The following is a 70,962-nucleotide window of genomic DNA, read 5'->3' as shown; positions in this document are numbered from 1 at the left end:
GGTCTAGTCCCAGTTATAGTCCTGATCTAGTCCCAGGTATAGTCCTGGTCTAGTCCCAGTTATAGTCCTGGTCTAGTCCCAGTTATAGTCCTGGTCTAGTCCCAGGTATAGTCCCGGTCTAGTCCTGGGTATAGTCCTGGTCTAGTCCCAGGTATAGTCCTGGTCTAGTCCCAGTTATAGTCCTGATCTAGTCCCAGGTATAGTCCTGGTCTAGTCCCAGTTATAGTCCTGGTCTAGTCCCAGGTATAGTCCTGGTCTAGTCCCAGTTATAGTCCTGGTCTAGTCCCAGTTATAGTCCTGATCTAGTCCCAGGTATAGTCCTGGTCTAGTCCCAGGTATAGTCCTGGTCTAGTCCCAGTTATAGTCCTGATCTAGTCCCAGTTATAGTCCTGGTCTAGTCCCAGTTATAGTCCTGGTCTAGTCCCAGTTATAGTCCTGGTCTAGTCCCAGTTATAGTCCTGATCTAGTCCCAGTTATAGTCCTGGTCTAGTCCCAGTTATAGTCCTGGTCTAGTCCCAGTTATAGTCCTGGTCTAGTCCCAGTTATAGTCCTGGTCTAGTCCCAGTTATAGTCCTGATCTAGTCCCGGGTATAGTCCTGGTCTAGTCCCAGTTATAGTCCTGGTCTAGTCCCAGTTATAGTCCTGGTCTAGTCCCAGTTATAGTCCTGGTCTAGTCCCAGGTATAGTCCTGGTCCTGGTATAGTCCTGATCTAGTCCCAGGTATAGTCCTGATCTAGTCCTGGGTATAGTCCTTATCTAGTCCCAGGTATAGTCCTGGTCTAGTCCTGGGTATAGTCCTGGTCTAGTCCCAGGTATAGTCCTGGTCTAGTCCCAGTTATAGTCCTGATCTAGTCCCAGGTATAGTCCTGGTCTAGTCCCAGTTATAGTCCTGGTCTAGTCCCAGGTATAGTCCTGGTCTAGTCCCAGTTATAGTCCTGGTCTAGTCCCAGTTATAGTCCTGATCTAGTCCCAGGTATAGTCCTGGTCTAGTCCCAGGTATAGTCCTGGTCTAGTCCTGGGTATAGTCCTGGTCTAGTCCCAGTTATAGTCCTGGTCTAGTCCCAGTTATAGTCCTGATCTAGTCCCAGGTATAGTCCTGGTCTAGTCCCAGGTATAGTCCTGGTCTAGTCCCAGTTATAGTCCTGGTCTACTCCCAGGTATAGTCCTGGTCTAGTCCCAGTTATAGTCCTGGTCTAGTCCCAGTTATAGTCCTGATCTAGTCCCAGGTATAGTCCTGGTCTAGTCCCAGGTATAGTCCTGATCTAGTCCTGGGTATAGTCCTGGTCTAGTCCCAGGTATAGTCCCGGTCTAGTCCTGGGTATAGTCCTGGTCTAGTCCCAGGTATAGTCCTGGTCTAGTCCCAGTTATAGTCCTGATCTAGTCCCAGGTATAGTCCTGGTCTAGTCCCAGTTATAGTCCTGGTCTAGTCCCAGGTATAGTCCTGGTCTAGTCCCAGTTATAGTCCTGGTCTAGTCCCAGTTATAGTCCTGATCTAGTCCCAGGTATAGTCCTGGTCTAGTCCCAGGTATAGTCCTGGTCTAGTCCCAGTTATAGTCCTGATCTAGTCCCAGTTATAGTCCTGGTCTAGTCCCAGGTATAGTCCTGATCTAGTCCCAGGTATAGTCCTGGTCTAGTCCCAGTTATAGTCCTGGTCTAGTCCCAGTTATAGTCCTGATCTAGTCCCAGTTATAGTCCTGGTCTAGTCCCAGTTATAGTCCTGGTCTAGTCCCAGTTATAGTCCTGGTCTAGTCCCAGTTATAGTCCTGGTCTAGTCCCAGTTATAGTCCTGATCTAGTCCCGGGTATAGTCCTGGTCTAGTCCCAGTTATAGTCCTGGTCTAGTCCCAGTTATAGTCCTGGTCTAGTCCCAGTTATAGTCCTGGTCTAGTCCCAGTTATAGTCCTGATCTAGTCCCGGGTATAGTCCTGGTCTAGTCCCAGTTTCGTCCCGATATAGATGCGATTTGCACTTTCATACGTTTCCCACAAAAACAGTTGTTGACTTTAACTAGAAAACATCAGACGTTACTTGAAAACTCAGCATTTTATTTTCAGCTAATGCTATTTCACTTAAGAATGGGCACCGCATTATTACTGGTCCGTACTGTAAAGTGAGACTGGGTAATTCAATTCAGTTTATTTTGGTATAACCCACTATTACAACAGCCGTAACCTCGCAGGACACAACAAAAATGTACAGTCGACCGACACAACAGTCAGAAAATCCATCGACAAACCTTTTAGCGCAGGCCGCCTACTCTTACTTCAGAACTATTTTGGATTGGGTTCTGACCCGAGTAAACAGTGGACATGCTCCAGCCGCCGCCCGCCCTGATTAGAAACGTATCGGCCAAAGTCACAACGGCCAGACATCCCGTGTTTACATGAACGCGTCCAAGGAGGTCAGCGAGTAGTGATTTGTCTCGGATGGCTGGAGTGAGTAATGGCACGGCAGATCAGAGAGGAGAGTGGTCCTGCAGGGACGATAAATCACTCCCAAAAAACTTCCCCGCGCAAAAATGCTCCGGCCCGGCCTGGGATACCGGGTACTTTTACATGGCATTTACACGGCCGCGAGGACTCTGAGGATCAAAAAGTCCTCGTGACATGTGTTAATTTGTGTTGTTTTAGAGCAGGGGTGTCCAAACTTTTTTCACCAAGGGCCGCATTTTGAAACTTATACGGGGCAGAGGGCCACAAACAACTTGACAATGTCCAATTTGATGAATGACAAAGTGAATCACTCAAAATTTTGCATTTGATGAAATTGCGATGAGCCTCCACTCCTTTAATTAGACCTAGAACATTGATATTAGATTTGTATAACATCAATATGAATGAACTTTCCAAATTTCACAGTAAAAAGTACTACTTTTTGTTGTTTGGGCCGACATAGCAGGAAGCTGGAGGGCCAACAAAAATTGGTCTGAGGGCCGCATTTGGCCCCCGGGCCCTAGTTTGGACATGCCTGTTTTAGAGCAACTGTTGTGTTTGGGAGACGAAGTACAAGGGATTTTAAAATACCGTCACATTTTCACTTTCGTTCTGGTCTTGAACAATCAGGAAGAAATCAGATTACTCCCACCGCAAATCTGATCATGAGCTGGTTTTTGGAGTTAGCAGATTATTGAAATGTGGTAATTCAGAGTAATCTGATTTATTTTCATGAATATTCACACCTGTGCAGGCTCTGACAAAGAAAAGAGTGTGAAATAAGCAAAGTGAAGAGGTAAGTGTTTTGATGCTCAGGTTTCTCTTGATATTCTTGTATTTCTGCATGTAAACACACCAGAAATCCAATCAACTCATATTCTAATGATGTCATTTTCTTCTGGCCGTGCACATGACCCCACCGTCGTATTTGCAAGATAACTCTTAACTCAACTTAACTCTTAACTCAACTTAACTCTTAACTCAACTTAACTCTTAACTCAACTTAACTCTTAACTCAACATAACTCTTAACTCAACTTAACTCAACTTAACTCAATAACTGCCTTTTTTGCATCATTGTCCTCGTCAAAACCTTCCCAGGTGTGAACAAACAGAGATAAATCAGATTACTGTAACATATATAACTCCAGAAATCAGATAATTATAATTAAATCTACATTTGGGGAGCGCGTGTAAACATGGCCAATAACGCAGCTGGCTCTTAAAAACTTTAACAGTTCCAGCTCCACGAGGCCTCCAGGCTTCAGAGGTCAGAGGTGACGGGATGGGCCACTGCGGGGCGTCCCATGTCAAGTCAGCAGACGCACACACACACAGCACGGACTGAAATAGGTCAAGCTGATGCGACAAGTCCTCAGGGTGCTCAGACTTTAACTCCTCTAAACCTGGAGGATGGAAGTAATCCCTTGACTCTTCCCTCGTTATAACAATGTGAACAACAGGACACGAGTGACTTCTTAATCTAAACGGACTGATATCGTCAGAGCGCTTCTAATGGTCCAACTGCAACAGGAAATATGACTCTTAAATGGACTTGTGTTAAGAAAAATTAAGAAAAAAGAAAAATAATCTTGGTTTGAGTAATAGTGATTTTTCTTATATCGACTGAGCTAAATTATGTGACATTTTTATTGTGTTTTTTTTTATTTCACGCTGTTTTTAAACCTCTAAGAAATGTATATAAATGTCACAAAAGAATAAACTAGCTGTAGTTGTAACGTGAAGTCATGAAAATACTTATAACTTAGTAGTGTGAAGTTTAAAGGTGCACTATGTCACTTTTCAGGTGGAAGGTCTGCCACCTGCTTGAAGTTATTACATGGAAATGTGCAGGCGACACCATCAGGCCAAGTTACAGGTCAGACCTGTGGAGAGGTGACCCCACTCACAGTAAGAATGTACAGTGGCTAACACTCATGCCACACAGCGAGAAGGTCATGGATCCACTCACAGGCCGCTCGGGCCTTTCTGTGCAGAGTTTGCATGTTTCTTCTTGTGTCTCGTGGGTTTCCTCCAGGCTCCAGTTTCCTCCATCAACCACAACATGTAATATATATAAAATACTTCTGAGGTCTTGACCAAGCCTAGCACCCGACAGGTTTCCCCAGCGACATTGAAGGACGGGTCAAATGCAGGGGACACATTTTCCTATTGGGAAATAAAGGCGAACCTTAAGCAATGTTTGTTTGTATCAATGCAGAACAGGTTTGAACCCATTCTGTGGAAAGATCTCCATGGAGACAAGCAGTTGGCACCACCAAAAAGGTTACACAGCCCACCTTTAAGTTGATGGTACCAGGTGAGAGTGTTGCCAATGTTCAGAAGAAAACCCAGTAGTGTTCATCTTTGCTCCACTGATGAGGATTTCAACACTGTTGCATATTGAGGCGCTTTGTTCGATTCACTTTCTCTGCCTTAAAACAACTTCTTACGCCTCCGGGGCTGAAAAACATATGCCAATTACATAACATCTGCACATGAAAGTCGACTGGCAGCAGGTTTTATTCCTCATAAAACCCTTCACACTGGGTCCGTGTTGCTGACGCTCGCATATGTGCCAGACGCGCGCACAGCTTCTGCAAACTCGCCGCTAATTTATTGATACAGCGAAAAACCCCAAACTTGACGTGTGGCCAGGGCTCTGCGGTGTGTGGAGAGTGGCCAAAGTACCTGCGCTGGGAGCCTGGGGCCCGAGGCGCTGACAGCCCTGAGAAGAGTCTAGAATGACGGAGAGGACACAAAGGCGGTCACAAGAAAGAAAGGATGAAAGGGACGCGGAGAGAAAGAGGCAGATTAGACGAGGGGGAAAAGGCAAATGCAAAAACGACTGAGGCCGAAACACTTCAGCGTCTGGCTCCAACAGTGTCAATATTTGCACCGTTTCCCCAATCCAATTGCAGAGTCTAGTTTGGGTCGAAGCTAGAAAGAGGAAAGAAGAAAGACAAAAGCAGTGGATCCCTTTCCTGACAGAACATTGGCAAAAAAGGAAATTGAATTACTTGAATTAAGAATATTGTTGTTGGTCTGAGGTTACAGGCCTGTCGCTGGCGCTGGTCCAGCAAAGAAACTAAGAAGGAAAATAAGCTTTGGCTTCAATTCCCCCTCCTCATCGTGCATCGTCCCTTTATTAATAAATACGATTCAAGCTGGAAACAACAAAACACCTTGTTACTGGAAAAAACAAAACCACCAACTCATTTGTTTTCAGACCTCTACAAACATGTGATTCTTGTATTATTATAGTCATTCATCTTTTAGTCTTTTCTCAAGTGCAATACTGGTCAGAAACCTTTTAATAATGACAATTTATTAAGTGTTAAAGCGTTAAAGTTTGATGGTTTGAGTGTCACTGTAATGTTGAACCAGAGACACGTTACAATGAAGTCACGGGTGAATTATGCAGCTCTAAAATCAGGTGATGCCAATAGTAATATTACGTGTTTGCAGAGTGAAGCAAAACGCTGATTCATCTGTTAATATTTGGTCCAGTTCCCCGGCGATAAACAAGAGTCCAGATCAAAGCATGTGCTAAAAAGAAGAAACAAGCAAGTCTTTTGGGACCTAAAACAGAGGTCGCTTTTACTGACGTCTCTCTGTGGACAAGACACAGGAAGGAAGAAACTCTAAAGGCCGATTGATGGGTGATGTTTTGGACTTACAATATGCGCTGAAAACAAAGCGGTTAAAACCTGCTGAAATAATAAACCTTGTTCCAATAAGAGGAATCGCTGGTGATGGAGCGGCGCTGGGGGCCCGAACGCTGTCTACACCACCACCACGAGCGACATGGGTCTGAGCAGGCTAACGTGTCGGGCCTGCAGCGGCCAAACAAATGCTCCGTTATGTTTCCGCTCCAACGGGTTCGGACCGACAAGGGTTGGATGGCAGTCTGTGTATCAATTAACTTCTGCTGCCGCTCAGGAATTTCTGTCCCGTTCCACTGAGGGGGACGCTGTGGGGGGACGAACGAGCGGGTTTGCTTCGCTCATCGGGACTTTGAAATGATTATTCTTTAGAAGGGAAAGTGTTGTTGTGATGGTCAGTGGTCAGTGGTCAGTGGTCAGTGGTCAGTGGTCAGTGGTCAGTGGTCAGTGGTCAGTGGTCAGTGGTCAGTGGTCAGTGGTCTTGAAATGACTTGTATTCTTAATTTCACTAGTTTGTTTGGACTAGTTTAGATTTATCTGCTCCATTATTTGACTTGTTTTAAGACATTTCTGACTTATTTCAATACATTATTTCTTATTTAAATCAAAACTATTTCCGTAGGGTTAAGAAAATGTCACTTAACCCATCGGTCAATCATTTATTTTTAAGCTAAATTATCTTAACTTGCAGTCAAATCGTCCAAAGAAAATGGATGTTTCTGCATTTGTCTGGTTAATTACACAGTCCAATCCAGATTTGTGCAACGTTTGAGTCCCAACCATGACATTTACAGGCACGTTCTAATATATTCTGATGGATTGTGCAAAGAAATCGTCTATATATTATCATAGGAAGAGGATTGTTGGTAGCCACAGCTGCCCTGGGGTAGACTGACCGAAGCGAGCCGGCTCAACTGACCACCACAAGGGACTGAACCGACAAGATTTGTGGAGAAGCCTTCCAGCCACTAAGCCACAGAGTAGTAGCCCCATGAAATTACAATTTACATTTAACTTTCGATCAGTTAAATGAGGTTTATTACATGTTTATTATTATCCTAAAGTAATGTTTCTCCTGCACATGGCACAAAGACGCTGGCATTGACTCTAAATACCTCTGGACCTCAATGAAAGTAAGCTGAAACAGAGCAAACGATGATTTAAACGCAATAAAATGTTGATTTAATACTTTATGACCAATATGGCTTTATTAGCCTTGGCCAGTGCAGACGGCTTGTTTAAATGTGACTTTACAGCCTCTGCTTTGTACGATCCCTCTGTCAAAGACTATTGCCCCAAAGTAAATGACTCCATTTACAAACCTTTCAGACAAAGCCCCCATTTAGTCACTGTCACTGATGGAGCTGAGATAAGCGCCATTACCAGCGGACTCAGCTGCGTTCGGGGGTCACACCAGCGCCGGGACCAATCGTGTGTTTCCGCCGCGTGTTATGCATCTAAAATCCAAACGCGAGACTTTCAAACGTGTCAATAAACTCCACAGCGTAAACTCCCAGCCAAAGTAAAGCTCGTTACACTCGGCTAAGAAAACTGCCAACTGAGAAACACGCAACGCTGTCGAGTCACAGAATCTGGAGCCCACAAACTGGAGGAATATAGGTTCATTAGAATTACTTAAAGTCAGGATTTGTCTATTTAGGATTTATAAACCTGATGCTTGGAGATGATTGTATTTGTTTAAAGATGTTTCTGACTTGTTTCAATAGGCTCAGCTCTTCCACATGTTCCCACATTTTAGAGACATTGTTTTGTTGTTTTTGTTGTACGGTTATAGTAAAATTCTTTGTTATTAGATTCTGTTTCATTTGAGAAAAAAATCACAGCGCGAGAACATACCATTTATATAACAACATCCAAACAGTTCTATATGTTTAGTTTGGCGTATTGTAAAGTAAAATATGGAGAGAATGAGGGCTTGTGTGAGGAGGCCCGTTCAACATATTCATTGTAGGCGCAAAAAAGAAGAAAGAGGAAAGAAAAAAGAGAATAAATAAGAGTTTGGACCGATTTAAGTGCATTTCCTTATTCAAAGAGGCACTGTGTCACTTTTCTCGTCTCCATGAAGCGAAATGATCCTGAAAACGGTCAAAAATGGGATGAAAAAACAACACATCCCTCGTCCGACAAGCAAAACTTCACATTCTGAATTCAAGTCATTTAAAGCACCCACAGCATCATGAGAGTCGCCCGGTCTCGTCCAGGTTCAGGGCGCCATTCACAATTCTGAAAACGTCCAGAGTTCAAGGGTCAACCTGGTCCTTCTACACAACAAGAGAGACAAGAGAGCGCAAGACCACAGATGTCAACACAGTATTTCTATAGGCAACGGACGCTTCTATGGGCCGTGGTCGGTCAGTTGGGTCTATTGACTTCAAATGACTGAATGGCGTTTTATTAGTCTATGTAGTTTACAAGTTTATGTATCGAGAGCGATTTTCCAATTTAATGTGCTTTAAAATAGATCAAAACCCGTCAGAATTATGTCAATCTAAGGGTGTGTTTCCACTTATTTGGTCACACCACACACACAACTACAAACCAGGACAAAAAGCAGGACCAGACCTGACCAGGACAAGCGTAAACACAGCCAAAAGTACCAAAAATGAACTAGTGGGGAACCTTTTTTGAACCACCCAGACAGAAACGGATGAGTCATTTTCTCGCCCTGATCTTCCATTTCCTAAATCAAAAACACAAAGTGGCAAACCCGTCTCGTCCACATGTGTTGGCCCCGAACTCGCGCAGGAGAAATTCAAAACCGATGCTGTCCGGCCCTTTTCTTTCTTCGTTTTCCTGTGCTCCTTGTAAAACAAAAGGGGAATGTACACTGCGAGGGGACAATCGTAAATATTTGCAATTCAATCGAAAGGGCAGTGTATTCTCCCCGGCTCCCCACTTTGTGAGTCAACACGACCTTTGACTCCTGCGTGACCCCATAAAACTCCTCCCCTGCTCCCAGAGAATCGACATGTTGGCTAGAACAATAAACCGCATGCCTCTCTCGCACACAGAGGAGCTCTTGAGAGGAGGAGGGCGGGCTCCGTTGCCGGCCCGAGTAGGTATTTGGACTCTGTTGGGAGCGTAGAGGAAATCAGGTCAGCGAGCGAGAGGAGCATAGCAGGAATACTTGAGCCGGAGGAGAGACTGAGGGCCAGTGTGAGGAGGAGCGACAGGGACACATCTGCAGAAAGGAGTCCGAAAGTTGAAACCGACTAGTTTGAGCAAGAAGTCGTTGTTGAGGCTGGAAGTGAAATATCTTCAGGTCACGTTGGCACTCGTCCTGGTCTGAGCCCAGTCTTGTCCCGCTGGAGACTTGGCTCGGTCCAGGTCTGGACTAGTCCTGGTTCAGGGACGGTCTAGTCCAGATGTTGTTCCGGGATCAGACCCAGTTTAGTCACGATCTTGCGCTGGGCGAACACACCAAAGTCTCATTGTGTTGGTACTGCATGTCACCTACGTTTAGATCGATATAGTTTGTTTTTTAAAGGTGCACTGTGGAACTTTTCTGGGAGAGTCCGCCACATCTTTGCCTCCGGAGATGTTGTTGTTTTGCCTGGAATGTTTCACAGGATGGTATTAAACTTAATTATCATGGGTTTATTCAATTGTGGGTGTTTTTATATTTTTTGCGTTATTACTATTATCATTATATTATTTTTTATATTTAAAAATAATAATTAAAAAAATACAGTTTTTATAAAGGAAAAACAAAACCTTCAACACTTAAAGATATAAAATAATAGTTCAGATTTGGGTGAAATGTACTCAAATGTACTTAGAAAAGGCCTAAAATGACTGAAAAATATGACAGGAAATAATGAAATGTACTTAACATTACACAAGTCAAAGCAACAGAGAAACCAAGATTCAGACAAACAAGATCAACAGGGCATTAACCAAAAAATTCATAAAAAAGTGTCAAATAAGGGTTCAAATATGTAGTTTGTAAATACACGTGTATTTGAAAAATGTAATCAAGTACTACATCAGCAGACTTGTGACTTGACTCGTCTCATCACGACTGCAGAAGACAACTCATGAGGACATTTATCATATTTATCATCATCATTTATACAGTAAAAGTCCAAAACGGGGGCGGAAAGAGGAGATCAGCTGTTAAACTCTGTGGGTGGCCTCGTATCCAGTATCCACGGTAACCAAAGTATCCAGAGTATCCAGAGTATCCACAGTATCCACAGTATCCACAGTATCCACAGTAGTCAGAGTATCCACAGCATCCACAGTATCCATAGTATTAAGAGTATCCACAGTATCCACAGTAGTCAGAGTATCCACAGCATCCACAGTATCCATAGTATTAAGAGTATCCACAGTATCCACAGTATTAAGAGTATCCACAGCATCCACAGTATCCACAGTAACCACAGTATCCACAGTATCCACAGTAACCACAGTAACCACGGTATTCACAGTATCCAGAGTATCCCCAGTATCCCCAGTAACAGTATTCACAGTATTCAGAGTATCCACAGTATTAAGAGTATCCACAGTATCCACAGTATCCACAGTATTCACAGTATCCAGAGTATCCTCAGTATCCTCAGTATCCTCAGTATCCTCAGTATCCTCAGTATCCTCAGTAACAGTATTCACAGTATTCAGAGTATCCACAGTATTAAGAGTATCCACAGTATCCACAGTATCCACAGTATTCACAGTATCCAGAGTATCCTCAGTATCCTCAGTATCCTCAGTATCCTCAGTATCCTCAGTATCCTCAGTATCCTCAGTAACAGTATTCACAGTATTCAGAGTATCCACAGTATCGAGACAGAACAAAACATTCCGCTGTCCGACATTCAAAAGAAAATAAAGTTGTTTTAGTTCCTGGTTGTTTTTCTGGTTGTTGCTCAGTAAAACCGCACCTTTTTGTAAAGAGTCTGATGCTTTGTGCTGTGTTTGTGTGGGACCCGCTCGCTCACACCTGCTGGATAAAGTACACACCACTGAGCGTTATGGAGCCTCCAGGTGAGGCCGGGCTCAACATCAACTCAACTGTGGCTGAAAGAAGGAAATCTTAAAATAGTTTCATGTTTTTAATTAGATTTCTCATCTTTATTTAATTATTTGATGTTGATCCAAAGAAAATTGCTTGGATTTTAAGTGAATCTACTGATCTCACCATAAAGAATAAATGGAATGAAGGTGCATAATTCCTATGTAAGCTTAATTTCTATTGTCCATTTGAAAAGTTCCTCACAATTTTTGGGTTTGACGACGTTGCTTGTACCATTTTGCAATAAAGTCATATTAATATGTCACGTGTATTTCTGGCTATACACAATAACATTATGAAGGAATTGGTTTCATGTCTGAACTGACCAAACTGAAATAGGGTTTACAAACGGTAAACAGTAGATTGTTTAATTTGCCCAATGTTTCACCAGTAACATTTCTTTTTTCCCCTGAAAGTACTCTAAACTTAAAGTAGCCTGTGCTAAAAATGCAGGACTAAATCTCCAAGAATTTGCCCATGGGGATGAATAAAATTAATTCTGATGATATAACTGCTTTTGCGCACACACACACACACACACACACACACGACGATTGGGATCAAACCAGAGTGTGAGCGCAGCCTGTATTACCCAAAATGAAAATCTGGCTGCATTTGTCCAGCTAATTTCCACACAAATCCCTCTTGAGACCATTTCCAAACAAAACTGACCTGCACAAACTAGTCTGTGTTCACGGTTTCTCACACTGTGACCGAGGTTGTACTTGACCGGGACTAAACCCTGAGCAGAAACGGAGCCAAACCGGGACCAAACAGGACGAGTGTAAACACAAGTGCGCGGCCAGATGTGGAGAAAGTCTATATATACAGTAGATGAGTGTGTGGGAGCGGGGGCCGGGGTCACGCCGGGTCACGTGGGGTCACGCGGGGTCACGCGGGGTCACGCGGGGTCCAGACGGCTTGGACCTCCTGATATTGTTCATGTGGCACCGATCGCTTTTCTTTCATTTGCCGTCCCAAAAAAAACCTCTTTCTTGCGCACATAAAACGCACATGGGACACACACACACAGAAGGTATTTATAAACGGGCCGAGGGGAAAAGTAGGGCCTATTTTGGGCGTGTGAGGCGTCCATCGGTCAGGCTGACATCTCCTCGTGATAGCGGCAGAACAATGCAGAAGTGCCTGTTTATCTTCCTCTGCCTCCCACTTGGATCTCCACCAGAACCTGCAAGAAACTCAAGAATCAAGACTAATCTGACAATCTCAGAGCTTTTCTCATTCGCTAACGCTTGACCGCGCGGCAACACAGCGTTTATTCGTGGGTTTCCTGTTGTGGGCGCCATTTTGAGGACTTTTCACCGTTAAAAAGACGGAAAATTAACTGTTTACGCACCAACTATCTGTGGGTTTGGGAATGAGAAAGAGTCCTCAGAATGTTGCACGTGGCAGGAAGCTGAAAGCCAGGTGGATTTGGGGGTTCCATCCTTATTTGAGCGCGTACTGGACAAGGCGATTTACTTAGTAGTTGTAGTTTCAGAGTTGTGAAAATAAATGTAGCAGAAACTTATTAGAAAAGTTGAAAGGTTCTGAGCAAATGGGTCAAAATGTGGCCTGTAAGTAAATAATTAAATAATTATGTTCAGTTCAATACTTAATTGGATTGTTGTGTGTTTGTGTACTTGAGTAATTGCTCATGTAAATTAATGAATAACTCGATTTTTATGCCTGGCTACATATTTTAGTACATTTTTAAGATCGGTGAAGATTTTTCATACTTTATTACTGATAGAGATGAGGAATTTTAAAGAGTAATTGTTTTCCAAAGAAATATCTAGAGCAGTACTTCCTGACTTTTTCACCCACTGACCCCTATTTTACACGTGGATATGTGGACCACCCCAACATCCTGCTCACCTGAGTTGCTACTGCCTTGTAATGAAAAACAGATTTTTTTCTGGTTAATAAATATGTAACAGAGCAGTATTTATCATAAAATACTTTAAAGAAGCAATTAACACGACATCCGTTCATTAAAATCACACTATCTCGTTTGAACCTCTTTTCTACAAAAAACCCTTGGGGCATGCGGACCCCCTGAGAATGTTGTGGTCCCACATGTCCGACCCCCGGGTTGGAAAAGCCCGATCTTGAGTAAAGCTGACATTACGCTGCTGTTGATATCAATCTTTGCCTCCGAGGAAGAATCTCCTTTTGTGTTTCTAGTAAGGCATTTTATCTTTCTCCTTTCTTTTGTCTTTTTTCATAAACCCTTAAGCTAAAAATAATTTCCGATGAACTCTGGGCGACTTGGGCCGGCCCATGAAGGATGGGGCCTGTGTGTGTGTGTAAGCAAAGCTGGGACGACAGCGGGTGGGCCACAGGAGGCTGAGGAGGAGGCGGGGGGGCTGAAGGAGGCTGAAGGCGGGGGGGCTGGTCCTCTTATCTGGAAAGTTAAGAATCCAGGAGCGCGTACTGCCGCTAATGGTCCGTGTCATCACTACGCAACTACTGTGCAATGCTGCCTATCTGGGCTTTCCTGTGGCTTTTCCTGTAAGTTTCCTGTAGCGCAGTCAGAGCGTGAAGAATACAGATTTAACTACATAATATATAGTATATATAGTTACAAAGAGTGAAGCATAAACATACACTACTCAAGTACACTTAGTAACATCTGAATTATGGATGTAATGTGAGCAGACAGGCAAAAAGTATTATTTTGCATTTATTCCAGCAATCCCAAACAGGAGACCCCCCAAAAAATGTAAAAATAAAATAAAAACCATAAAGATAAGGTGCAAGAATTGAAAATGTTGTCAACATTTTGAGATTTGGTCACAGTGTGGAAAACGTACAGCATAACGCAGTATTTTAGTGAAATTTGCCTGTAGTGCCTTCAGTTAAAAACACATCGCAGGAAGTCACACTCGCAGTGAAAACACCAATAAATGTTTTTTTAACACAGTTCAGTTTTTACCACAGACACAACAGCACGAGCGAAGTATCAAAACCTTTACTGTAACTCTTAGACGTAACATAGAAATATATTTTATCAGGGCCGTTTTCTGATTTTAACATCTACTCTTGCCATGTCTTGAGTAGTACGTTGGCCAGTAGCTCTTTACTGGTTCGTTAAATCACCAATACCTCGTTCTGACTCCTCCGCTCGCCTCTGAATAAATGCAAACACGGGGTCGAGTGCTAATCAGGCTGAGAAGGGCCTATATTTCCACTTTTACGGGAGACAGATGGCTGCGGCGGTAGTGGGAGGTGTGCGTGTGACAAAGGACAAAGGGAGCGGTGACCCCGGCGAGATACTGTGTAGTGCTTTGTGTAACCTGACAGTTTTATTAATGCCCATTCTTTACAGTAGGCCCTCACTGACTATACTGCCTGTTAACCAAATAAACCCCACGGCGGCATGTGACGGCCTCGGCATCCGCACAGACATAAATAAAGCCTCTCCTGCGATGTCGTGCGTGACTTTTCACCGTCGGAGGGCCCGCCACCGACAAGATGCTATCGCTTCTGTAGGATTAGGGCGTCGACTAAAGAGTCAAACGATTGTACCTTACATTACAAAACATTCTACACCAAATACAGGTTGGATAATGGTCACTGAAGGCTTCGAGATAGAGAATATTTACGAATAAAGTGCATTATCGATAAAAATCAAGGCATGGCAAGTTTATTTGTAGAGCACAATTCGTACACAATTCAAAGTGCTTCACACGACAGGAAAACTAGCATTAAAATCACAGTTTAAGACATAAAAGAGTGCATTTTTTGCGACACCCTCTTTAAAATTATGTTTTTCATAAGTAATCAGTAATGTGTTAAAAAGTGCCAGTAAATGTCAAAAAGTTGAAGTTTCAGTATCAAAGACTTAGTGAACTGTAAAATGAACCACACACAAGTGTTAAAAAATATTGAATTAACTTGTTTGCAAATTTCTAACAGTTTTCTTGTCACAAAAAGGTCGTGTGTCTGTATTTGGCCTCTTTAAATTGTTCTGCCCTGTCAGCGTTTGCCCTTCACCTTCTGTTGCTGTTATGACTCATGTCCAACTCCAACTCTCTCAATTAAAAAGGAGGAAGTTGAATTCTTTTGACCCGTTCCTGGACTTGGCTGTTTCCACAAAACACAGGAGAAAACACACAGCCCCGACACTTCACGACCCCGTCCTATTTTAGTCATGTCCTCCTGCCGTTACGTTTCTTTCTTCCACTCTTTTAAAGGCCGGCCTGTGCCTTTTTGAGATTACAACACCGCCTCACCTCATTTTGGCAATAGATAATTATAGAATCACGACTACTTACATGGAAGAGATCGTACACGGATGCACTTTTTTCTTAATGTGGAAAGTGACATTGTCTGGAATGTTCCACAGAATGGCGTTAAACTAGTTACAGTTACAGTTCTGATCTGCGGAGAGGCGACCCCACTCACAGTTAAAATGCATGTTTTCCCGGCGATTAAATCACACGCAATTGAATAAAAGCAAGACAGAAACGCTTATCGTTTAAGGCTGTGTCTTTATCGGTTTATCGGTCGATTAAACGGTCGATGGAGTCTTCAAAATCGATGGAGATCAAAATTTGTAAAAGTCGACGATAGTTTAATGCAGACAGGCAAACATTTAAAAGTATGGAGTAAGTTTGCTAAAAGTCTTTGTACTTTTTGGGGTATTCATGCGTAAAAATGAGTCTTCACATAACAGGAAGAAATGCATTAAAATCACAAAGACATGACAGAAACCACAAAACAGACATAAAAGAAAGAGTGCAAAGAAAATCATTTCAGTTATAAGAAAATCATTAGTATCGTTTACTCTCGCTTTATACAGAAATAGAGTTTCCTTGTCATTTTTCCTGCTGTAATAGTTGTTTTTCGCATACATACCAATGCAGTTGTACTTTTCTTTATTGCAGTGTGTGTCATTTACAGTTCAAAGATACTTTGTGGTGTGTATCTTTTGTCACACCCTCTTTAGTCGACTTATCGATCGGCAGGACGTGTCTGTAGTCGACCACAGCACTATTAATGACGCCTTATGTGTCTAAAGTGTATGTAAGACACAGTGAAGACAATGCAACTGTGTTTTTGTCAGGTTATATTTCTAAATAGTAAAAAAAATGTTGATGCATCATAAAACACCCACACGACATGGTTTTCAATCAATCAATCAGCCTTTATTCATCGAGCCCTTTACAACACTCAAACTGACCAAAGAGCTTCACAATAAAAGTCAAAACAAAACATAAAACTAAGTAAAAACAAACAGTACAAAAGAAAGTGTCATTGCATTACACAGTAAAAAGACTGAATAAATACATTAAAAAATGTTGTGATGGTGATGTCGGGGGGCTCATGTCGGGGAGGGCTTATGTCTGGGGGGGGCTCATGTCGGGGGGGGGGGGGGGGGGGGGGGTTGTTCCAGAGTCTGGGACCAGCGACAGAGAAGGCCCGATCACTCCAGTGTTTGATTCTGGCTCTGGGACGTCCAGCAAAAGCTGACCTTAGAGCCCTTAGAGCCCTGCTTGTGTTATGAGCAGACAGAAGCTCGGCCAGATAAGGAAGTGCCAGGCCATTTGGAGCTTTAAAAACAAAAAGTTCAATTTTAAAATCAATTCTATAAGAAACGGGATTGCAATAGTCTATTCTTGAGCTGATAACAGCATGAATGGTCCTTTCAAGTTTGGTGCGATTAAAAGAAAGGCTTTAATTTAGCTTAAAGCCGTAACTGATAAACGTGCTCTAACCACACTTTCAATTTGTTTCTCAAATTTAAAATCAGTCACAAACAATCTCAAGATTCTTCACGGTTGGTTTTTATCATGGATGACAAGTTATCAAAATTATACCGCACAGAATGACCAAAACATCATTTCAGCTTTGTATGGCAACGAATGAAAAGGCAAACCACAATTACAGATTCAGTTTTTATTACAAATTCTCTGGCTTCGTTGGTGACATCCTCACACTGTGAACACCCTTCAGTGAGTCTCCATTTCCAGGCCGCTTCAGAACTCGTCCATGTTACTCCTCGTGCATGTTACTCCTTGTCCATGTTACTCCTCGTCTCGCTTCAGAACTCGTCCATGTTACTCCTCGTCTCGCTTCAGAACTCGTCCATGTTACTCCTCGTGTCCCGTAGCTGCGTGAGAGCCGCCGTCACCTCCTCTAAAGTCTTCCTCCCCAGCTGTTTCCCTCTTCGGCTCCTCACGTTTACCGTTCCGGACTCGCTCTCCTTCTCTCCGACCACTGCGCAGGAGAAAAGCAAACATCAGGCCCAATTCCAACAGTTTAGTTTAAATCAAATCTTTTCAGGGCAACTGTGAGGCTCCTTTATTACCAAATATGTAGTTGTACTGAGCTAGCTGAGCGGAGCGGATCTTCTTGTTTAAGGTGGCTCCGTGGTCGTCATTTACATCGACCAGGAAACCGCCGCGACTCAACTTCTGCACCACCTTAAAAGGATCAGAATGATGTTTATTGCCTTTTGCAGTCATGGCAACACATTTTGAAGCCTGATATATTGCTGTAGAAGCGAATATAGAAACACATATTTGCCACTGACATAATAACCTTAAATCAGGATTATCTGCCATGAATAAATAGCAGAATGAAACACTTGCTATTTTGTATCTACGATGAGTCATACAAGTTATTTATTCAACAGTCTACTGCGCAAATCTTACCGTAAATAAAACAACACATTCTCTACTAGAACTAAGAAAAAGTACCTTCAGTAAATATTTATGCCAAAAACTTAGTAAATTAAAAATGCAACACTAACGATCAGTCGATAAATTAATTATTAAAAACCAGTGTTAAAAAAGTTGGGCTTTCTGGTGTGACTGAGCAGATCAATAATGATCAAGGCGCATGCATAATAAATAAGTTAAATAGATTTAATAAACCAAACAGATTATTTATTCATTTTATGTTACTAATTGTACATATACTGACAAATAAACCAAAAAAAACAGGAAAATACAGTATAAAAGGTACAGTTTGTGTGATGCATGTGTTGCTGGTGTAATTCTGCTGGACTGACCTGCTTGGCATATGACTCACTACTGCCCCCAACAGGCATGACCATAATTTGTGCAGGGGACAACCACAGAGGCCTGTAAAAAAAAAAAAAAAAAAAAAAAGAGACATTTTCAAAGTTTAAAGTGTATTTATATTCCTATGAAAATCCAAACAGACGCATAACTTATATTAGATCTTACCACTTTCCGCCAAAGTTTTCTGCCAGTATCGCAATCATTCTCTCCAGGGACCCGAGCACGGCTCTGTGGATCATCACCGGGCGACGGGACTGTCCGTCTTTCCTGAAACGGTGAAAACGACGACATTTTTTTGGGACCATTTTGACAAAGCATCATAAACGTGTTGGTAAATGTCTTTGTTGAGGGTCAAACATTAAACCAAAAGTGAACAGATCAACTACAAATATAGAGAAATATGCTTTGATGTATCACACAGAGAGTTTAGTTTACTTTCCAGGTCTTTGCACAGCCTTATTTAAGCTGATTTAATGATAGACAATAAACTTCGGAACTATTCAAACATTGCCACAAGAAAAACTCAAAACGCAGCCTCGACTTTCAGCATCTAAAACACACCATGTCAAAGTATTTCATTCCAAACACGACTCACCCGACGTACTGCAGGTCAAATCTGATCGGCAGCTGAAAGTCCAGCTGTATTGTTGCACACTGATGTTGTCTCCCAATGGCGTCTTTGATCTGGATATCAATCTGGAAAGGAAACAAGTTCACATTAGGCTTAATTTGTCCTTTTAATTGCTTCTTAAGATCTAAACATGCGATTACATCTGCTCTAAGGCCACGCACAGGGGACTAGCCGCATATTTGTGGGCATTAATTATTACAAATGTTGCGTCAGGACCGGCGGATTAATCTAATTACAGCCGACACTCCCTGGCTGTGCGGCTGTAAATGTGCCGTGTTTGTGGCCACACCCTGAACATACATACGGACCTCCTTTCTCCTCTTGACCGTGATCATGTCAAGTTTGCCTGACGCTGGCTTCCTCCTTGCACTTATAGCAAAAACAAAAACAAACTGAAACTTGCTTTAAACGTAAAGATGCAATGTGATAAAATGTTTTCCTCGCCATTTCGTTCTACGTTCTGCAAATAGTTCAGTCAAGTGGATTCTTTTTCATGATAGTGTATTGCTTGGTGAGTTGTTGACGCTGACCTTTGGCCCATAGAAGGCGCCGTCCCCGGGGTTCACCTCCCAGCGCTCGCCGAACTGCTGCAGACTCCTCTCCAGCTGCTGCTCAGACACACACGCAGACACGGAGCAGTCATAACACAGAGCCACGCACTTGAAAGCTCTTGTCAAAGTGCTGCTGGTGTGTGAAAACACTGGGGCGCGGGGCCTAATGTGATTATATCCAAGTGCAGCAATGTCTGACCAGATATTGAACAATTAACATGGACGGAGGATTAACAGGTCTCTGTGGGAAAGCACCACTTACAGCACTTAAAGTATAACATTCACTTATAATGTGGCCGAGAGATTAATTCTAGCGTTTTACAGAGTCAGAGCAGCCGCGTCCGATTTAATTGGTGCTAAAAGGTGCAGAACTCGGTTGCAAAGAGATTAGAGATCTTAGCGGGACTTTCCTGGTTAAATAAAGGTCAATAACAAAGTTGGGGGTGTCCAATAGTAATATGTAATGTAATGTATATAATATGTTTGGATTGTTCTGAACAATATTCAAGTTATCGCAATCTATAAGGATTTTGCTTAAGTACAGTATTAAATCTCTTGGTTGAGGTTCAAAAATTGTTATATTAAACATCTAAATCCAGAAATATCATTTTATACTCTTAAATTACACTTTTGAGTTTTTCTTTATTAATAATCTCAATTTGCAGCCTTTTTACTACCTACGGACCGACTTTTAGACATCAACTGCCTCTTATTGGAATCACATTCACTCATAATGTGGTTTAAAGATTAACTCTAGTGTTTCACAACAGAGTCGGAGCCGGCGCGTTCTATTTAATTGGTGCTAAAAAGGGGCAGAACTTGGTTGCAAAGAGATTACAGATTTTAAGATGAATTCTAGTGTTTTAGTTCCTCCTTTTAGTTCCAGTCAGAGCGATCACATTTGATTTGACTGGGGTCTGATTTGCTGCTTCACGAGTACCTCCTCGGCGCTGTCCCACTGCTCCGGCTCCCCCAGACAGGGCGTGGGCCGCGTCGACAGCAGACACTGGAAGGTGAAGCCAAACACTTGATAAACGGTGCGCACAAAGTCCAGACAGGCCACGATCTCCTCCTCCAGCTGCAGGGAAAACACACGAATCTGAACAAACTGCCACTTCTTAGTATTCAACATCATTCGTTATTTTAGCCAGTTTATTCATGTATTTCTGGATTTCTTAGTCACTTCATGAGGAACAAATAGTTTTAGTCCAAATTCTGAACTCTGCTCCAATCCACGAGGTTTGGTTTGGTTTGGTTTGGAGCCTCTTGATTAAAAAGCCCTAATTCAAGAAAATGTTTATAACTTCACAGCCCTACTTTAAAATCAACCAGTGTACTGTACAATTTAGGCTTTTATTACACTTGAGTCTGCCCTTTTATTGGCTAAAATAATTATGGAACTAAAATAAATGATAAAAACAAATGCTTTACTGCAAGAAAAACTGCAATCAATGCAAAAGCACAAGCTGAATGACCGCAATGAACAAAACCTGATGAATTAAGTGTGTAATTCAAAATATTTCCTCTCTATGGGGTCTTATGTACTTTTGTTTAGACCTCTACAAAATGTTCTGAAATGCATTTGATTTTTCATATCATAGTCTTTTCCTAACATTCTCAAGAAAACGTCTAGATTAATCAACCAAATCTTATCGCAATGTTTGTCAGAAGAACTGCAATAAGATCCCATAACCGTCCCGCCCTCGCTCCATAGAACCGAGGCTTCAAAACAAGCTGTTTCTGCGGCTCCAGGGAGACTGTTCATATGTGTCAGAATATAAGCCGTGTGCATAAACAGCCTGTCAGAGCCGAGGCCGCTGGCGCCTGATGAGTTACACGAGAACATCCCTGTGCACTGTGTGGAGGATCAGCTTCACACACTGTACAGCGCTGCTACGGCCCCACACATGAACATATGAGCGCGTGTTTTTACAGGACAAAGGCCCCGATTCATCCACTCTGAGGCCTCCTGGAATGCCCCGGGACCTGAGTATAGCACATCCAATAAAGGTTAATGTGGCTCCACATGTGTCTCATTAACACATTGACCACAGCTACACAAACTGTGTGTGCTAAGACTGACTCATTAAAGAAGCAAATCTCATTACAATTTTAGATTTACAGCCTGGTAATATTATGGTGATGGGATGGACATAGCTAGGTCATAATAGTATTCAACAGGACACAATCTGTCATTGTACTTTATGTAATTAGTGTCAGAGACTTATTTGCATTCATGTTGTATCTATGCATTGAGCTGTGCTCTTGGCCTGGAGGCCCTTAGAAAAGAGGTTTTTAATCTCAATGAGACTCTCCTAGCTGAATTAAATACATATGATTTAATTATGGGTGGCACTGCCCCATTATGTAGACCACAAGATGCTGAAAACAAGGTTAGTATTTTCTAGAAACTGGGATGCACAATACATTTAAACATATAATAAATAATCATAATGAAGATTCTGTTTGCAGAGCACATTTTAAACACGTCCAGGAGCAGCGTTTGCATTTGGGAGGAGAATTGAATATAAGAATTAGGGATTTCAGCATGTTTTTCTTATGTCTTACAGGATAAACCTTTAATATTGTTTACATACTGTTGCGACTTGCAAATTGCGGCCATTAATATGGATAACGCGGTTTGACTTGGTTTGATATTGATTGATTTCATCTGTCCTTTCTACCTGATCAGGCGTGCAAAAGATGTGAGCGTCATCCTGGCAGAACCGGCGCACTCGTGTCAGGCCGCCCAGAGCTCCGGACAGTTCATTACGATGCAGCGCTCCGAAGTCGGCCCATCTCAGAGGAAGCTCCCTCCACGAGCGGACGCGGTGCTCGAACATGAGGCTGGACACACGGAGCCACACGGAGTCAAACAAGAGTCACACGGGAGTCACACGAGAGTCAAACACGAGTCACATACGAGCCACACAAGAGTCACATACGAGCCACACAGAGTCACATACGAGCCACACAGAGTCACATACGAGCCACACAGAGTCACATACGAGCCACACAGAGTCACATACGAGCCACACAGAGTCACATACGAGCCACACAGAGTCACATACGAGCCACACAGAGTCACATACGAGCCACACAAGAGTCACATACGAGCCACACAGTCACATACGAGCCACACAGAGTCACATACGAGCCACACAGAGTCACATACGAGCCACACAGAGTCACATACGAGCCACACACGAGCCACATACGAGCCACACACGAGCCATACAGAGTCACATACGAGCCACACAAGAGTCACATACGAGCCACACAGAGTCACATACGAGCCACACAGAGTCACATACGAGCCATACAGAGTCACATACGAGCCACACAAGAGTCACATACGAGCCACACAGAGTCACATACGAGCCACACAGAGTCACATACGAGCCACACAGAGTCACATACGAGCCACACAGAGTCACATACGAGCCACACAGAGTCACATACGAGCCATACAGAGTCACATACGAGCCACACAGAGTCACATACGAGCCACACAGAGTCACATACGAGCCACACAGAGTCACATACGAGCCACACAGAGTCACATACGAGCCACACAGAGTCACATACGAGCCACACAGAGTCACATACGAGCCACACAGAGTCACATACGAGCCACACAGTCACATACGAGCCACACAGTCACATACGAGCCACACAGAGTCACATACGAGCCACACAGAGTCACATACGAGCCACACAGAGTCACATACGAGCCACACACGAGCCACATACGAGCCACACACGAGCCATACAGAGTCACATACGAGCCACACAAGAGTCACATACGAGCCACACAGAGTCACATACGAGCCACACAGAGTCACATACGAGCCATACAGAGTCACATACGAGCCACACAAGAGTCACATACGAGCCACACAGAGTCACATACGAGCCACACAGAGTCACATACGAGCCACACAGAGTCACATACGAGCCACACAGAGTCACATACGAGCCACACAGAGTCACATACGAGCCATACAGAGTCACATACGAGCCACACAAGAGTCACATACGAGCCACACAGAGTCACATACGAGCCACACAGAGTCACATACGAGCCACACAGAGTCACATACGAGCCACACAAGAGTCACATACGAGCCACACAGAGTCACATACGAGCCACACAGAGTCACATACGAGCCACACAGAGTCACATACGAGCCACACAGAGTCACATACGAGCCATACAGAGTCACATACGAGCCACACAAGAGTCACATACGAGCCACACAGAGTCACATACGAGCCACACAGAGTCACATACGAGCCACACAGAGTCACATACGAGCCACACAGAGTCACATACGAGCCACACACGAGCCACATACGAGCCACACACGAGCCATACAGAGTCACATACGAGCCACACAAGAGTCACATACGAGCCACACAGTCACATACGAGCCACACAGTCACATACGAGCCACACAGTCACATACGAGCCACACAGAGTCACATACGAGCCACACAGAGTCACATACGAGCCACACAGAGTCACATACGAGCCACACAGAGTCACATACGAGCCACACAGAGTCACATAAGAGCCACACAGAGTCACACAAGAGCCACATAAGAGCCACAGAGTCACATAAGAGCCACACAGAGTCACACAAGAGCCACATAAGAGCCACAGAGTCACATAAGAGCCAAAGAGCCACATAAGAGCCACAGAGTCACATAAGAGCCACACAGAGTCACATAAGAGCCACAGAGTCACACAAGAGCCACAGAGTCACATAAGAGCCACACAGAGTCACATAAGAGCCACAGAGTCACATAAGAGCCACATAAGAGCCACAGAGTCACATAAGAGCCAAAGAGTCACATAAGAGCCACAGAGTCACATAAGAGCCACAGAGTCACATAAGAGCCACACAGAGTCACATAAGAGCCACATAAGAGCCACAGAGTCACATAAGAGCCAAAGAGCCACATAAGAGCCACAGAGTCACATAAGAGCCACACAGAGTCACATAAGAGCCACAGAGTCACACAAGAGCCACACAGAGTCACATAAGAGCCACACAGAGTCACATAAGAGCCACAGAGTCACATAAGAGCCACACAGAGTCACATAAGAGCCACATAGAGTCACATAAGAGCCACAGAGTCACATAAGAGCCACACAGAGTCACATAAGAGCCACACAGAGTCACATAAGAGCCACAGAGTCACATAAGAGCCACACAGAGTCACATAAGAGCCACACAGAGTCACATAAGAGCCACAGAGTCACATAAGAGCCACACAGAGTCACATAAGAGCCACATAAAAGCCACAGAGTCACATAAGAGCCAAAGAGTCACATAAGAGCCACAGAGTCACATAAGAGCCACACAGAGTCACATAAGAGCCACAGAGTCACATAAGAGCCAAAGAGCCACATAAGAGCCACAGAGTCACATAAGAGCCACACAGAGTCACATAAGAGCCACAGAGTCACATAAGAGCCACACAAGAGCCACAGAGTCACATAAGAGCCACAGAGTCACATAAGAGCCACAGAGTCACATAAGAGCCACACAGAGTCACATAAGAGCCAGAGTCACATAAGAGCCACAGAGTCACATACGAGCCACACAGAGTCACATACGAGCCACACACGAGCCACATACGAGCCACACACGAGCCACATACGAGCCACACAGTCACATACGAGCCACACAGAGTCACATACGAGCCACACAGAGTCACATAAGAGCCACACAGAGTCACATAAGAGCCACACAGAGTCACATACGAGCCACACAGAGTCACATAAGAGCCACACAGAGTCACATAAGAGCCACACAGAGTCACATAAGAGCCACACAGAGTCACATAAGAGCCACACAGAGTCACATAAGAGCCACATAAGAGCCACAGAGTCACATAAGAGCCAAAGAGTCACATAAGAGCCACAGAGCCACACAAGAGCCACACAGAGTCACATAAGAGCAACACAGAGTCACATAAGAGCCACACAGAGTCACATAAGAGCCACACAGAGTCACATAAGAGCCACACAGAGTCACATAAGAGCCACACAGAGTCACATAAGAGCCACAGAGTCACACAGTCACATAAGAGCCACAGAGTCACATAAGAGCCACAGAGTCACATAAGAGCCACAGAGCCACACAAGAGCCACACAGAGTCACATAAGAGCAACACAGAGTCACATAAGAGCCACACAGAGTCACATAAGAGCCACACAGAGTCACATAAGAGCCACAGAGTCACATAAGAGCCACAGAGTCACATAAGAGCCACACAGAGTCACATACGAGCCACACAGAGTCACATAAGAGCCACACAGAGTCACATAAGAGCCACACAGAGTCACATAAGAGCCACACAGAGTCACATAAGAGCCACACAGAGTCACATAAGAGCCACATAAGAGCCACAGAGTCACATAAGAGCCACAGAGTCACATAAGAGCCACAGAGCCACATAAGAGCAACACAGAGTCACATAAGAGCCACACAGAGTCACATAAGAGCCACACAGAGTCACATAAGAGCCACACAGAGTCACATAAGAGCCACACAGAGTCACATAAGAGCCACAGAGTCACACAGTCACATAAGAGCCACAGAGTCACATAAGAGCCACAGAGTCACATAAGAGCCACAGAGCCACACAAGAGCCACACAGAGTCACATAAGAGCAACACAGAGTCACATAAGAGCCACACAGAGTCACATAAGAGCCACACAGAGTCACATAAGAGCCACAGAGTCACACAGTCACATAAGAGCCACAGAGTCACATAAGAGCCACAGAGTCACATAAGAGCCACAGAGTCACATAAGAGCCAAAGAGTCACATAAGAGCCAAAGAGTCACATAAGAGCCACAGAGTCACATAAGAGCCACAGAGTCACATAAGAGCCACAGAGTCACATAAGAGCCACACAAGCTCAATATTACGCGCTTTAAAATGCATTTCAAGAAGGAGTAGCTGGATTTGGTTCCACTGTATAGTATTAAACTTATTTTCACTGAGACAAGCAAACGACGGCACAAGTTTAATTCCACACAGGTTTCGTTTAGTTCAAGTTTAGTCCCAATTTTGATATGGTTTGTTTGCAAGTGTGAACGGAGCATAAATCTGAGTTCAAATTAACATGATGGATCTAGATTTAACTTTTATAAAATGTTTCTGACCCGTTTCAATATGTTCGTATTTCAGGTCAAATTTCACCTTTGACAGATTCATTTTCTTATTTCAAGCTAAACTATCTTGAAACATGTCATAAATGCCATGTAAGAAGTAAAATAACACACAGGGTCAAATCAGCAACGAAATCTAAAATGGTAAAAATTACTCAAATCAATATTAATATTTTGAATTCAAGCAAATTTCACCTATTCCAGATCATCCTTTTTGTGGCGTGTGTTTTTACCAATGTGCGGGGCAGTTCATGGGCTTGAGTGCGTAAGTCTGCGAGCCCTCGGACGTGACAGTGAACATGTTCTCGCTGTAGTGCTCCCAGTGGCCAGAGCGCTCCCACAATGCAGTGCTGTACAGGGTCGGAGTTACCACCTCAGTGAAGCCCCTCTTTTGGTATTCTCTCTGAAACGACGTAAAATGAACAGAACGGAGTAATTATCAAACTAGTACAGCCAGAAAAAAGACAATTATTCTCCTGAACAGATTATATTCACCTTGATAAAGTCTGTGAGGGTATTGTAGATATGGGCTCCTTTAGGTAGAAAAAAGCAACTTCCTGGGCTAATATCGCTAAAGAAAAACAACTCCTGGTCCTGGAAGATAAATAAAGCAAATATGAGGTACATTTTAATTGCAAACTAAAAGAGAAAGACAAAAAAATGATTGCGCACCTTTCCTATCCGCCTGTGGTCCCTCTTCCGAGCCTCCTCCTGCTCCCGCTCCCATTCTTCCAGGTCCTTGACCCCGGGGAAAGCCACGCCCAAAAGACGCATCAAACCAGACGCCTCTGTCTGATTTGATAATGTTACAGGTGTAATCTGCAAACGGGAAATGACATATTCACATCTATGCCACATATTTATTTTGGAGATAATAATTTCTTTATCTTAAATAATTTACAGAGGAGTTTCAGCTTCTTATTTTATGTAACTTTAACATTCACAAGATATATTTTGTTTTAAATTGTTAATTCATCGTTGTTGAAACCCATGGACTGATGGGAGCACTTGATGCAGGATGATGCAACCAGCCACATTTGGGCCAGGTTTGAGCCAGTAACCTCAAGAAATATATATTGTAAAAGATGGACCAGCTACTACATACGTGTATCAATAGTGTTTTTGATGATGCACACCCACCTGAAGCATTCTGAAGATCTTCAAGGAGCCGGTGTGAGGAAGGAGTGGACCATCACAGACGCCTATACTGTCCCCACACCTGAAACAACACAACATATTTAATCCTATCACACTGAAGCCCAGATAACACTGATGAGAGCGGGATTATGTACCTGTAAACAGAAACGACTGAACCGGTCATCTGGTCCTCAACAAGCCGAAGACGCAAGTCATTATTCTATGAGACACATAAAAAACACAATTCAACTCATACTAATTACATTTCTATAGCATCAACATTGACTAAACATAATGATTTACCCAACCTACATTATAAGAAACCTTTTCAGAAAGACGTTTATAATCTAGTTGCCAACTTTTTCATTAAATCACATTTGTTATAACAAACATGTTTCTGAATTTACCTGGAAAAGCTCCTGGACCTGCTCAATATGTAGATCCAGTCTAATGAGAGGCTGTTTCTGGGCTGCCGCCTCCAAGCATCTTTCCTCCACATTACTCAAGGAAAGGGCACTGGAGAAACAGGCAGATGTCATTATTTACAGGTAAAGCACAGAAGGCGTAGGACTCATTTTTAACAGTCAAACATGTACCTGTCCTTCAGAACATGGTCACAGTAAAGGCCCAGTTCTGATGCGCCCTCCCTGCAAACCTGAGCCCCCAGGACAGACTCCAGCACTCCACGGAGCACACATGCCCCCGTCCTCCAGGCTGCCTGGAGGTTACAGGTGCAGAGGTTACGAACGCAGAAGGCTTCATTTCAATCATCAAATACATATTCTGGAGAAAACTGTTACTTACAGCAGTTTTATTACTTTAATAATAATCATAATCATAATAATCATCATAATCATCATAATCATAATAATAATAATAATAATCATAATCATAATAATAGAATCTTCTTTATACCAATTTACTACTAAAACTAACACCTAACCCCAAAGTGCTACTATTTTAAGTCAAGAAACAGTGGACAATGTTGAAAGGCTCCCAAACCTGTCGTCCCTCAGGGGTCTCGAAGCCCAGGAACTGCAGTTCACAGTCCGACTGTATTGGCCGTCCAAGCTCCCAGAGTTCTCCATTCACTTTAGTGACCAAAGCCCCTTTAACACTAGAAGACATGCAAAACAACATTAAAGACACAAGGCGCAGAGGACAAAAGGATGATTATTGTAGATTTACTGCACTCACCGGACTCTTTGTGCAATGCTAAGAGGAGTGGTGAATCCAGCCTTTCCTTCCAGAGTCTGGCCACTGGCCAAACGTACAGTCACAGGCTTTTCAGGCGCTTCACCTGCGCTGGTGTTCTCTTGTTTCTTCTTAAGGGCGTCAAACAACTGCAGCTGCTTAAGTGAACATGAGGATACCTGCACAAAATAAATATATATTAAAAAACAGATATGATATCAATTATATGGTATATAATCTTATTTTTTGCCTATAATCTGTGCCGAGTAAAGAGAGCAGGAAGAGTTGATCACTAATATTTTGTAGGCTTTATAATGTTAGTGGACAATCATCATCCTGGTTGTTTTTTCCAACTGTGGGAACATTTACATGGCCATTCACAATCAGATAACCAAACACTTTATCTGTGTCATCACCAAAAACACCTAACTAGTGGATTTTTAGAGTAAGAGTTTGGAAAACAAAGTAAACTAATTCTAAAATAACTCTTTATAACATTTTCTGTCATTTTAGTAGTTTCCCCATTAGTTTTCCCTTTATTGCACGGTTTTCCTTACCAAAACCTGCACGTGTCAACAATCAGACTAATCAAATTAATCTTTTTACATGACATTTCAATAGTCGGACTACTCCAGAAATCAGACAATAATCAGATTTCTGGTGTGCATGTCAAAATAGCGACTGTGTCGCAGACACTGCTTTCATAATAAGATCTGCATTACACCTCCACATAAAACTGGACCAGTTTCACGAAGCCATAAAACAAATGTGCAACAAAAGCACAACATGAGCCCAGACCTGCTCACTGACAGAAATGACCCGGTGGCTAATGCTAATTGTTCAGGTCAAAAGCGTCTCGCACCTTGACGTACGTCCTGTGCCCGTGAATGCGGCTGCGAGCGAGCGTCCGACACAAAACAAGAGGAATAACTTGCGCCACCATTTTTACTAAAAGCACTTGAGTGTAAAGTATTGATCACATAATCGACATCAAATCTAAGGGCAGCCATAACACCGGAAACCTGCAGGGACAGAGAGGCCGCAGATTGGCTAGAGGAGGAAAGGGGCGGGACAACGTGCAGACGCAACTCTACGTGCGCGTCCACATGCTTCAGAGCGCGCGCGCGCACGTTCAGGGAAGAGCAGAAGTATTTATCCTCCACTGTCCTGCCTCTGATCATCTTTAAAGGGGCACTACGTAACATTTCCAGGGGATCTGCCATCTGCTTGAGCTTTTCCACTGTATGGCATTAAACCTCGTGGGTTTTAGCCATGGATCTATTCAAATATCGGTATTAGGACTGTTGCCATTACATTATCTTTTGGATGTGAACATATAAAAAAAAAAGATTTGTTAATTTGTCAATATGGCAACGGTCCTAATTTTACAGCATTCTGAAACCCATGGAGATAACATGTAATCACTTAAGTTATTTTTTTAGTTTAATATACTGTGGAACTTTCCAGACAATGTAAAATACATCTCCATGGCGACAAGCAGGTGGTCATCACGCCTCAAGAAATGTTACATCGAGAACCTTTAAGCAGGAATCAATCTTGGACTTAACTCTGTCAAAATTAACCCAGAATCAAATCAAATTCAAAATGTTCCATGTTGCCATAGAAATAATTAGCACGGATAAAAAAAAACAATTTAGGTCAGCTGGGAGAACGAATTGGGTGACATGGATATCTTTCAAGGTTTCTACCCATTTGAGATCAACAATTTCAAATGATTCGAGCCAACACCACTCTTTGAACAGAGGCGTGACGTCACAGTGAGCGCCATTTATGCGGTATTGAAGTACCACTAAGGCTCCACTTGGGGGAGCCATTCACCTCAACTACACACTTTACGCGTGTGCTGTGGGGCGGTCTCCACACTGGTCCAAAACACTGCTGCAAATTCAAGCACTGGGTGTCATTTTGGGACACAACTGAATACAAGTGAGTCAAAAATAAATAATAAACATATAGAAAAGGAAAACTCTACAACGCCCACACTGTAAAAATCAGTCCCTGTGCAGCAGAGATCTTTCCCAGTGCAATGTACACAGAAGTTTGCTCTTACAACATTCATAATGGTTCATGTGTGCGTGTGAATACATAACAATGGAAACAAGCACATACGGCTAAAAGAGCAGTAAAGAAATATGTCATTTGTGCTGTAGTTGTACTAGAAGGATAATATTAACATACAGGTCGTGTTCACATTGCAGAATCAGATGATGTCCCAATGTGAAAGGGAGGCCAGGGTCCAATATAACAAAACCAAAAAAAAAAGGGAAAAAAAGTGAAATAAACAAAGAAGTGCAGTATTAGACTTAACATTCAAGTGTGTACTAAAAATGTCAATTTCTGGAGCGTGGGATCTTGTGTAATAGTAACTGAGGCAATGTATGTTTTTGTGGAATTGAAATAAAGAATGCAGGAAATGCCCTTATTACCCCAATACAGGTAAACTGACCAATGAGCCAGTGCATCCCATTCTAAATCCACTTGCTGAGCACGAGGAAGCATTACGGGCACCATTTGCTCCAAAGTGTATAAAATCAACCAAGAATCAGTGGATAAAACTATAAATTGAAGAGATTCTGAAAGGCTTTCAGAAGTTCAGGTGTTTAAAATTCGCACTGGCAAATGGTTGGAGACTGAATCAGTGCCGATTCGAAAGATTGACATTGACCAAATAAAATACCCCCCCTCCTTCAAGTCATACTATGCATTTTATTAAGTCTTCACATGTTGAAAGCTATTAAGCGTGGAGGATGCTGGAAAATCCCATTTACTATCATGATATTTCTTGATGCCGTCATGAAAATCAAACAGGCAGACATTTATTCTGATGGAAGTACTGAATTACTGTCAGCCTCTTCAGTCTGGTGGTCTACAACTAAAACAGTGACATACGGCTGAAAACGCATTTAAAAGCTTAACAAGGCCTCGGTACAGTAGAGACAGGATGTCTTGTTTTTACACACAAGAGTTTGAAAAAGAAAAAGCTGATCAACGAAATCTTTATGTGTATACAAGCTTAGAAATATACAGTGCAGAGAGAAGGGTGGAAGGGGCTAGCGAGAGATTATTTACAATAGATACACGAGAAATAAGAACATCCTTAACTGCAGGAAAAAACAACCAAAATACCATTGTTCAGCAAAAGGGAGAACACGTCCATTGGGTAAAAGGAAGCAAAGATTAAATTTAATCTTCATCACTTCAAAGTATTTGTCAGTATCCTAAAAGACCCTTTACGTACATTCTTCCTACTCTCTTTCTGTTTGAATTTTGAAATTGAGAAATGAAAAAAGATGTCGGGTTAGTTTAGTGACACTCTAAAAGCTCTCACTGTGTTAGCAGCATCTGCACCATGACACGGTTCTGAGTTATTTACACACAATACTGCCCAACTGTCTAACAGAGACTCACACAAGTGGGCTGACATACACAGTAGTGTGCTTAGGTCATGTCACGACGACCACTTAGTAGCGAGGGGGTAGAAAGGGTCTTTTGGGGGGATAGAAGGGACCTCCAAAGGGAGGACCATGGCGCTTCCCTCTGAAGCCTCTGTAACTTGGAGGAGGCAGTCGGCCTCGCACCAGAGGCCTCTGTGGGATGGGCTCCGTCATGATGAGGGGCCTGGTCATGTTCAAAAAGGAAACGGGGGTTTTAGGACGGGGCGGGGCTGGAGTACTGACTGGAGCTTTCTGCTCAGGAACTTTCTGCTCGGGAACTTTCTGCTCAGAAACTTTCTGCTCGGTGTCTTTCTGTTTGATGTCTTTCTGCTCGGAGTCTTTCTGCTCGGGCACTTTCAATTCAGGGGCCTTCTGTTCAGAAGCTTCAGATGATGGGGTAGTACTGGGTGGGACAGGTGGAGCAGTAGCTACATCAGGAGAGTTAGCGGGAGAAGGGGAGGTGGAGGTGGGAGGGCGAGAAGAGCGTGGAGGAGGTAGATTCGGAGGCTCTTTCACTCGGCCCAGTAAAGGCGGAGGAACTCCAGGGGTGCCTGGGCGATGGAGGGGGGGTGCCATTCGAAGACCGAAAGGCTCCTTAACGGTCCCTGTTCGATGCTGCCGCGGAGGGTCACACATGAAACGAGGGCCTTTACTGGCTCTGGGAGACCCTCGCTCTGGCCCCTCTGATCTCACTGGATGAGACATCGGTAAAGGGCGTTCCACAGGAATCAACATCCCGCCCACCATCACAGCTGTTGGCACAGAGGAGCGGTGGGGAGGGGTTGGGGGTCTTTGGGGCAAGGGGGGAGGATGTCTTTGGTGGGACATAGGTGCATTAAAGAAGGGGGAAGAGGGAGGTGGATGCTGGTGGTGATGGCCTGGAGGAGCTTCAGGGGGGTATGGTAAAGAGAAGTGAGGGGGCATAGGGAGGGGCGGAAGAGAGTGATGGTGAGGGGGGAGAGGGTGAAGGGGCGGCGGGTGAGGGGGCAGAGGGTGAGGGGGCGGCGGGTGAAGATGGAGAAAAGGATGAGGGGGTGGCGGAGGGGGTGGCAGGGGCATGGGCAGGGGCAGAGGGAGTTGAAGAGATGGAGGCATTTCTTCAGAGTTTCTCCTGTTCATGTTTAAAGGCGGAGCCATAGCGATGGGCGAGGGAGACTGCGCTTCCATGTACTCTTCCTCTTCGTACCACATCCCGCCCCCTCCCCCTTGCCAAGGGCTGCGGCCAATCACTCGAATGCTCTCTACTGTCCTGATCGGTTCCCCAGTGAGTTGTCTGTTTGAGTAGCTCAGAGTTTCTATGGGAACTCCCTCAGTGCAGGGAGACACCAGCGTCTCAATGCGGTGATACTGACCCTCCTTCCCATCTGCCCCGGGAGACCCACCCCGAGCTTTGCCCTCTCGTTTCCCACTGAACCCCCCATCCTCAGAGCCTGAGCTCATCTTTCGAGAACAAGCGGACACTCTCCTCTCTGATACAGCTTTGTTTTTATAATAACCAGGATGTCCATCACTCTTACCCTTCAACCCTTCTTTACTAGAGTGCGAGGAAGAATGAGTTCTAACATCCTCCTCTTTCAGTTTCGTGTGGCTCTTTTTCACAGCTCCGAATCGAGAGGAGGCTAAAAGATCTCCCTCGCTGCTGCTTCCGGATGGAGTGATCACTGCATCCCATGGCTCACTGCGATAGGCCGTGGGTGAGAGAGGGTGGCTTCCAGACGACCCCAGGGACTCAGGGACACTTCCGGGCGTGTCCATCATCTCGTCCTGAGTGGGAGTGCCCCCCGCCTCGTCTCTAACTGGTGTCCCATCGACTCCATCAGGACTGAGGTCACCTAACGCTAGACTAAACCCGGGATTACCCTGCAAAAAGCTGTTGATTTTGGACTCTAAGCTGGGGGTGGACATGGAGGGAGCTTTACTTCGTGAGGGAGGAGGAGGAGACATCTGCCTGTCTCTGTCCCGGTCCTTGTTTCTTCCTGGAGTTTCTCTTTTCATAATGCTGCTTAAAGAGAGTTTGGGTTTTGGGGGGGTCGGGGTGACAGGTGTTTTTACTGCTGCTTTTGCTGGAGGAGATGTGAGACTGGCTGAAGCAGAGCTGTTTGTTACACTACTCAGTAAAGAAGACAAACCTGCAAACATATGAAGACAGTATTAAAATCAAACAAGAATGACTCAAATATAAGGATATCCAACCACTTGAGATTTACCTGATGAATTTGTTTTAGAAAGTGCATTTAAAATGCCTTCAGGAGTGATGTCAACGCGGGACAAGATACTGGCGAGAGCCGGGCTTGGAGAAGATGTTTTTGTGGACGATGATTGTCCTGAAGGAGTAGAGGGCGTCCCTGGAGTTGACTTAAGTGCAGGACTTGCTATAAACAGGACAGTAATAAGGGAGAGGTTTTATTTGGGAGCCGGGTGGTTTGCTTCACATGTAAATCCTTCAAGTCTAAAGGTGCTGAATACATTTCACACAAAACTGACAATATTAATGTAGGACAAGACAAGCAAAGGCACATCCAGTAATTCAGATTCTGGATTCCATCCATCTTCTTCCGCTTATCCGGGGCAGGGTCGCGGGGGCAGCCGTCTAAGCAGGGACTTTCGGACTTTCTGCTCCCCTGACACTTCCTCAAACTCTTCCAGGGGGATCCTGAGGCGTTCCCAGGCCAGCCGAGAGACATAGTCCCCCAGCGTGTCCTGAGTCTTCCCCGGGGTCTGTTCCCGGTGGGACATGCCTGAAACACCTCCCCAGGGAGGCGCCCAGGAGGCTCCGGAACAGATGCCCGACCACCCGGTGGAGGAAACTCATTTTGACCGCTTGTAACCGCGATCTTGTCCTTTCAGTCATTACCCAAAGCTCATGACCATAGGTGAGGGTAGGAACGTAGACCGACCGGTAAATAGACAGCTTTGCCTTTCGGCTCAGCTCCCTCTTCACCACAACGGTCCGATGCAGCGAATGCATCACTGCAGCCGCTGCACCGATCCGCCTGTCGATCTCACGCTCCATCCTTCCCTCACTCGTGAACAAGACCCCGAGATACTTGAACTCCTCCACTTGGGGCAAGGACACCCCACCCACCTGGAGAGGGCAAGCCACCCTTTTCCGGTCGAGAACCATGGCCTCGGATTTGGAGGTGCTGATTCTCATCCCAGCCGCTTCACACTCGGCTGGAAACCGTCCCAGTGCATGTTGCATGTCCGGGTTTGATGGAGCCATCAGGACAACATCGTCTGCGAACAGCAGAGATGAGATCCTGTGGTCCCCAAACCGGACACCCTCCGACCCCTGACTGCGCCTAGAAATTCTGTCCATAAAAACAATGAACAGAACCGGTGACAAAGGGCAGCCCTGGCGGAGTCCAACATGCACTGGGAACAGGTCTGACTTACTGCCGGCAATGCGAACACAGCTCCTGCTCCGGTCATACAGGGACCGGACAGCCCTGAGCAAAGGGCCCCGGACCCCGTACTCCCGGAGCACCCCCCAAAGGACAACCCGAGGGACACGGTCGAAAGCCTTCTCCAGATCCACAAAGCACATGTGGACTGGTTGGGCAAACTCCCATGAGCCCTCGAGCATCCGATGGAGGGTATAGAGCTGGTCCAGTGTTCCACGACCGGGACGAAAAACCGCTCTGCTCCTCCTGAATACGAGGTTCGACTATCGGTCGGATTCTCCTCTCCAGTACCTTGGAATAGACCTTACCCGGGAGGCTGAGGAGTGTGGGTTCTGGATTGTAAATCTATAATATACTATAGAGCAGACATTTGGTACACATTTTCAAACGTACATGTATTCTTCATGGCAGACGTGAGTGAATTTAGGATGGAGCTGATCTTCCCCAGGTCCACTTTGGCCAGGTTTACTCCGAGGGGATTGGCTGGAGAGACCCCGGAGGAGGCGGAGCTTGTAGCAGCAGTGGCAGCAGAAGGTGTATTACTCTTTGAAGCTTTGGTTGGTGTTGTAGGAACCTTTGCTGCGTCTACAGCGGGGCTCATCTCGTCTTTCTTGTTTTCTGCTCATGAAAAAGTTAATTTGAAACGAGGGGAAAAGGGCAAGAAAGAAATACAGTCTTAATGTGACTAAATGCAACCATACGCATGACATTTCACCACTAACCCCCCGCTGCAAGAGCCTCTGCTTCCTCATCAGACACATCCATATCATCTTCCTGGTTGTCGTGGGATTCGTCCATAGCTTTTCCGTCCAGCTCTGGGTCCACCTGAGCCCTGTTGACACCCAGAGGCAGGAATGGAGAGTCTGATCCAGTGGGAGAGGGCGCGTCCTCTGAGGGCGAGGGGATGGGGGAGTCCTCTGCTCCAGGTAAAGTCGCCTTAAGAGAATCCAGTTTTCTTTTCAAACTGGCCACGCGGTTGGCAAAGGCACTGTAAGCCTGAAAAATGGATGGATGGTCACAGTGAGTAAATGTTTTGCACAACATAAAAGTTACAACCGTCGCATAAATTGCACTTACATTGGCCACGATTTTAACCTCTTTATACTGCATTTCATAGAAGATGTCTGCATTTCCCAAAGACTCGAGCAGAGGCGAGCCCCTTTTCATCTCCGTCTCAAGAAAGCTCACGAACTCTTGCAGCTTCAGACTACCTTCTTCAAAATCCTTGGCAAATTTGTTTCCCCCAGCCTTGTCTGAAGAAAATAATAATAATAATCTTTAGTAAAGATGAAAATGCATTAGAAAAGCCACTTGTTGTACCTTTGAGCCTCTTCAAAGCCTCTGTGCTGCAGACGTCGACTCTTAACGCCGTCAGCTGCTTCTCTCTGAACTCTTCCTCTGCCACAACTTGTTTGTACTGGGACAAGTCTTCGATGAGCGTCTGAGGCTGAACGTCGCATAAGGAACAGGATATGGGTTAGTTTGCATCAGTTATGAGGGTTTTCAAAAGATGAGTTAAAGACATACAGCGAACTCTGCCAGAATCTTGGATTTGAGGGCCGCTTTCGTTGTTGATGGCGCTGGGGAAAGAGATAAGGTCAATGCACAGATTGGTTACATGAATCTGGACACACGGGATGAACTCACCACTTGAAGCTGGAGGCGGCTTCTCCTTCTCTTTCTCCTTCTCCATTTGCTTCTCCCTTTCTTTTTCCTTTTTCTTCTCCTTCTCTCTTTGCTTCTCTCGCTCCTCCTTTTTGTTCAGACCCACTTTGAACTGGGCAATGGTTTCCGCTGGATAAACACTCCTCTCCTCCCATATAGTAAATATCCTATCGATTGACTTACGGACTTTCGGATCTCTATCAACACATCCATGAGAGGAACAACTATTAAAAAAAAGAACAACAAAGACCAATACAAAGGTATGTTAAATTTTACCTGATGAGTTGAGTGGCATTTGGAAGGACCTCGGCAAAACTGGGCCGGAAGACGATGGCGTTCTTCCTCTTGCAGTTTTGAATCACGTCGTTGGCGACGTAGAAAAGATTCAGCCGGTGGTTGTTGTCAGCTGAACAACAAAAACACAAACAATATACACATGAAGCGATATTCAGTCAAGTCAGACACAAAATTGTAGCATAAAATTATCAAACGCATTTTTTGACTATTAAAAAACATCATACGGTTACACAAGTGCCCCATAAAAACAGATATTTACAGCGTAAACGGAAATATCTCTGATCATTTCCACATTAAGTAAAATTTGCCTGGAAACAAGTTCACAATTTGGGAAAAATGGTATCGCAATTGAAATCAGATTTATGTTTTAATAACTTGATTCTGTTCAGAGTTCTCATGTAAACGTGTCCACAAAGGCACTGCAATAGACATATGAACTGACAAACTAATAAAACAACCATTTGTATTGTACATATTCAAGAAACAGGGAGAGTCTTTTTTATGCAGGATAAGATGAAGATATTTTTTTGCTAATTGCTATTTTTTTTATTCAATTTAAATTTATCTTACAGCCCCATCTACGCACTGTCAATCAAATTGTTTGTCAAAGTGTATGGATGCTTCATTCATTATTTTAGAGCTGTGAATATGCTAATGATGTATTATGGTGGTAATAGGAGCAAATTGGTGCAGACTGGTAGCCCCGCGTCCATCAGTCTACCCCGGGGCAGCTGTGGCTACAACTACATAATTACCAGAGTATATACTAAAATAATACACTTTTAAAGCAGCGTAATGTTGACAGGAGTTCATAAACTGAAACAAAATGCAAACCATTACAAAGTTTATGTTAGATCATTAAATAAAAAATATTTATCATTTCAGACTAATATGCGGCGCGTGTCTGAATATGAAGACGCTGACGTGATTTTAATGTGGTTCAATACTTTTCACGTAAGGACTATGCGATCCAACAACTTTTAATATCTACTTTTGATGAGAAGTTCACAAACTAGTTTCTACCCCAAACCTCAATTTTAATAAACATGCCATAATTAACACCTTGGGCATCATTCGTCCCAGTTTCTGTCCCAGACCTAAACCATGTGCAGAATCTGGATCAGACAACGCCATGTGACCACTCAGTGATTTTAACAAAGCCGTCAGCAAAACGTTTGTCAATGGACAGGGAGCGAAAATTCAGCAGGATAAAACAAGTCCGCATCAAACACGCACAAAAAGCTTTCAACCAGGCACCGCCACAAATCCATCTTATCTTTTCTAACTTCCCCTATAAACATTTTAAACTGAAATATGTTTAAACTTGATAAAAGGAATTGTTATCTTTTGCTCTTAAATGCACTTCCATGTTGCAGAGGCCCACGCCCACAGGCCTTTTATATTGATTACTAACGATTTTGTTGTTTAAATTGGGATTGTAATGCACCTTTTTCTGTTCTGTAAAGCAGTTTGAGTTACTCTGTACAAAAATTGTGCCATTTCACTGCTCAGCAATCATTGCAAACAACTGAATAATGAATCCTCTGGAATAACAAAACCAGGAGCAAAAAAGAGGTTAGCAACATATTTAACTATTATAATACCTCAAAATGCTGCAAAGAGACATTTCAAAATAACCACAGAATAAGCAGCGATGTAATATTTCAAATAAGGGCATAAAGTGAGATTTCTGCTATTTATTGGATTACCAATATGTTTTGATTATCATAATTTGGATACTCTATACTGAATTATTGATAATATCAGGAATGTTTATAGCGCTGGGCAATTAATGGAAAGATGGAGGTTCAGTCCTGTCCAATGCTCAGTGATCTGTTTGGGGGTTTTGAATGGAGAGTCCACAGCCGATCAGTAAAAACATGTGGTTTGGAGCAGATGGAGACATTAAATTTTGTTTTGGAAAATTTGAAATAGAATTTTTTTTTAAATAAATAAACTGAATTGAAAATCAAGATTGATCAATATGAGGGGGGAATCTGGATTACCTTATTTTCTGTAGGCCAGTCCTAAATGTTGTTTTGAAGGTGTTTGAAGAGGCAGATGCAAATGCTTTTTGACCGTGTCTAATAGTTCCATGTGTTATGGAGGCAAAAGTGCGTCAAATAAAATAATTTCAACTTCATGTGATTGTTTTCAGAGGGTAAATTAGCCTCCAAAGAACATTCTTAACATTTTAAATATTGGGTATGTAATTTAAGCTGTATAAAAACAATCTAAAAATACTGCTGAAAGACTTGATAAAATAAAGTAAAAAATAATGAGCTAAGTTATGTTGTAATCTTCCAGATAAGGTGCACTTTTGTGGGTAATTTTACAGTCCATGACAGATTAGCCTCAACAAGTCAACATAGTTTACAAAATTTCTGTTTGATTGCCCTATATCTTCTGAATATCATCATCGTAATAAACATAAATAAAAAGATTACGGCAGTTTGTGCCATTATCTAGTAGTTCGTGAGAACAAGAGATGCCTCATTCTATTCTCATCAATTTAATACAAACTCTTCAATTGTGTCCACATTTCATCCGAGTCCATGCAACAAGAACAGCTAAAAGTAACAATAATTACACAATCATTTGGATTAATCAACTATGGTAATGACATTAATACAACACTGGGCTAATTGATGAATAGACAAACCAAAGATACATTTTAGCACAGATTTCCCATAAGTCATAGATAAAGCGTGTGTTTGTTTTTGTTTAAAATCTAAAATAGACAAACTTAAAAACCCTTCAGCTGCCTCAACATAAAAGCCCTGAACAGCACATGTCACAAACCATCTGACAGCTGACTCTTTTAGTAACTCACAATAACAACTCCTGTGGCAGTTATAGACAAAGTTTCCCATTATGTTTATTTGGGAATCAGTTTCAATGCACTTTTCTTCAATTGGGTCTGATTATACTGAAACATATAAAAGTGAAGCTGCTGCACACATTAAAACTGCACCTGCCACTCATCTGCAGCTCATCACAAACCCTGCGCGCCTCATGTAAAGAGTCCATAACAACATTCATATACAGCCAGTGGCGCATTACACTTCAAACAATATTGATACGTTGCAATGGTCAATGTTGTGAGTCTAATGCCCCCTGTAAGTCGGATCTAGTGAGACTGTCGAACGCCACAAATACAAAATAAAGCAGTGATCAAAAAGGTCAAAAGCAGATCTCAGGTGTCGCGGGCCGAGTGTAAACTGTGCAGCAGCAGATGCGACATCGGCGCAAATGGACTCGTTTATATTTAGCAATCACTCAAAGACAACACATATTCAACTGTGTGATTATGCACACTTAAGTCGAGCGACAGGCCGGTAAGTCGTTGTAGCCCGTTTGCAACCGTGAGCGCTGCATTAGCTGAAGTGAACTAGCATTAGCATTAGCATGGAGGGACGTTACTCACATTTCTTTAGCCACTTCATCCAGGAACGGACGATTTGGCCGTGGTTTTTCTTATTTTCAATGCACCAGGTGGATAGAGCCTGTATGGACTCCATGGTGTTGGAAATTCCTTGAAATCGCCGATCCAAAGCCGCTTCCAGAGTGGTGGAGGAGCCGCGGGCCGCTTGCCCGTCTGCAGCCGCTGCACCGGCCGCCATTTTTCAGTCCTCTGCCTCGCGCTGCGCAGAGCGAACAGAGCGAAGAAGACGCACGCGCAGCTCCCGCGGGAAACACGCCCCCTTCAACTCATGACGCACAAGCAAACACGTGCACGGACCACTAGTTATTGTAGGCTTTTATTGGACTGGGAGCATTACATCAAAAAGAACTGCAGTTATTGATAACCTTTCCACAATGAAAGTTTCGTACTTTATTCAGGAAAACCTCACACAAACCTTCAATTTCTCAAAACTGTATTTTACCTTTTTTCCTATGTTCTTTGTGACCTATTGTTTTTTATTTATCACAGGCATATTCGAACTCTCCCTGTCAACACTGGTTACATTACTCTCTTAACACTGCATTTATTCATGGAGCATTTGCCTACTTTCATGAGGTTTTCATCAGGTTATATACCCGTGTACAGTTGTAATAGTCCATTCCATCAATCAAAATACAGCAAGTAAAGTAATTTGTGCCATTATTTTAGTCAGCATCCTCAGTCATGGAGGTCAGAGAAGGAGAACAAGTGGGGCATTTTATATAAAAATATATTTTGTTTCAAGTCAGTCATCGGTGCCGTCCAACACGCTGTGACTCAGTGCCAGGTCCCAGTAGTGTTCAGTGCGGTGCTTCTTGAAATGTTCTCTTGCCATACTTTCAGTTGGACATTGCTTGAACTTGATTTCCCCATAACTACGCTCCTTGGCAGTGCCCTGGGAAACAAGAAACAGCATGAGTAAAAGGGAAAAAGTACAGTAAACGCCCATAAAGGGCACTAAGTAAATGTTTCGGGTCTGTCACTTGTCTACATGGAGATTTTATTGCTTTGCCTGACAAAAGCTTTAAAAAAAAAAAAGAACAGAACAGGTGACGCCAGGCCACAAGCAAGATAATCTCCATAGAAACAAGCAGGTGGACCCTCCACTAGGAAAGTTGCATAGTGCATCTTTAATCAATTCATTCAAACAAGTATCCATAAATTGTTAACCAGCAACTTGATGTCATTTAGATGATATTTTACATAGACAAGCTCAGAACACAATCATAAAAGTTAACAATATAAACCAGGGACAAACATTATATTAGAAAACTTAACACTTGGTTATTTGATGTTAAATTGCTTTTTTGTAGGATGTTAGCATTTCTTTAAAAAAATCATCATTATGATGACATTTACAGATCATACACACTCCTATTGAATATCTAATACTACATGATTATATAATCAACACATACCTCCCAAATCAGCCAGCACTTGTTGTTCCTCTTTGTATCATCGCCATCTCGATCTAGATTTAAATAGAAAAACATTTATTACAATTTCCAGCAAACAAGGGGAAAAAAATCATTCCAAATGAACATTTCATATCATTTACCATCTCTTTTACTGTTGGGTTCTTCCCATTTGATTCTGTGCATCATCAGCTTTTTGAATTTTTTCTGTGATTTGGGGCCTAGGATAAAAATATGGAAATGTTACAATTCATTCAATGAATCAAAAGTACTATAATAATAGAAAATCAGCTTGCCTCCTTCAACCACTACGATGTTACTATCTTTATGCATGACAACGGTGCCTGTGAGGTACAGCTGATTGGCATTTGCCTCAACTTTAAACTTCTTTGCAGGATTTTGCAAGTTGCGGATTCTGAAAGTAAAAAAAAATATGGTTTACGTTCTTAATATAATTCTCAACTTATATGCTGTTCAAAATACTTTAAATGATACTAAAATACTAAATGTTCAAGAATATGATGTTCAAACACACCTGTAAACGGAAATATGAACACCGTCAGTCAGGTCTTCTTTCAACTTTTTCACTTTTTTTTCTTTTCTTTGTTCTGATGTCAGTTTACGAGCTGCATTGGCCTCTTCGTGAGCCCTGGGAGAAGAGAGACGAAAAACAAAAGTAAATAAAACTTAGGAGAGTATGGGTTTCAGGCAAATAAATTCCTCATTCCTCATACTTCCCAACTTATTTACCATCCCAGGGGGAGATAACGCATAAAAAAGCGAGAGATTTCAAATTTTATCAGAATTAACAGAAAATAACACTAATAATGCCACATGACTCATAGGACGCATATTCGGCCCACTTTCTGTATTAAACAAACCATGTAGTTTAGAAATGGTATTTAATTTTAAGTCGGTTTATCCTACATGGCACCGCTGTCTTTGCCAACGCTCATGTCGGTCACTATCATGGTGTAGAGTTCAGATTAAATTCAACCTGCTTTGAATTCTGGGACGGAAACGCCCAGCAGCGTAATCACAACAAAGATGGCGGCGCCCGTGTCCCCCGTATGTTCCCCCACTCGCCTTTGCTACCAAAATAAAGGCGATTGAAATATCTTCAAATCGGGAGATCGATCAGACCCCAAATCGGGAGAGTTGGGAAGTATGATTCCTTCCTGGTCTGAAGATTTTGTGAGGATCTTAGATATAAATATATTATAATATTTGGAGGTATAAGTTGTGCTATTGCTTTGACAACGGCCCTTGGTTACAATGCCAAATATTTCAAAAAACCCACTTTTGTCTTTTTGCCATCTGTGCTCGGACGTGGGCTTCAACCTTTGTTGGGTCCTGGACTGCCTCCGTTCCAAGTACTCTCATCAGGTTAGAAATACGAACTGTAAAAATACAAGAAATACCATTCAAGCTTCTCCGTCAATGTATTAATGTCAGTTATCGTCTCGGGTTAGTTTCTCCTACCTTTGGGTTCTGGTGGAGGCATCAGCCCCAGACGAACTTTTTCTTGTAACTCTTTTTGGCCTTCTCTGCGAGTTTGTCGCCTGAGCTTTTTCTGTTCCTTCTTTGTCAAGTATACGCCCAGAGTTACCGCTTTATCTGTGTCAACTGACAAAGAAATGTACATGTTCATTCAGTGCTCTAAAAATGGTACCAATATCCTAATGTGAGGCCAATAATAAACTCACCTGGTGGCTTTATTTGGGCCGGGTGTTCTACGAGGTTTGTCACCCCAAAAAGCTCCAATTCTTTAAATTTTGTGTCTGAAGCACTAGTGTGGAGAAACAAATAACATTTAATACATAAAATGCCACGACAGTTAGTAAGAGACAATATATGCTTACTATTCTTTGTTTGAGGGCATGATGTACGAGTCCCACCACTCGATGTGGGGCACCTCTCCATCGCCGAGCTCTTTTTTAGGAGCGATTAGCGCCAGCTTTGTGGAGGCTTGGATTCCCGTCTTTCTTGCCGCCTGAGCAATTTCATTCTGCAACTTCTCCAATTGGGCCTGGTTGAGATCACGTATAAATAAAACCACATTTTAGTCAAAGCAAACATTGCATAAACACAAATTTATCATCAAATATTTTGTATGTATTGTAACCTTTGTTCTTATTCTTTGTGCGATCTTTTCAAAACGGCCCTGATCGTGAAATTTGAAGCCCTTGCGAACGCGCTGAGCCGGTACCAAGTTCACTCGATTGTCAAAATAAGTAGACTCCAATTCCTCCCCAGGCTTCTCCTTCAGCTGCTGTCGGAATTGTTCCCTCTTCACAGCACGGATATTGGCTTAAAAGAAGAGGAAAAAAGTGTTAAATTACGAAACGTTGCTATAATAAATTCGTACCTTGCCCCAAACATACCCTTCAGAGTGGGCATACGATGTGTGAGCTCGATTTCCTTCCCAGTGGCATCCACAGTTCTTCCCTTGTCATCCAGAATAAGAGGAGTGGGTTTGTTCATCAAATCTTTCATCTCAACTTTGCTGAAGAGAAAAAGCAGCGACACTTTTGTCAACATCATATTAGTGCAGAGTAAAAAAAAAAAGTGATTAATAAAACTACAGATTTTAGTGGACTAATACCAACTCAACTAAAATGAATAAAAAGGTCAAGTAGAGACTGAACATAACCTTCTCATTTAAATCACACAATCCCAGATCAAACCACAGGAACAAGTTTGAGCACATGAAGCAATGCAACTAAACTAGACAAACTATCATTTTGGTCAAAGGGCTCAATTTAAACTAAATTAAAAGCAACTATCGACGGAGGCAAAGCACATCCAAACAGCTCTTGAACTGAACGTGACCAAAGCACTTACGGCGGCGCTATTCCCATCGCGTGAAGGTTCGCCAGGGCCACGAAATTGTTGTTGGGCGCCGGGTTTGCCAAAGCCCCGAGAATGCCAGGTTGGGACGACAGTCGAGACTGGATGCGAGCTTGTACTTCTGCAGCTTTACGAGCCTTTTCAATCGCATCGTTCATGAAACTAGCCGCCTGCGACGGACCGATGGACGCAGCTCCAGCGCCGAGTCGAGACATTGAATCAGACGACGACAGGCGCTACGGATAAAAACAAACGTGTTGGAGTTAGAGTAAATGAATTGCGTGTCGGTTAGCCAAAACATTAATAACTTACTGATGCCGTAGGAGTGGAAAAGGTGAGTTGTTTCTTGCGTTCTTCAATCTGTTTTGTGGCCGCCTCCATCATTTGTTTGATCTATTTGTTTGAACAATTAGTTAATAAACAGTTTTCCTCAAAAACTAAAAACACAGAACGACGTATATTTGTTTTGCTGATGGCATTTCTGGTACCTGCATTTTGGAGAGCATGCCCGGGCTCTCCATCGTCGGCGTGGGCAGAACATCTGGCTCCTCGACTTCTTCGAAACGTGGAACTCTTTTGCGCTTCACGACCGTTCCGTCTCCTTTGTCCAAACTCTTGTCTCTTACAGAGCCAGTTTCAGACTCGTCGCTGAAGACATCCTAATGTAAAGAAATATGATAAACACCACAGAACGAGTAACCTGGAACAATATTTAATTCATTCAGCCGAACACTCGCACATCTTCTACATTCTACACACATTGCACCCACTTTTATTTCTCTCTTTCTGCTCTTTTCTGATCCTTTACTGCCACGAGAACTGCGGCTCTCCTCCACAGCTTCAAACAGACGGTCGACAAAGCCTCCAGCGGAGTCTTCAAGGAAAGGACGCAACTGGTCTAAAAACAAACAAACGATACAGGCGTAAATACCCAATATATTTGACACTTATTGCATGATTTTTGTTCTGTAATTTATGTCAGTTTGACACTTTCTTCTTCTATGGTGTTGTTGTCGTTTTATGGCGGTTGATATCCAAGTGTTATATTACCGCCAGACTTTATTCCAGCCGGCCTTCCACACCCGTTGTCTGGTGGCGGTTTGTTGTTGTTTTATGGCGGTTGGCATCCGAGTGTTGCATTACCGCCAGACTTTATTCATTAGACTTCACTTGGACGTGTAATGCATGGCCATATCGGTGCGTTGTTGTTGTTGTTTTATGGCGGTTGGCATCCAAGTGTTGCATTACCGCCAGACTTTATTCCTCAGACTTTGTCGTAGTCGGTGCGTCTTCCGTGCAATCTGCCAGGTTCAATTATCTGTTGTATTGTTGCTTGATGACATCAAACAGTGACTGCTTTATTCCAGAGCTGACTCTTCTTCCTCTCCTTCTTTGGCGTTTTGTCTTCTCCACCTCCTCTCGCCCCTGGTGATGTAGGGCCGGTGGCGTGGTAAAGTCATGACCATGTGTTTTTGCTGATGTCACTGTATTGATGATGGTGATTCTGTGGCGCTCTAAATTATTGCTGAAATATGATAAAGAGGCTAAAAAAAAAAGGCTTTCACAAAGAATACAGCAACTTTAAAGTTGGTCTTAACTAGAACAATCACCATCCTGAAGGCAGAACGAATAAACAATTTGGCCAATGAATAAAGATTTGACTGAATAATAAAACTGAACACCCAGGCACAAAAAAAAAAAAGATAAATACTGTTGTGTTATTGGGCCAGACACTTAACCCGCATCGCCCCAGGTGTGTGGGTGTCATGATTATTCAGGTCACAATAATCTAAAAAACATCATCTCAATCATTTTCAAAATTTGAAGTTAATTGAAATTACTTCATTTGGGAAACGTACACAGGTACACACATTATTTTTTACTTTATCATTCAGAAAGTTTTATTTCAGAAAGCAGGTCACATACTTCAGGAATGGTATGATATTAGACCACAGAAACAAAACAACATTAAGGATTTCCCTAATGATTGGTTTGTCAATAATGGTCAATATCACAGCATTTTCCCTTCACAATAACATCCAACATTGCAGACGTTAGAGCCACTGATCTCAAGTTCATAAATAAACAAGTGTGCGGCCGGTACCTGTAGTCTTCCTTTTGTCGAGTCCTTTTCCTACGCAGTGCAGAGCCGCGGTGACCACGGTCGGCTCCGAGAAACCCAAAACCTTCTTCACAGTGCGCTCCACCCACGGCCTCAGCTCCTCCACCTCCCGCTTGGGAAGAGACATAATCAAACCTGACAAAAAAAACAAAACATCAACAGTAGCATCAACATATAAAAGTCACAAGTGCGCACAGGAGGTATAACGTTAGCTAAAGAGTGTACCGTTGCTTTAAAAGGTATTGATCTTTCATATATTTGCTCGCGTTATGTTTATTTCGTAGATGGCATGTTTACGGTTGGATTTGCATCACATGGTAAGGAGCAGAGCAGTGCAGCACAGGAGAAGTCAAAACAGCACCAATGCTAACAGCCGCTAGCATTTAATCCAATCCGCGTTAGCCACATGAAGTTGTAAACACTTAAGAAGGCGCAATACAAACACAAACCTTAGAGAACTATTGATTCCTTTGTGTGGGGATGCGCGTGGTTAAAGTTAAGGGTAAAAGAAATGCACATAAAAAACGTAAAACACTGAATACATTGGTTTTCCGGATAAAAGTTTCTGTTAGCTCGCGCCGTTAACACGACGTTTATTTTATGGACCCGGAAAAAGATGTTTTATCAGTTTCCGGTGTCAGTTTTTAAACATAAAATGCTCGAGATCGCCGTCTAGCGCAAATCAAAAGGACTACAGCGGCATTGGCAGAAGAAATAACCAAACTTTTTACTATTTAACCTAAATTAACAATTAAATAATACATTGTAATTACAGTTTGGAGAGTTTGATGAAGAATACTGCAGCAGTGTTTGGAGAGGTCACTGAGTAGGCCGTTATAGTCGTCTAATGGACAAAAGAGTCTCTGTGGAACCTGGCTGGTTGTGAGGTTGCCATGGTTTCGGAGTCTTGATGTCCGTTTTTTTTTTCTTCCTTATTTTTTCTCTCTTTCATTCTCTCTGTCCTCTCTCTCTTTCTCTGTTATTTTTACAGTATAGAATAAAACACATACAATAAAGATGTACATCTACAGTAAGTGGTGGTAAATGCACCTTTTCCGTTGAAAGCAACACAACAAAAACAACACTATACCTTTTTAGCCATTAAATAAGCTTCTTGTGAAGAACAAAACATGTTCTTTTATACAAAGTATGAATTGTGATTGGGGTGCCCCGTGCGATCTTATCTCGATAAGGGGGGCCACGGCGTTGTTGGCTGATGTAGAAGAACAAAAAGTATTGAAATTTAATGTTCACAATGTCCTTAATGTCAGAATACAATTGTACTAAATCACCCTTTCAGCTCAGTAGATGCAGCCAGCAGGTTAATGATTGTTTAACTAAGCAATTTATCATGAATTAGTTGTTTGTACAGGGAAACCCCAATGAGAAAAGCTCTCTTTTTTCTTGTGTTTACCCTGCTAAAAACAAAATCAAACAAACAAACAGGCACATCCCTGTATTGATACTATATCCGCTACGATATGTCACAACATCAATATTTTCTTGACTATGTCTAGTTTGGGACAACTGTTCTACCACTTCACTATTATTTCTGTATTTTTTCTTCAATTTATTTGATCTTTTACAACTAGTTTTATTGTGGTAGACTAAACATTACATCTACAGCCCAGACTTAAGAGAGGAGTTTCTTTCAGATTTTTTAGATCAGCCCCCACTTTTTTTTTGTTTCTGGCTGCGTGATTTGGGTCGACTAAAGTACATTCATTCATGGCAGTGTAAGCCTGAATGCAGCACAGCGCCTGAGGCTACACCAGATCCCTCCAACAAATCAAGTCTGCAGCGGTTTGGTCCATACACCTTGTTTATTCTGTGAGGCTGAACAATGCAATCAAATGTAGTCAAATGTCAAAGGCTGTAGTTATCTAGGTGTAAGTAGAGAATAAATACCACGTCTAATCTCACATTTTATTGTGTTATTAAGGAAAAACTTAATGTGTAATCAATTAATAAGTAATTTTCTGCACAAAATAATGCTATTTTGCTATGGATCAGGACCATTCGAAATGTCTAACTTTGTCCTATGGATGTCAATCATCCCTGGTGCAATATTTTCTGTCCATATAACAGCTGTAAATAAGAGTGGTATAAGAGGGTTTTTTCTAACAGTGTTTTTCTAAGTTCTGTTTTTTTTATTATTATACTTCTGTGAGCTAATTTGTTTCTATACCTAACCTGTGTTGCAACATTGGATTTTCCCCATTGTGGGACAAATAAAGGTTAACTTATTTTATTTGTGCTATTTATTTTTCTTGTTCAGTTTGTTATGTGTGTATTATGTCTGTTTATTATCAATTCTAGACATGATTAATAAGTGCACTATGACAACATACATTCAGACACTCAAATTCAACTGCAGTTGCCATAATGGTGTACATGTACTCAGTAATTGCAGGTAGATGAGGTTGCAAACGTGTTCAATCCTACTTTCCCCTGCCCCTATTGCCAATAATACTAATAAAGTCATGAATTCTTATTAGAAATTAACCACACAGCACTTCTTCCATCCTATTGATTTTACTGTAAGGGTTTGAGCCCGTTCAATGACCCTCTCACATGTACGTTCCCTGTAAAACCACCATTGTTCCTAAATTATTTATTCAACACATTGTAAGGGATGCACCAGGTCCTCGCGCCCTTTCTCTTCACCCCCCTGCAGGACACTCTCTCCGCTGGAGAGCAGCTTCAGTGAGAGACTGATCCACCCTCACTGGGTGAAGGAAAGGTTCCGTAGGTCTTTCCTTCCTGCTGCTGTCAGACTTTATAACAAAAACTGTTAGTACTGAACACTCGCAATACTGACCTAATACTGATGTGCAATTCTGTCATATGTGCAATTGCTGTTGGAATTCATGTGCAATTCATGTGCAATTACTGTGAAATTCATGTGCAATCTATGTGCTGTCGTGACACATTTTCATGTGCAATTACTGTCGGGATCACATGCAATGGTATTTATTTATTTATTTGTCTATGGGAGTTTTTATTTATTTATAGGAGATCTTCTACTGAAAGTGTTTTTCAGACTTCCTATAAGTGATCTGTTCTTCTGTATCTACCTCTGTATCTACCTGCGTTGCACCAATGAAATTTCCTCATGTGGGACAATAAAGGAATATCTTATCTTATCTTATCTTAGGTCAACAGGTCCAATCCAGGAGACCAGGGTTAGCTCAATGAATTAATATAAGACTACCAGTATGTCTGTTTAACCAATTTACCGTTTCTTTACAATGCAGTTCTATATTTACTTAAAAATAAACAGCCGTTACATCAATACTATTTGGATTTGTTGTTGATTTAATGTGTTTTATGGAAAGAGATCCCAACACAATTGCAGTATTGACATGGAAAAGGCTGGATCTGATGCACAGTTCTTTCTTGTACCCTTGTTAAACATAAATGCTTTGATTTAAAAAAAAAATAATAATAATAATAATGCCCTCACTTACACAACCAGATACTCTATATCTCTCCATGCGTTGTGCTTCCCTGCCCCTTTTCTCCAACCAGCCAACTGTTATGTAACGCCGTCTCCGCACGCAGTATAAGTGCAAGCTGCAACTATCACTCGCACATTGAACAGTGACTTAATTCCCTTTGTCCACTTGTAGATTTGATAGATAATAGTGGGCGTGTGCGGTTGGAGCTATGAATTGCTTTACTATCTAAGAAGAATGTTAAGTATTTAGTCTCTGCATTATCCTTTAACTGTCACAGTGTGGTGGTTCTCAAGTGCTTTCATTCATTCGCTTCATTCATAATTCATTGCTGGTTGTATAAGCTATAGACTTATTAATATGGATGAGATATACAGTATATATATTGAGTCTTGTGCAGTAGTTATTACATAAAAGCTTACGTTACAAGTTTGACTCTGCTTCACACCTCTGATTCATCAACTACGTGTAAGACCAAAGTGTATTTTATCTTGCTGACCCAATTTTTTCCGAAGCCTTCCGACAGGGGCAGTAAATTATGGTGAAGATCCAGTCTCTGGGCACTGTGTTGTCTCTTTTCACAGATAGAGTGGTATCTTGTGTTTTCTGGGATTTTTTTTATTTATTTTGTATTTACTTCCATTGGTAATAAATGATCATGAAGAGGGTTATCACATCCAGCAAGAAACTGATTGAAGACTAAACATGGCCTGGAAGTGGGGGTGGCCGATATTGACAAGAATTAATATTGATATCAATATGTTTTGGGATTGTCCGGATGGCACCACTATGAATATTCAGATGATATCATGGCAATCCATCAGAAATGTGCTGAAACGTGCTTGAGAATGTGCTTGTTGAAGTTCAAATAAACTGCAAAATGTGGATGGACAGAAAAATTACAATGATTTGATTATACACTTTTGATATATAATGCCTATCTCTACATGTGTTAGTCAATTAATACAATTGTTAATTAGTGAGAGCCTTTATTGGTGCCATAGGAGGCATTTTGTGGAGCAAGCGGAGCTGTTTAAAACATCGATCACGTACAAAGACATTGCAACATCAAAACAGTGAAATAAAACAAAAAAACGTTTGAAATCACACTAACGATCTCCATCTTCGTTTGATCTCCAGTTCATCATTTATACATTTCACTTTTATACAGGCACAAACAAATTCCTGCACAGACTTGAAGACTTGAAATATGTGTCTTAGATTTCACACTCAAATTCCCAAACCAACGGGACCATAATGTTCTTGCACACCCCGAACATGACCTTCACAAGTAAGAATAGGCTTTTATTTATTAGGTTATGAGCCTATTTTTGCACTATTTTTATTTAAATGCACTATTCTTGGCACTATTTGAATATTTAGATAGATGGATAGATAGATAGATAGATAGATGGATAGATAGCTCATTTTCCACAATGGCCAATGCCTTTGAGCAAAAACATATTGCTCATCTCTTTTCATTGCACATATTTCAGAATTTAAACACTTTATTGAGTCTCTGATTAAATCATTCCTTCGACAATTGTATTAAAACACAAAAAAGACTTGATTGATTGTAATCTGTTGAATGTGGCGAATCCCTCTTCAATGAATGACCATCGGGAGGGTGAACACATCCAGGCCAAAGAAACAGATGAGGATGTTCTTTTGCCTGTAGCTCCGCGCTGTCCCAAATATCACGCACAATGTCAGGAGATACACGTGCGTCCTTGAAAATGGAGTCCCGGTATCTGTCTTTACCTCGCCCCGCGATACTGACGTCACAGGAGTAGATAGTAGTAGACTTCTCAACATTTTAACACTTTCAGATTGACGAGGCAAAATTACTTTTTAACAGTCAAATTGTTGTAGCAGAATTTGTTCTTCTTATTTTTAAGGTTTGTCATTACTTTTTCTGTTTTATTATCATTATTATCTAAATTATTATACATACAAAAATTATGATGAAGATGTTCTGACCGAGTTAATGGAAGAAATCCCCTTAAACAAACGAAACATATAACAAAAGAATTCTTGTTCTTATTTATTTTTTCTTCTTTCACTATAGCCTCAAAGGGTATTATAGCCTCAAAAGGTATTATAGCCTGATAAGGTATTATTAAAACAAGAGGTGCTATTGTTATTTGAATGGACTTCAAGCCACAAGATAATAATCAATCATATGGACCCAGTCAACTCGGATGTGGTTTACATTTGTGGATTTCCAGTTTGGACATTTCTTTCCAAAACAATGAAGAGTTGCATAGGGACCATTCCTCCCTCTTGTCCTGCTTTGGTCCTGGTTTGAGTTTAGTTTGAGGCTTAGTAGACGTTAGTGAGTTCATTTGTCACTATTTGGTCCTAAATTCAGCCCATATGGTTTGGTCCTGTCTGAGTCATTGTTTAGTTCTGGTCTGGTCCACGTTTGGTTCCAGGTTTAGTCCCAGTTTAGATGTTGTGAATGTGCAAGTGTGAACGTACCCTGTTTGGTCCTGTTCGAGTCCTGGTCTAGTTCAAGTTTAGTTCCAGGTTCAGTCCCAGTTCAGACCCCATTTTCATGTGGTGATGTGCAAGTTATTATCTGATTTAAGTGAGTGTAACATGTGATCCTGAATACATGTACCCGTTTTTTTTCATAAATGGAAAAATGGACACATTTTATAGCAGGTCTGTGTTGCCAGGGCCGATGTATTAATGCTTTGTCCTTGTTAATGTGCTTTACAGGCTCGTCGAAGCCTCTCAAAGCAGTGTTGTCATTATCCTTTCACTCCACACTCGGTGGAGGAAGGTTTCTTCTGTAGCCACGGCGGACGAAAGCGAGGCTGCCAGTCAATCATTCACTTAGTCACCACATTCATAGGCAATAGGGACATGCGCTGCCGATCGAGTAGTCAACTTGGCAAGGCAAGGCTATTTGTAGAGCACAATTTGTACACAAGGCAATTCAAAGTGCTTCACACAACAGGACAAAACTGCATTAAAATCACAAAGACATGACAGAAATCACATAACTTTAATTTCTATTAATTCAATTTAACAATTTTGCTGACATGAGTCATACATTTGGTCCGTGATCCGCAAAAAAAAAAAGGGTAAATGGCCACAGTTATACAGCGCTTTTCTACCGTCAAGGCACTCAAAGAGCTTTACATCAAGGAACCAGTCACCCATTCACACTCCAGATGTTCACACTGCCAACCTGTGGGCCAGTGGATCCGACCAATTTACCAGAAGAGAGCTTCTGGTAGATTGGTAACCATCATAAAAAAGGAACACATGAAAGAAGCACAAAGTCCTAAAAATGTGGAATCTGGTGAGAATTTGTACAAGTGTGATCCCAAGACTGACCGAGGAGCAGTGAACATTTATCCGTAAAGGTCCGCCAACCTCAAGAGCACTCTACCATTGAGCTACTGCCACCCCAGAAGATCAACTCCATTGGCCCACACTGGCAGACACTCAGTGTGGCGGGCCGTGGGTTTTATTATTATTCCCCATCCCAGTTTTTACATTTGAAAAATTTCACCCAAGACTAAGGAGGGGGCGTGGCTTGACACTATCAAGATCTCAAAAAGTATCAGTATCTGCACTGGCAGCCAGACTAAACAGAAAAGGGCTTTTTATACATATTCATTTGACTTAGTCAAGTTTATTTCATTTATTTCATTTATTTATTTGTAAAAAGGCAGATGACTACACTACAAATGTTTAGCTATAATTCCTTATCATTTAAGTCCTAATACAAATTTTGGTCATCGTCGACCGTTTGATAGAAAATCATTACAAACCCACAGCCCTACAAGTCAAGGTGGGTGAAGTGTCTTGCCCAAGAACGCAACAACAAACGATTTCTGTAGCCACTGAGCCACTGTCACCAACCCCCACGATTGGCATTACCATAACCACGCAGAAAAGGAAATTAACACGTGTCTCTGTCATTTCCTATTGCAGAAATGTCCTCCGCACAGTTTTAATGAGCTTTGAGGCCGTTCTGAGACCGCTCTGCCCTGACAACGCCCCGAGGACCTGAGGGTGAGTAAGAGTGACTGTAGCTGCTAATGTGAGGATGTGTGGATGTAAGGGTGTGAGGATGGGAGGATGTGAGGATGTGAGGATGTGAGGATGGGAGGATGTGAGGATGTGAGGATGTGAGGATGTGAGGAAGTGAGGTTGTAAGGATGTGAGGTTGTAAGGATGTGAGGCCGTGAGGATGTGAGGATGTGAGGATGTAAGAGTGTGAGGATGTGAGCAAGTGAGGTTGTAAGGATGTGAGGTTGTAAGGATGTGAGGCCGTGAGTATGTGAGGTTGTAAGGATGTGAGGATGTGAGGTTGTAAGGATGTGAGGATGTGAGGATGTGAGGATGTGAGGATGTGAGGATGTGAGGATTTGAAGATTTAAAGATTTGAAGATGTGAAGATGTGAGGATGTGAGGATGAGAGGGTGTGAGGATGTGAGGATGAGAGGATGAGAGGATGTGAGGATGTGAGGATGAGAGAATGAGAGGATGAGAGGATGTGAGGATGTGAGGATGGAGGATGAGAGGATGAGAGGATGAGAGGATGAGAGGATGAGAGGATGTGAGGATGTGAGGATGGAGGATGTTTTTGAGAGCCCGGGACTGTGTGTCTGACACTCGGACCTGCAGTGTGGGGGTGCCCCAGGGCACTGTCCTCGCGCCCTTTCTCTTCACCCTTTACACTGCAGACTTCAGACATGACACGGACAGCTGTGTCCTGCAGAAGTTCTCTGACGACTCTGCCATCATCGGACTCATCACGGACGACGATGATGCGGAGTACAGAGGACTGGCGCAGGACTTTGTGGACTGGTGTCAGCGGAACCACCTCCTCATCAACGCGGGGAAGACCAAGGAGATGGTGGTGGATTTCCGCAGACGCCACCCCACTGCCCCCTCACCAGTGAACATCCAGGGACGGGACATTGAGAGAGTGGACTCATACAAGTACCTGGTGTTCATCTGAACCACAAACTGGACTGGACTCATAACATAGACGCACTGTACAGGAAGAGCCAGAGTCGGCTCTACCTCCTGAGGAGACTCAGGTCTTTTGGAGTGACAGGGCCACTCCTGAAGACCTTCTATGACTCTGTGGTGGCATCAGCTCCTGTACGGTGTGGCCTGCTGGAGCAGCAGCATCACAGAGAGGGAGAGGAGGAGGCTGGACAGAGTCATCAAGAAGTCCAGCTCCGTCCTGGGCTGTGCTCTGGACTCGGTGCAGGAGGTGGGGGACAGGAGGGTCCTGGCTAAACTCACATCTATGCTGGACCATGAGTGTCGCCCCCTGCAGGACACTCTGTCCCCTGCAGGACACTCTGTCCGCTCTGGAGAGCAGCTTCAGTGAGAGACTGATCCACCCTTGCTGTGTGAAGGAGACGTTTCACAGGTCTTTCCTTCTGCTGCTGTCAGACTTTATAACAAACACTGTTAGCTCTGAACACGTGTCATTCAGCTTCATAATTCATGTGCAATACTATCATATTCATGTGCAATACTATCATATTCATGTGCAATACTATCATACTCATGTGCAATACTGTCATACTCATGTGCAATACTGTGACATAATGTCAAATATCCTTGTGCAATATTTTCTGTCCATAGAACGGCTGTAAATAAGAGGTTTTTTATAAGTTATCTGTTTTTTTGTTATTATTCTTCTGTACCTAATTTGTTTCTGTTCCTAATCTGTGTGGCAGCACTGGGATTTCCTCATTGTGGGACAATAAAGGTCTTATCTTATCTAAAGGATGTAAGGATGAGAGGATGAGAGGATGAGAGGATGTGAGGACGTGAGGACGTGAGGACGTGAGGACGTGAGGATGTGAGGATGTGAGGATGTGAGGATGTGAGGACCTGAAAGAGTGCGAGCGGGAGGGGACTTTTTTTGGGAAGAAGTGCACTGCAGAAAATGAATATCAAGCATGACAAAAATGATTGCGATTCAGAATATGAATCTGGATTATTTGGTTTCACTAGTTCATTCCAAATGATGTCACTATTTTCAGGACTGCTTGGGTTCTAAAACAAGAAAATAACACATTACACTACAATGTCCCAAATAGAAATAACATAAAACCCGACCCGTTTCCAGTTTTCTTCCCAGTTTGCCCATAAATTAGCATGAAATCCGTGGTAATGTACTGAAACAAGTTAGTCACATCTTGAAACCATGTCAACTAAACTTGGTCCATTAATTGAATACATCGAATCTAGTCAAAATCGCTCATTCACTGAATCTCAGTTGAGCTTTCGTGCTTTTTTTTTTTTTTTTGGTAGTGTAGGCAACCACACGATATTCAAGGTAAGTTTTCACTGCAATTGGACAGACTGCAAGTAGCCACCAGCCAATGAGTGTTTGCAAAGCTCCTACCACAAGATAACAAGGGCAGACTGATCATTTTGTGTGTTCAAGTGTGGTTCATGCTTTGCAAAACACGTGCCCTTGGTTATCCTAAAACAGGACAAAGATGCTATGAAAATAATAAATGAAAGGTGAAATCTACGAATTTTATGAGAAATTGTGCAAAAGGTCAGGTTTGGGCAACGATATTACATTATAAACATCTCCTGGAGACTGCAGCGCATGTCCTCACCCGAAGTCTGCCAGTCTTTCCTCATTTGCCCTCTAAATACTCTCCCCTCGTCCTTCTGCGTGGTGCCCCGTGTGCGAGTGGAGGGGTAAAGTAGGAGTAACAGTGGCAGGGGGAGACTGAGGCAGACGAGCTCCTCTGCTAAAAACTGCATGGATACAAGGGGGGGCCGTGGTGGAACGGAGAGGCAGAGGCATGGCGAGGGGGCGGACTCTGCCATGTCAGCGCCGGGCCCACCACAGAATCAGCCAGTCAGTGTGCCAGGGGAGGGGAGTGGTGCCCGTGCGTGCATCTGTTTATGAGCAGGGCATGCTGATCTCGACCCACGCGAGCAGGAGAGGGCCGAACCACACCCCTCCAAAATGTTCCTCTGCAATGGAAGACACTATAACAATAAGACCGATTACAACATTCATTCATTTTGCTCGTTAGTCTGTGGTGTGTTTTGCTAGTTTAAACGTGGCGTTTCCTATGTTTATCTTCTGGATTTCGGTCACATCCCAAACATCGACACTGCACTCCCGTTTGCCCTCCTAGCAGCTGGTTGGAGGATCAGCCGCCCCCCGCATAGTGCCAGTCCGATTACAGCGGGTGCAGTCCTCCCCGCCCTCGTCCCCCCCTCGTCCCCCGCCGTCTCCCGCTTACGCACACTCCAAAACATACAGCGTTTAAATCGCCCCATTGAGTCACACATCTGTTAAACGAGAGCTGTTTTTTCCTCAAACCACTCACAGACACGTCATAGCAGTCAGTAAAAAAACAACATGTGTTCCTTTAACGGAAGAAAAGTAAACAAGATGATTAATTTCCAAAATGTTTCATTTATTCAAAGATTAGTTGAAAAAGTATTATGAAAAAGTATCCATAAGAGTGATACATGTAAATATGTGACATGAGAGTGGCAGTTGAACAGATACTAAAGTAGTTAGGAAGGTGAAGGTGAGGCTTTACTATAGGAGAGAGGGTGGAACTATTCATTCTTACAATGTAAAGAAGAAGGCTGTAAAACAAATGACATTTTATCAACCATCAGTCATCACCGCAGTAGAAAAGCATACATAAAAAGTAAACGTAAACAATGAAAAAATAAGTGCAATTGGCTTCCCTGTCATACCACAACCGTATAAAAACGAGAGCGGGGTGGAAGAGACCCCAGCGTTTAATTCGGGTCAGCGTCTGGCACACCGTTTTGCTACGTCTGAGGACAGGATGGGGTAGAATGGTTCACCTCAAGGACTGTATGCTCCGTACTCCAAATGTAGGCAGTAACATGGAGTCTTCCAGGAGCCGGGCTCCATATATGTATGAACAACTTAGAACAATTTCAAAATAGTTTACTATCAATATATACAATACTTTAGCAATTTATGTAAACCCCTGCTATGTTAGTAAAAAATTCCCAACCAAATAAAAAGACTCTCTAAATTGAGAAGTGGAATTAGAAGAATAGCAGCAGAGCAGGTGCAAAGAGACATCCTCTCTTACAATTGTAAATTATATCATACTTTTTCAAGTTTTCAAGAGCACCGGCTTCAAGTGCAGTTCATTCTTCTGTTCTTTTGATATTAGTTACATGGCCCGCCTCCCCCCGGCCCACAACACTCCTCTGTGGGGAGGCTGAACCGAGCAGATAGTGGCCACTGCGGAGAAAAGAGTGTTTTTATCGCCTGTCAGAAGGTTGAGCTGTGTACTTCTTTGAAAGTGATACAGTTGTACTTTATGATTAAAAATGACTACATGTAGGCGTTCACAAGTGATTGTATCTGGTATTATAAAAGCAGTTAACAATCAAAATGCAGTATGAATGCACTGAACACATCCTATTTGGTGGAAAGGCACAGTAGTCCAATCAACAAGATTTAATTTCCTTTTCTTTTAAGCTCATATTAGTTTAAAAAAGAACTTCAACACCATCTTATCACCTAAAGGATGACGGCAAGATTATATGCAATCACACAGCCAGTGATATTTAGCTGCCTAATAAATAAATACATAGAATAAATAAATGCAGAGTCTGAACAACACATGAATAAATTAACCGTGGAACTGTCTGTATATCTTTAAGTGGTCCTTGTTTTTCTCACCCTCACATTTCTTGCTGGTCAGAAACTCTCGATCCTTGGTCACTTGTTTATCACCGACGCTCCAGCCGAGGGCCAGATCTGGGATTACATTCGTGAGTGGACGACATTGAATTTCCACAGTCTTTTCCTGTGTGTGTGTGTGTGTTTTTTTCTCTTTCTCTTTTTACACATGAAAAATATAACGCTCTGTTCCGATCACGTCACACGCTACATACTTTTTGCAGACTTCTTTCACTACGTCACTTCTTCTTAGTGGCACACCTACAAGTCAGTAGATTCATTTCGCCGTTTTCTTGGTTTGAGTGATTATCGCCGGAAACATCTTGATTATCACAACACGTCATTTCCTGTACTAGAGTTAAAATGGTTTCAGGACAAACACTTTCAGTCCTTTCAGCCGTATCTGAGTTGCATCTCTTTCCATATTGTGCATTTGTTTTTGGTGGACGGGGAAAAATGCCCAACACCGACTTGTCTTTCAATTTGAAATACGTGTTGTTGTTTTTTTGAGTGGTTTTGTTGGTATTAAGCTGTATTTTATTGGGCTCAATCGCTTCCCTTTTTAACCACAGCTTGTACCTGGTGAAGGCGTTGTTGAAGGTCGTCCCCAGGTCTCTAAGGGAGAAGAATGTTCTCTGGGCAATGTTTTGACTCGAGGTGACTGCTTCGACCTTGAGGGGTCCTTCTCATTGTCATTCTGTTGTGCAACACTGGGCTGGCTTTGGCACCGAGCGGGCTTGGTCGTGTTCCTCTTCTGGTTCTTCCTGGTCGTCGTGGAGGAGATCGAGCTGTCCTGCGTGGCGGCGCTCTTTCTTTTGCGCGACGAGCCGGCCGGACCGGGTGATCCGTCGCCGCTTTCTGCGGCCGCGGGGGAGCCGGACTTGCGCGGGGACGGGATCGGGGCGACATGGACCCACGTCAGGCTGGGCTCCGTGCTGGGGGCCTTATACGTGGGCGGCTTGCCTCGCTCCTCTGCGTTTGCGGCAGCGGAGTCTGTCGAGTGGCCGTCTCTGTGCCCCGGAGCTTTGTCTTCTTCGGACGTGACGCAAGGGGACTTCAGCAGCACGGGGGAGGGTGTGGGCGAGTCTGTTCCCGTCCAGCTCAGCCTGCGCTTCTGCAGAGTGACATTTAGTATTTAGTAGATGAACAGAGCAAACGTGGTACGTATAACTGTACTTAGGGACGTCACGATTATCCTACAGAGATTGAAAAAACCTACAATAAGACACTTCTGTGAAAAAGGCCCCGATAGATCAGTGTATTCTGAATAATGTATATATTTTTTTAAGTCTCTTATTGATCTATCTATTTATGGTTAATCGATCATCATGATTATTCAGTCAAAAAATAAGAATCGTAAGAATTTTAGAAGAAAGATTAAAAGTCAATTCAATCTACTACCGTATTTTCTGCACTATAAGGCGCACTTGAAAGCCTTACATTTTCTCAAAAAATGAAAATACGGTATTCTGCAAAAAAGTAGTATGTGAAGTGCTATCTGGCTGTTTATGTACATTCACTTTACTTCATCATTCAGCTGGTCAAACAATAGAGGAATGGTCATCTACGACTTGGGTCACGGTGTCAATAATCGCGAATAACCGCAAAATTGTGACATTAATGGCGCCGCTAAAACTAGCAATCGTGACATTCCCGCAGAAGTTGGAGGAAGAGTGTTGGGTTTACCTTGACGGGAATGTGCGACTGGTCCTTGTGCTTGTGCGACGGTGTGAAGCCGGCGGTGTCCTGCAGAGAGAGCGCGGGGGAGGTGGCTACGCTGGACGCAGCCGAGACGGGAAAAGTGGCTATCTGAGGAAACCAAACTTTAAGCATCACTTCCACCTGGAGCAGTGTGTTGAGGTACTTCTCTCTATAGAAAAAACGGTAATAAAGAGAACAGTATTATTAACGTGGCAGACAAGGTTTTTGGAAAGTTTTTGGAAATTGAGACACAAAAAAAGAGCGTGCTGTAGTTGAAAGAAACAGTGCAAAAATGATTGAGAAATTGTCAAATCATATAAATCCAAAATTGCGAGTCTAACTACCATATGTGAAGTGAACCACACAGTATATTTATTTTACACTATGTCAAAATCTCATCTTTTTTGTGTGTCCCATCCCACCTCTAGTATAATGTGATGGAAACATGTGTCCGTTCACGTATTGGTTGTTAACGTAGAAAGCGTCGCAGTTCCTTACCCACAGTTTGGTCTCTGCAGAACTCCCACAATCCTCTGTATTCGATCCATGGCAACGCTCTGCTGAAAAGTGCTCAAACCTGCCAATCAAAAAACAATACCCTCGTCAGCTCAGACCCCGCACCGCTGTTTGCAAATACAAGTCTAAACCTGCGCTCTCTCTTTCACACACTATTTTCACTTCTGCTCTCATCATCTCCGGGGACTTCACGTGCGCACACACGGGGGGGCACTGAATGAGGGGAGGCAGTGAATGAGGGGGCTGCTCGGATCATGTGACCCGGCGTGTGCTTACGCTAGGCAATCCGACACGGGCCAAAAGATGCTTACCGCGGTCGAATCGGCCCTGCTTCAGTCCATTCAGCAACTCCAGCAGCGGCCTGACGAACCCCTGCAGCTCGGCGCACTGCGAAGGCACGACAGAAGACAAACTACGAGTGAGCCGGGAGTCGGGTTTTCGCGGTGCGTGAATCATTTCCGCCGCTTCTTACCTTCTGCGCAAACATCAGATCTCCCTGAGTCTTCGGGGTCTGACCTTTTGGCTCGCTCCCCCCCCCCAGGCTGAGTTTAGACGCCTTGCCGGCACTTTCTGACCCGTACCCTTCCTCCTCCTCCTCTTTATCCGCGAAGTCGCCGCACGTCCACCGAGGCCCCGGGCACCCCGCCGCCGCCGCCGCTCCGTCTCCTCCGGGCACCGCGCCGGCCATGCCGCTGATGATGACCGTGGAGGCGGTGTCGGCGAGGAAGACGTCCGAATCGTCCTCGGCGTGCTCCGAGTCGCTGAACATGAGGCTGTCATTGGAGCTGAAGGAGTCGAAGGAGGGCTGCGAGGATGTGCTGCCCTGGGACTGCATTACTGTGGAGCAGAGAACACGCGCTTTTAAGACAAGAGAGTCAGAACCGAGACATTGCGCCTTCTACAAGAATGTGCTGCGATTCTGATGTCCTCTCCGGCCTGCAGCTTTGCATCTTTGGCAAGCCCGTGCCCAAACACATGAAGCTAATTACCCCAAAATGGAAGGCAAAACCCGTGCCCTAGTTTAACATAGTGGGACTGGGGGTGGGCACCGGCGGTGGGCACACAATACTAGTCTATGTCTGGCTCCCATTGAGGAGACTGGAGACAGGAAAGGAGCAGGGAGCGTGAGGGGGGATGGGAGAGCGTAGAGTAGTGAAATCAGAATAGGCAGTCTCTCTCTCTCTTGCTCACGTGCCTCCTCTTCCTCCCTCTGTCTCTCTCTCTCTCTATATCCGACAGCCTCCAGTGCCCACTCTGGCCCCTCCTCTATGTCTCGGGTTAGCTCTCCATCCCCCATTAGCCTCCCATATACACACACAACTCCTCTGTGTTTCAGTATGTGTCTCATCTCGTACTAATGCTTATCTCCTTCGCTCGGTGCCAGACAGACTTCCTCTTCATCACACTCTCATGTCTTACTCATACTCACATGTTGTCTTCTGGCACATGTGCTTCTTAATCTGTATCATCTATTACCTCTCACAGCATATCGACATGGGATGAGGCAAATGACAGAGGGCACAGGTATTGAACTACATTACTACAGCAGAATATGTGCTCTGACTAGTCTTTTTTTTAATCATTTCTTTGCCAATCTTCTTGCTTGGTCTTGCAGTATAATTGGTACATAAGATATACCTGTGTTCATATACTACTGTAGTTACACACTCAGACTTGTAGTTCCCTGGTGGATGTGGACCTCGCTGTCCTGTTACAGACTGTGGCAGACAGAGGTGGGACAGAGTGACAGCCGGTGCATCGGTGCGCACAGGTTTGCGCCGCTCCGCGTCCCACCACATTGCACGGGATAAATTGTGCACAAACTAAATGAGTGAACGTGCCTTGGATTGTATAAAATATTTAAGACGACATTCTCTTGCACTGCAGGGTGCGTGAAGTATTGTACATTGATTTAAAATAGGCTGCGTAAAAAAATGGTCAGAATGATAATATTGCATATGTTATGCATGATGCGGATGTAGTCACAGAAAGTCCTGCAGCGCAGCCAGGAAACTGAGAAAAGGCATAAAATGGTCAGAGGTGCAAAGACTCACCGACTCAAATGTGATGAAGCCTGAATCTGTCCTTTTACCCGCGGCTGTTCCGTCAGCACAGCCTGCGTCCCGGCTCTGTGCGGGACTGTGCGGGACTGTGCGGCGGCTCTGTCTCCGCACAGTTTACGAGCGTCAACATGTGCGCTAATCCACGTGCCCACGTTTTACGCACATCCCATTGGCTGTCGGCCCGTCGAGGGCGCACGCCATTGGTTCATCCACTCAGCCAGTGATTGCTATGCTGCGCAGTGATTGGCCCGCGGTGCGGACGCGCTCCGTCCGGCCCACTCATGTGTCTCCCGTGTGTTTGGTGTCAGCTTCTCCTCTACTACAGTAAACACCGAGGCGCGGGCGGCGTGGACGTGATACACAACACGTCCTGTGCACGAGACGAGCACGACAAGCCAGAGCCACGCCCACTCTCCCCAACTCACACAGACCCGGATGCACAGCGAGCGTTTCAATGCTACGAACACTTTAAGAAATACTTTACCCTAAGAAATGCCAAAGTAAACCTTCTCCTACTTTGTGCACGTGGCACGAGTGGCCTGCAATTACAGAGCTCCATCGCTATAATAAAACATTCTGTGCGCATTTTGACCTCATAATATGATGGAATAGAATAAGTAAAGTGCTTCAATTATAAGATGTACAATTTGTACAACAAAATTGACTAGTTCATAAAAGAAGCTGATATTTAACATCATAAATAGTATTTATACAAGCATCTGTGGGTGCAATCAAAGAACACAGTTCATCTCTCGGTGCTTTATGTAACATTTTTCAAGGATAACTTGAACTTGCAAATAAATGGAGAAAAAGAGACAATTCTAATTGACCTTCTCTCCTTTTCTGAGTTTCTATAAAACCTGTCTCAGGGCATCGACCAAGAGCTATTTCTTGGCTGAGAGCTGGGATGACAACCATTTATTAGTCACCTATTGACCAAAAATCTGCTTTTATGCATCTAAATGTATCAAAAGCCAGGGACTACTTATGATGATATTTGAAAGACATTTAGCACCCACTGATTTGAAATAGCAATTTGCCAAACACTTTTTCAATATATGGTCGAAAACAATGTCAGGAGTTTGAGCTTGTGTGCTGCAGGCTATTTCCTGAACCTATTCGAGGTCATATGTCACGCATCCTCCCCCACTACTTTGTTACCAGGGGCTGAACTCACTAACCTTCACATATATATCCTGAAAACACGCAAAGACCACACACAAAACAACTGTTCACTTGTTATGCACTGATGCGACTAGAAGTTGCAAGACCCTTTGAGTCGCCTGTAGTGGTGGGAGATATGTAAGGCCTTTATAAAACATTTATAATATCCCAGTTGTTGTTTTGAAGTCCTGCTAAATCCGAACGTCGACTATATCATCTGTCCATGGGTTTCATAACGATGGGAAATTAGGACTGCTGCCGTAGAGACGAACAATTATTATTATTAACAAATTTAAAACAAAATATAGTATCTTTAGAATGGGTTGAATAATTAATAGTATTAATGATGACAGCAAAAAGGGCTGATTAAAATAAACAAGGATATAAAGGGATAGTTCTCAACTGTTGTGGTTAATTCCGTTCACATTCTGTGCGAGACTTGACACGTTTTGGCACATTCCTGATATATTTTTTGAATATCATCTGAATATTGTTACATATATAATGCAAAATAAACATCGAGCTATCCACGTTTGCCAATACCGGCCACCCTTATGACATTGATTGTGTATTTTATGGTATGTGGAGCTTCAGTTAGATGGAGTGAGATGTGAGTAATGTGGTGTTTGTTGGTGAGCAAGCGGCCGCCCTTCCCCCATCCACAAACATTGAACCTACACACGAACCCGTTGACCCCTTCTCCTCCGCTTACACAAAACCGCCCATGTTTTTCTTCATGGATACCTGTCTTTTGACACCGTGACATCTACGCACCGAGTGACCTCTGCTCAGGTGAGAGATGACCCCTCCCATAGAGTCAAGCTGCGCCGGTGCCGGTGTTTGTAAAGCAGGGGAAAGGTCTGCAAACCAGGATAAGGTTGATGATTGCTATGGCTTTTAAGCTTCCAACCCCCAACCAGCATTCCTGTGCAGCTCGTGAACTCAATGAACCTACTCTAGGTTCGCCGAGGCTGAAGACTACCCCCATCCTCATCCTCAGCTATTGCCACATCCCCCACTGCTTCAAGAGCTTGTTTCTTCTTCCTCCTCTCGGGGCCTTCTATTCACGGCTTTAAAGATTCAATAGCGTGAGTGATCAGGTGAATCGGCTACAGTGGTTGGAGATGGTCAATCGTTCTTTCATACGATTTGTTTTGAGCGAATCGTAGGAATATAAGAATGTATGTTGCCTTCACGTGGAAAATATGTTGCGTTCACGTGACAGCACGACGACTATAGTTTAGTTACTTTGAGCTGGAGGACAGGTCAGAATTATATGATGGAATTTGCTGTTTAACTTTAAGTACAGATTTGATGACTTGGTTTATGGGTAAAATCTCTGTAATATCTCTGTAATTACTGTCACATGTCACATGAAATGAAAACTGGCACAAAGGTCAATGCTTCCGCTGTCAGCTTAAGTCAACAACAACAACAACAGCAATGTCTTTACAATAGCTTCACAAAGTGGTGTCATTATTCAACATTAAAGATGTGATTGTTGTCCGCTTGTTGTCCTCTGAAGGTCATAAGATTAAGATGACAGGTTTGTGGCCATGCTTGCTAATGCCAGATCTGGTCAGCTCTCGTCAGCTGAGCAGGATGAGACCTGGTTTGGTTCTGGTTTGAGTTCAGTTAAGTTTTGATGTATACTTGTTTTTGTCCTTTCCTAGTCCTGGATTCGCTCTGGTGTAGCCGAGGTTTAGTCCCAGTTTAGTCCCAGTTTTCAAGTGTACATTCTTAGCCAGGACTTAAACAGGACCAAACCAAGTCTTCATCCACGCTAAACCTCTGTCAGTCTGCCCCAGGGCAGCTGTAGCTACAAAACTAGATTACTACCACTGAGTGTGGAGTGAATGAATAACACACTGTAAAGTGTGTTGTGAAAGGCGCTATATAAATTCAATGATTAGTTAGTTAGTTAGTGAACCAGTACCAGGTTTGAAACAGTCTGAGGGTGTTCACATCATGGATCTATTATATTATCGGCTCATACTCACAAACACTGGGACTAAACTAATATTAAACCTGAAACTTAACATGACACCCTATAGGAGTTGTGGACCTGGTCTCCAATATTTAAGTCTTTTAACAATTTCAAAATACAATACAATTTGTATTCCATATCATGAACACATATCTGATGGAATTCAATCAGAACCTGTGATATAAGTGCTTAGGTTTTGTGAGGCCAAAGCCTGAACAGGTGTGTTGAGACTGGACACATAAGCAGAAACCTGATCCTCCTGGAGCAAGAGACTGGCCTTTAGAAAACTATAGTGTAAACTGTCTGTAGACCTTCTGCAGCAGCCGAGGCTCACATTTCAGGTACTGGGAAACAATTATGCACTCGCCAAGCGGCCGCTCCAGACCTGCTTTATCACCACACAATGTCTGCTCTTTGGGTTAGACAATAGCGTCTTAAAGGAGAGACTCTACAGCTCTCTATATTCGATTATAATATCATTTTTGTGTGTGCGTGCAAATACATTTCTTGAATCATGAATCATGCCACTGGACGGCCAATTTCACTTTGGGCAATAGTGCAAATACACACAGAACACTTTGACTTGGACAAACTTTATTGATACATAATCACCACTGACTCCATCTATTTTGACATGCTCTTTACTCTGCAGCTGGAACTCTTACAGTTTGGTACAAAATGTGCCTGCACTGAATATTATTATTATATCTAAATTGTGTTGTTTTCTTATGACAATGACAGCAAATAATAAAAACCAAGTCAGACCGACTAGAGCCAATAGAATAAAGCTAAATTGTACGCAGGAAATTACCTGACAGCCATTTCATATTCACAGTAAAATAGCTCGTCTTGTAACGCATGACTCTTCTTCCCTCTGGCACAATCAACATTGTGGCCCATTCATTTGTCTAATTGTTTTAACAACATCATGCCGGGTTTAATCACGTGCTGATTTGAGGAACAGTTTCAACCACACCCATGGGCTTTCTAATATGTCTGAGTATTTGTCATTCAATACCTGCTTCGTACAACATCCAAATTACATCATCATGTCTGGCAGTTATGAAAGCCTTCCCATCTTTACATGCTATATTATTTATTTCCAATCTTCATCCACACACTGTCTGTCTGTTTAAGGGCAATAATAACAACAACAACAACAACAACAACAACAATAAAAAGAATGAATTGTTGTAAAAGATGCGTAAAAGTCGGTCTCATCTCCGGTGGAACGCCGTGTGCCCCGCCGTTTACCCCGCGGCATCTTCTCGTGTTCGCGACGCGGCTCCGGTGGGAGACCTTTTTTTTTCCGAATGAAACCAAGAGCCCCGCCCACTGAGAGGACGCGGCCAATGGCGTGCCGGACCTGCCTCGTCACGTCCCCCCGTACGCGCGCCGGCGCAGCCAATCGCAGAGCGGGCACGCGTCACGAGCCGTTGCATAATTTGGGGATGACACGCTTCACGTTTGAGGAGCGCGGCACAAGCTCTGGATGGAGGATGGAGAGACGCGGAGGGGGAAAAAGAGCAGAAAAGTGGGGGTACCAAAAAAATGAAACACCAAATTTATGCCAGAATCGTGAGGGCGACCTTGAAATAAAAGACTCAGGAAAAGGTCGATTTATTATGATTAGATAACCCAATTTAAAGGCAATTGCCAACGATTATCATTATTATCTCATACTTATGCGTGAATAGAGCGCCATCTAGTGCCCGCGTCTTGTACATAATAATGTGTCTACGTGCGGTCAGTCGTCATTCTGAATCACCACCAGTAATACATGGCCTACATACTTGTGCCAGACATTGCACACAGGGCAGTTCTACAGGTGGACAATTTCATATGCATTATTTAGATAATTACCCTCATTGGTGCACAGTTAAATATAGGAATAAATATAATCTTACATTAAATTGGGGTTAAGAAAATGTGATCAGTTTCTTTCTTTCTTTCTTTCTTTCTTTCTTGACATTGACTCAACACAAATAAGAGAGCAAACATATTTAGTGATGTGATGGAAATCCGTAAGAATTAACCAAATTACCCCCATAATTCTAAACAAACCTTTGAAATAATCAGTTGATGGCATTTATATTTAAATTATAAGATAAGATAAGAGATAAGTCGGTGTAATCCCTCATTCGTCCAGGCGTGTTCCATAGTAGAAAAAGCTTCAGTTGTAGTCATCTGGACTCAGTTTGAAAAATTAGACGTTTCGACTCTCATCCAAGAGTCATTGTTAATAAAAGAATTTAGATCGAGAACTCCGATATTAATACTGTTCTGTGGTAAGACCCACCCATTGGGCGGAGCCTTCCTGAAGTAGAAAGAGTTGTTTGTTTCAACAGAAACTCCCCCCTTGTATCTACCGAGGTAGCCTATTCAGAATCTTAATGGGCTATTAGAATCCACCAACCACCCTGAGTACCTGATTAGCTAATCAGGTAATCAGGGAGTTTCTGTTGAAACAAACAACTCTTTCTACTTCAGGAAGGCTCCGCCCAATGGGTGGGTCTTACCACAGAACAGTATTAATATCGGAGTTCTCGATCTAAATTCTTTTATTGACAATGACTCTTGGATGAGAGTCGAAACGTCTAATTTTTCAAACTGAGTCCAGATGACTACAACTGAAGCTTTTTCTACTATAAGAGATCAAATCAAATCAAATCAAATCAATTTATTTTTGTAAGGCCCAAAATCACAACAACAGTTGCCTCTGAGGGCCACAGGGAGAAATGAATCAACAATGTCTGTGGTGGCGATGAAGTCAGACAATGTCTGTGGTGGCGATGGAGTCAGACAATGTCTGTGGTGGCGATGAAGTCAGACAATGTCTGTGGTGGCGAGGGACGATGTCCCAGGGTCCTCTGTCCTTAGACTCTCCTTCTCGGCCAGGAAAAACTACAAAAAAAACCTCTTTGGGAAAAAAGCGTAGAAACCTGGAGGAGTTCCAGTGAAGGAGAGATCCGACTCTCACAGACGGACAGACGGACACGAGGAGACTGGAGCTGGACCCACTCTTCAGGCAGATGAGGGACCGACTGAGGCGAACTGGACCCACTCTTCAGGCAGATGAGGGACCGTCGGAGTCGAGCAGGACCCACTCTTCAGGCAGATGAGGGACCGTCGGAGGCGAACTGGACCCACTCCTCAGGCAGATGAGGGACCGACTGAGGCGAGCTGGACCCACTCTTCAGGTAGATGAGGCACCGTCGGAGGCGAGCTGGACCCACTCTTCAGGCAGATGAGGGACCGACTGAGGCGAACTGGAGCCACTCTTCAGGCAGATGAGGGACCGTCCACATGGGGCAGGGACCACTTCACCAGGAGAGGGACATCTGGGTCCACAGGTCCTCAGGAGTGAGAGAAAGAAAAAGAAGGCGGTGAACAGTTTGCAAGTGGAATTAAAAAATAAATATTGTTTGATAGCATAAGTAGTCAGAAGAAGAGGATAGTGCTCAAGCTGTCATACTTCCCCCAGCACAGTTACTCCTAGGGCAGCGTAGCTGAAGCTGTGGGTTTATCTTTCTGTTCCTAACTACTCTGACCATAAGCGATTTCGAAGAGGAACGTTTTAAGCCTGGACTTAAATGAAGAGACTGTGTCAGCATATTTAACATGGGTCGGGAGCTGATTCCATAACACAGGAGCTTGGTAGCTAAACGCTCTACCTCCTACAGTACTTTTAGAGACTCTTGGCACCACCAGAAGGCCGGCATTCTGAGAGCGAAGAGCTCTGTTTGGATGATATGGTTCTATAGCATCTTTGAGGTAGGATGGGGCCATGTCATTTATGGCTTTGTAGGTCAAGAGTAGAATTTTGAATTTGATTCTGGACTCGACGGGGAG

At 43.3% G+C, this 70,962-nt stretch overlaps 4 protein-coding genes across 5 annotated transcripts; all 4 read right to left on the bottom strand.

The window, feature by feature from the left end:
• Positions 1 to 17,191: 17,191 nt before the first annotated feature.
• On the bottom strand, positions 17,192 to 29,922 carry tars2 (threonyl-tRNA synthetase 2, mitochondrial). Its single transcript, XM_072460046.1, has 18 exons — positions 29,733 to 29,922; positions 28,874 to 29,049; positions 28,679 to 28,793; positions 28,273 to 28,394; positions 28,084 to 28,192; positions 27,832 to 27,896; positions 27,680 to 27,758; positions 27,212 to 27,358; positions 27,035 to 27,133; positions 26,773 to 26,942; positions 22,034 to 22,196; positions 20,290 to 20,427; positions 19,329 to 19,406; positions 18,763 to 18,863; positions 18,333 to 18,434; positions 18,155 to 18,227; positions 17,450 to 17,564; positions 17,192 to 17,358 (listed from the first exon to the last, which is right to left on the bottom strand). Exons 1-18 carry the CDS (start codon positions 29,811 to 29,813, stop codon positions 17,216 to 17,218), a joined length of 2,076 nt encoding a protein of 691 aa, XP_072316147.1. The 5' UTR covers positions 29,814 to 29,922; the 3' UTR covers positions 17,192 to 17,215.
• Positions 29,923 to 31,577: 1,655 nt separating this feature from the next.
• On the bottom strand, positions 31,578 to 41,337 carry rprd2b (regulation of nuclear pre-mRNA domain containing 2b). 2 transcript variants are annotated; one of them, XM_072460043.1, is made up of 10 exons: positions 41,119 to 41,337; positions 37,671 to 37,800; positions 37,377 to 37,591; positions 37,257 to 37,309; positions 37,050 to 37,176; positions 36,807 to 36,982; positions 36,452 to 36,725; positions 36,123 to 36,347; positions 34,533 to 34,697; positions 31,578 to 34,454 (listed from the first exon to the last, which is right to left on the bottom strand). In XM_072460043.1, exons 1-10 carry the CDS (start codon positions 41,312 to 41,314, stop codon positions 32,353 to 32,355), a joined length of 3,663 nt encoding a protein of 1,220 aa, XP_072316144.1. In that variant the 5' UTR covers positions 41,315 to 41,337; the 3' UTR covers positions 31,578 to 32,352. The 2 variants fall into 2 exon arrangements, with proteins under 2 accessions (XP_072316144.1, XP_072316145.1); XM_072460044.1 differs by having other exon boundaries at positions 36,123 to 36,335.
• A 449-nt stretch (positions 41,338 to 41,786) lies between these two features.
• Positions 41,787 to 48,134, bottom strand: prpf3 (PRP3 pre-mRNA processing factor 3 homolog (yeast)). The gene is made up of 17 exons (XM_072460414.1): positions 47,973 to 48,134; positions 47,506 to 47,658; positions 46,172 to 46,299; positions 45,890 to 46,060; positions 45,714 to 45,794; positions 45,396 to 45,637; positions 44,936 to 45,057; positions 44,677 to 44,861; positions 44,414 to 44,580; positions 44,258 to 44,340; positions 44,034 to 44,177; positions 43,852 to 43,951; positions 43,087 to 43,200; positions 42,848 to 42,966; positions 42,695 to 42,772; positions 42,555 to 42,607; positions 41,787 to 42,031 (listed from the first exon to the last, which is right to left on the bottom strand). The coding sequence occupies exons 2-17, from the start codon at positions 47,648 to 47,650 to the stop codon at positions 41,882 to 41,884; spliced, it is 2,082 nt and encodes a 693-aa protein (XP_072316515.1). The 5' UTR covers positions 47,651 to 47,658; positions 47,973 to 48,134; the 3' UTR covers positions 41,787 to 41,881.
• An 11,800-nt stretch (positions 48,135 to 59,934) lies between these two features.
• LOC140373647 (uncharacterized) lies at positions 59,935 to 62,733 on the bottom strand. Its single transcript, XM_072460247.1, has 5 exons — positions 62,369 to 62,733; positions 62,208 to 62,283; positions 61,879 to 61,957; positions 61,366 to 61,549; positions 59,935 to 60,793 (listed from the first exon to the last, which is right to left on the bottom strand). The coding sequence occupies exons 1-5, from the start codon at positions 62,729 to 62,731 to the stop codon at positions 60,242 to 60,244; spliced, it is 1,254 nt and encodes a 417-aa protein (XP_072316348.1). The 5' UTR covers positions 62,732 to 62,733; the 3' UTR covers positions 59,935 to 60,241.
• Positions 62,734 to 70,962: the final 8,229 nt, after the last annotated feature.

This window comes from Eucyclogobius newberryi, unplaced genomic scaffold, assembly GCF_026437365.1.
Source record: "Eucyclogobius newberryi isolate DKJ021-1_F unplaced genomic scaffold, fEucNew1.0.hap1 SCAF_3, whole genome shotgun sequence".
NCBI classification, from domain to species: Eukaryota; Metazoa; Chordata; class Actinopteri; order Gobiiformes; family Gobiidae; genus Eucyclogobius; species Eucyclogobius newberryi.
The sequence above is the reverse complement of the archived record's forward strand: the minus strand, read 5'-3'. Positions and strand labels throughout refer to the sequence as shown.

What these genes read in the sequence shown, in the direction of transcription:
- prpf3 (XM_072460414.1), bottom strand. Translation starts at nt 47,650, where the DNA reads ATGTCTCTTCCCAAGCGGGAGGTGGAGGAGCTGAGGCCGTGGGTGGAG. An exon ending in GTTCATATTTCCGTTTACAG is followed by an intron (nt 42,967 to 43,086) that starts GTGTGTTTGAAC and finishes TTTTACTTTCAG; the next exon opens with AATCCGCAACTTGCAAAATC. An exon ending in ACCCAACAGTAAAAGAGATG is followed by an intron (nt 42,608 to 42,694) that starts GTAAATGATATG and finishes ATTTAAATCTAG; the next exon opens with ATCGAGATGGCGATGATACA.
- tars2 (XM_072460046.1), bottom strand. Translation starts at nt 29,813, where the DNA reads ATGGTGGCGCAAGTTATTCCTCTTGTTTTGTGTCGGACGCTCGCTCGC. An exon ending in TCTTTTGCACGCCTGATCAG is followed by an intron (nt 20,428 to 22,033) that starts GTAGAAAGGACA and finishes TTTTCCCTGCAG; the next exon opens with CTGGAGGAGGAGATCGTGGC. An exon ending in GCGCCTTCTATGGGCCAAAG is followed by an intron (nt 18,864 to 19,328) that starts GTCAGCGTCAAC and finishes TTTCCTTTCCAG; the next exon opens with ATTGATATCCAGATCAAAGA.
- LOC140373647 (XM_072460247.1), bottom strand. Translation starts at nt 62,731, where the DNA reads ATGCAGTCCCAGGGCAGCACATCCTCGCAGCCCTCCTTCGACTCCTTC. An exon ending in ATCTGATGTTTGCGCAGAAG is followed by an intron (nt 62,284 to 62,368) that starts GTAAGAAGCGGC and finishes GTGCCTTCGCAG; the next exon opens with TGCGCCGAGCTGCAGGGGTT. An exon ending in GCAGGGCCGATTCGACCGCG is followed by an intron (nt 61,958 to 62,207) that starts GTAAGCATCTTT and finishes TTTGATTGGCAG; the next exon opens with GTTTGAGCACTTTTCAGCAG.
- rprd2b (XM_072460043.1), bottom strand. Translation starts at nt 41,314, where the DNA reads ATGGCGGCCGGTGCAGCGGCTGCAGACGGGCAAGCGGCCCGCGGCTCC. An exon ending in GATGAAGTGGCTAAAGAAAT is followed by an intron (nt 37,801 to 41,118) that starts GTGAGTAACGTC and finishes TTTGTTGTTCAG; the next exon opens with CTGACAACAACCACCGGCTG. An exon ending in AGAGGCTCTTGCAGCGGGGG is followed by an intron (nt 36,348 to 36,451) that starts GTTAGTGGTGAA and finishes TTTCATGAGCAG; the next exon opens with AAAACAAGAAAGACGAGATG.